General features: G+C 40.1%; 2 protein-coding genes across 3 annotated transcripts in view; one reads left to right on the top strand and one right to left on the bottom strand.

The window, feature by feature from the left end:
- Nucleotides 1–15515: 15515 nt before the first annotated feature.
- On the bottom strand, nucleotides 15516–44299 carry VAMP4 (vesicle associated membrane protein 4). Of its 2 annotated transcripts, none has more exons than XM_069545659.1 (8): nucleotides 43905–44299; nucleotides 41023–41139; nucleotides 35351–35397; nucleotides 32026–32076; nucleotides 26416–26516; nucleotides 25042–25121; nucleotides 22035–22086; nucleotides 15516–19757 (listed from the first exon to the last, which is right to left on the bottom strand). In XM_069545659.1, exons 2-8 carry the CDS (start codon nucleotides 41086–41088, stop codon nucleotides 19729–19731), a joined length of 426 nt encoding a protein of 141 aa, XP_069401760.1. In that variant the 5' UTR covers nucleotides 41089–41139; nucleotides 43905–44299; the 3' UTR covers nucleotides 15516–19728. The 2 variants fall into 2 exon arrangements, with proteins under 2 accessions (XP_069401760.1, XP_069401761.1); XM_069545660.1 differs by having other exon boundaries at nucleotides 19139–19757; nucleotides 32026–32073; nucleotides 43905–44090.
- A 15791-nt stretch (nucleotides 44300–60090) lies between these two features.
- METTL13 (methyltransferase 13, eEF1A N-terminus and K55) overlaps nucleotides 60091–72089 on the top strand; it is a 16992-nt gene continuing 4993 nt past the window's right edge. The window contains exons 1-6 of the mRNA XM_069545645.1: nucleotides 60091–60659; nucleotides 63760–64519; nucleotides 65791–65990; nucleotides 67378–67573; nucleotides 69714–69881; nucleotides 71173–71388. Of these exons, the coding sequence (XP_069401746.1) occupies nucleotides 60507–60659; nucleotides 63760–64519; nucleotides 65791–65990; nucleotides 67378–67573; nucleotides 69714–69881; nucleotides 71173–71388 (1693 nt within the window). The 5' untranslated portion in view covers nucleotides 60091–60506. The remainder of the gene's footprint in view (nucleotides 60660–63759; nucleotides 64520–65790; nucleotides 65991–67377; nucleotides 67574–69713; nucleotides 69882–71172; nucleotides 71389–72089) is intronic.

Consider the following 72089-nt stretch of genomic DNA (forward strand, 5'->3'; position numbering starts at 1 on the left):
TGGAGAATCCCAGGGACAGGGGTGCCTGGTGGGCTGCTGTCTATGGGGTCGCACAGAGTCGGATACAACTGAAGCGACTTAGCAGCAGCAGCAGCAGCAGACACTTGGGTTGTTTTCAATCTTGAACTAATAGTAATGTATTAATTTACAAAGACTGCCATAACAAAAGTACCACAGACTGTGTGGCTTAAACAACAAAAGTATATTGTTTAACACTGAAAGAATGACAAAAAAAAGAAAAAGAAATTCGCCAACTCAAGGAAATGAAAGGAAGTTTGAGTTTGTTCCCTGAGAAGTCTCCCTGAGAAGACTTCTGGGGAACTGAAACTGTCTTTCACTTTGTACAGATTTGAGGGTTGAATTGATACTATCTGAGTGGTCCAGAAACCCCACAAGGTGAGAAAAAATGCAAAAATGGATTCCTCATAATATTCTTAGAATGCTTAGCAGAAATGTATAACCAGAAAGCAATTTCTATGGGGTTCCCACAAGAAAAAATATCCCTCCTAAAGATAGTTTACCAATCAGTTCTCAGTTCAGTCGCTCAGTCGTATCCAACTCTTTGCGATCCCATAGACTGCAGCATGCCAGGCTCCCCTGTCCGTCACCAACTCCCGGAGCCCACTCAAACTCATGTAGGCAGAGCCCACTAGGTCCACTGCAGATGCCTGTCAGGTTGTGTGTTGCACACAGCAGGGGCACATGCACAATGATGAGAATGAAGCTCTTGGAGCTGTGTGTTGTGGTGGCCCTAGAAATCATCTATCATCAGCAAGAACCAGCAGGCACTGCAACGGGGGAAGAACGGCCAAGAACTTCATACTAGTGTTTTAACACAATATGACTTAACTAAAAATATGTCTTAAAAAAACAGGTATTGTAAAAATAATTGAAAACTCAAAAGACTGCAGATCTTAAGAAAATACCAAGTTATTACTTTTCAGAAAAGGAGAGGCAGATTTGAAAAATAAACATAACCTCTAAAAAATTACAAATACAGTCAAACTAAAACCTGAAATATATAGGTTAAATAGCAATCAGATATAGATGAAGAGAAAGCTGATGAGCTGGAAAGCAAATTGGAAGATATTCCAAGGTGGGCACCACAGAGAAATAAAGAGATAGAAAATGAAAGTGAAAGTCTGTCAGTTGTGTCTGACTCTTTGCGACCCCATGGACTATATAGTCCATGGAATTCTCCAGGCCAGAACATTGGAGTAGGTAGTCTTTCCCTTCTCCAGGAGATCTTCCCAACCCAGGGATCAAACCCAGGTCTCCTGCATTGCACGCAGATTCTTTACCAGGAGCCACAATGGAAACCCAAAAATACTAGAGTGGACAGCCTATCCCTTCTCTACCAGATCTTCCCAACCCGGAAATCGAACTGGGATCTCCAGATGTGGCTTCTTAGCAGTTTTTTTATGATAGAACAGAGACTATTATAAGGCAATAATTTCCTTAGTTTTCTTTATTTGGGGAACTAAAAAAGAAAATAACCTAGAGAAAATGTCTCCCAAAGAAATATGGACTAGGAACATCAGATTGCAACCCCATGAAAAGGCCTTTTATTAGAGAATTAGAATTAATAGCATGGTGATTTTTCTTTACAGGTAGCTCCTGGATCTTAATTTTTTATTTATTAAACTTTTTATTTTGTATTGGAGTATAGCTGATGAATGGGCTTCCCAGGTAACTGAGCTATAAAAATCTGCCTGAAATGCAGGAGACCCGGGTTGGGAAGATCCCCTGGAGGAGGGCATGACAACCCACTCCAGTATTCTTGCCTAGAGAATCCTCATGGACAGAGGAGCCTGGAGGGCTTAAGTCCATGAGGTCACAAAGAGTTGGACATGACTGAGCAACTAAGCACAGCACATAGCTGATGAACAATGTTGTGATGATTTCAGGTGGACAGCAAAGGAACTCAGCCATACATATACAGGTGATTAAATGAAGAATATAGTTGCTGTGAATATAGTTGCTATAATTAGGACAGACAGAATTTATGTTTAGGCATTTGATACCCAAACTCTAAATGGAAAAAGTTAAAAAAAATTATATGGGAGAATGGGAAAAATGGTAGTTAAGTGATGATCTTTAATGCTTGGGTTTAATGTGAGAAGAGAGCCTAACTTGTACCTTGGTGAATAAACTTCGTCTTACTCCAAATATTTATTTATATTAAGCAAAATGGTTACAGGGAAATGGGAAAGTTATGCTCATATTTGTACTTTTTGTTATTAAATCACCCTGATTATTACAGTCACATCTGGAGCAAGTTTATGATTACAGACCTCTGCCAAACACTGGGATCCAATGTTTACTTGGCAATATCAACTATAATCACAAGCAGAATGCCAAGAAGGAAGTCATCAATCTTTTCAGAACTGACTTGTATTTTCAGTTATTACAGTACAACAAGTATCTGGTCACAATTTCCTTCATACATAATATAAACTATTGGTGGTTGGACCAAGGCAGGAGATACTTAGGATGAAGGCTTTTAGTAAGAAACAACATATTTACAGACATCGGACTGGGCTGCTTTTGGAAGTCATCAAGCAACAATGGCCTTCAACCAAGCTTTCTTGGAAACTAAGGAAGCAAGAAATCATTCCAAATCTTAAAAGTAGATTGGTAAAAATGTTAACAACGTGCTTCTGGAAAAGCTATTTTCTCTCCCCGTCACCTCCCCTCTTAAAGTAGGGCATACTGTTCAGAATTCGAATCTGCTGGCCAAGTTTCTAGGATAAACAAAACTTTGCGGTGCTAGAATGAGCCCTGTCTCGAAAGCTGACTTAGTTTGGAAACAGGGGTTAAGGGAGAGGAGTTCTTAAATGAAAAGGGATATGGAATTTAAAATTAATAATACCTGGATTTCATTCCTGGCACCAGTATTTCTCCAGGCGATTTTGGACATGTGTTATAAAATCTGAGTCAAGTTGGCTAAGCCCAGACCTGGCTGTAGATCTGAAGAAATCTCAAGTTGAAAGCCATCAAGAAGTGAGACTAGGGCTGAGGGTATAGAGAAGAGTTTTAGACAAGAACATAAGCTTTTGGGGAAAGTAACATAATATATTCTTTGGGGAAAGCAGGAAAATATATTCTTTTGGGGAAATGTAATCTCTTTAGGAAAGGCATAGGAAAACTTACACTACTTAAGATACAGAATAAGAAAAATGTTCCATTGAATAAATCAGATAGAAGAGTAGGAGGTTAAGTCCCAGCAATGAAAGAGAAGAAAGAAAACGACTGGCATTTTTCATTGTTGCTGTTGTTGGCTAATATTTGCTTGAAATAGAGGATTTTTAAACTTTTCTTTTAATTCTGCCTTTACAATGATGAAAAGGCCCCTTGATTCAATGGAAGATAAGCAATAAGCATTTCATTGTAAAAAAAAGTTAACAGGTTCAGTTTAGTGCTTGTCAGTAAAATTGAAGGTTAAAAGGAAAAAGTTACAAAACTGTGACATTTTCGCCAGCTTTTTAAAATAAAAGAAGGCATTGTTCATTGAGCTACTGTTTTTTAATTAACAAAATTATATTTTTTATAATGCTGAAAAATCTACTTTTTGGCAACCTCTAGGGTTAGAACTGGACGTGGAACAACAGACTGGTTCCAAATAGGAAAAGGAGCACATCAAGGCTGTATATTGTCACCCTGCTTATTTAACTTCTATGCAGAGGACGTCATGAGAAACGCTGAGCTGGAAGAAGCACAAGCTGGAATCAAGATTGCCAGGAGAAATATCAATAACCTCAGATATGCAGATGACACCACCCTTATGGCAGAAAGTGAAGAGGAACTCAAAAGCCTCTTGATGAAAGTGAAAGTGGAGAGTGAAAAAGCTGGCTTAAAGCTCAACATTCAGAAAATGAAGATCATAGCATCTGGTCCCATCACTTCATGGGAAATAGATGGGGAAACAGTGGAAACAGTGTCAGACTTTGTTTTTAGGGGCTCCAAAATCACTGCAGATGGTGACTCCAGCCATGAAATTAAAAGACGCTTACTCCTTGGAAGGAAAGTTATGACCAACTTAGATAGCATATTCAAAAGCAGAGACATTACTTTGCTGCCAGGGTCCAGCCCCGGTGGATCCAGGATGATTCGAAGGTGGGGACGGAGTCGGCGTCTTTGGAAAAATACATATTTAATCACAGATATAGAGAGATTAGAAATGGATAGTGTAGTAGGAAGGTTAGTGGAGAAAAAGAGGCTGAATAACTTGGATTACATGGAATAGCATCCATGCTCCAGATGGGAATTCAGCCAGAAAAACGGGAGCAAGAAAGAAACGACATGGGGGAATCAGTCTTTCCGGAAACTGATCCGATTTCTTTATTTTTGGGTTTGCTTATATACCTTTTGTTACACATAGGGATGAATATAGAGTCACGTGGGAGTCAGCAGTCCTGACCTTTATCAAAATCAGGTGCTTCACATAAATGTAAAAAAAAAAAGTACATCATCTTCTGGCCATGAGTGAGACCTGCTGACATTTTATGATCCTTTCTTTCTGATAACCAGAAAACTTATTTCTTCCAAGGGTGTTTTTTCTTAAACCAGGCACCACCCTCCAAATAAAGTTACATTCCTATAGGGTGAGGGTGTAGTGAGTTACAATCAAGAAAGGAATTTATTTAACCCAAAGTTAACATGATTAGTCTTAATGGTTAATACTTATTTCTCCTATATGCTTAAAGGTTAATACTTATTTCTTCCTATATGCTAGTTATATTCATTATAAGGGTAGGGAACATGGAGATTTAGCAGCAAACATCAGCCCAACAACTGAAAATCCTTTCACCAATGCTCCCCTTAAGATCTATTTAGTCTTAAGATATGATAAAGTTACATTTTTATATAGCAAGGACACAGTGATTTATAACAAAGTACAGTGATCTATTACAAAAGAGAAAATCCATTAACTCAAAAAGTCTAGTATTGCTAACATCAAAAACTACCATATTTCCTTTTCTATATTCCAAATACATTGATTAATATATTCCCAGGTGCCTAAGGATATGGAGGCCTGGCGGCAATCATTGACTCAAGAAGAAAAAGCCCTATGCTAATTAAGACTCTCAAAATACTCCAAAACTCTCTGTGCTGTTTATGGTTAAGAGGTAGTAAACAATCATGTGGCAGGAGTATGGATAATCCTGTCACACAAGCTAGTCTGTCAGCAGAGAGGTTTGACCTGAGACACCCTTGTCCCACCCAGAGCAGGGAATTAGCAGCAATTATTGACACAACAAATGAAAAACCCTTTACCAATATAATTCCTAACCAACCCATTATACTAATAATTTCTAACTCCCCAAAAGAATTTGCCTTTAGTAAGTCTAAAACATCTCGTGCCTCTCAGATTGGGAGGCTGTAAACAATCACATGTGGCCGGACGAACCTATACAGGCGGGCTAGATAACCTTCAGAGGAGTCCGTAAGCTGAAACACTCTTGTCACGCCCAGGAATTTTTATTGCCTTGGAGCTGCGGGTTTACTCCTTCTCCGAGAGAAACGGTTATGGGGGAGAGCCCCCAGTAAAGTCAGAGGTGTAGGTGCGAGCATAAAACAGACTCTGGTTTTGGGGTAGATGCTCGGGAACAGGGGCTTTCCTGAGTCTTGATCACGCCTTTGCATATGCCAAGCCTGCTTCCTCATGACTTTGCCATGGGCGGAGTTCCTCACGCTGGCCCCCGGCACTTTGCCAACAAAGGTCCGTCCTGTCAAGTCTATGGTTTTTCCAGTGGTCATGTAGGGATGTGAGAGTTGGACTGTGAAGAAAGCTGAGCACCGAAGAATTGATGCTTTTGAACTGTGGTGTTGGAGAAGACTCTTGAGAGTCCCTTGGACTGCAAGGAGATCCAACCAATCCATTTTAAAGGAGATCGGTCCTGGGTGTTCTTTGGAAGGAATGATGCTAAAGCTGAAACTCCAGTACTTTGGCCACCTGATGCGAAGAGTTGACTCATTGGAAAAGACTCTGATGCTGGGAGGGATTGGGGGCAGGAGGAGAAGGGGACGACAGAGGATGAGATGGCTGGATGGCATCACCGACTCAATGGACGTGAGTTTGGGTGAACTCTGGGAGTTGGTGATGGACGGGGAGGCTGGTGTGCTGCAATTCATGGGGTCACAAAGAGTTGGACACGACTGAGCGACTGAACTGAACTGAGGTCCATCCATGATGCTGCAAATGGCATTATTTCTTTCTTTTTAATGGCTGAATAATGTTCCATTGTATATATGTACCCCAACTTCTTTATCTATTCCTCTGTGGATGAACATTTAGTTTGCTTCCATATTTTGGTTGCTGTAAATGTGCTACAATGAACATTGGGGTGCGTGTATCCTTTTGGATCATGTTTTTCTCTGGATATATGCCCAGGAATGGGATTACAAGGTCATATGGTAGCTCTGTTTTTAGTTTCTTAAGGAATTACCTCCATACTGTTCTCCATAATGACTACAAATTTAAATTCCCACCAAGAGTGTAGGAAGGTTCCAGAAGGTGAAGTCTTAACCACTGGACCATCAGGGAGGTCTTTAAGATTTGCCTTCTAATTACAGTAGAAATACAGGTAAGTTTATTTTCTTAGTTGACCCTCTCAAGAACGGAGTGTTTGTGACAAAGTGGCGAGTATTGAGATGTTGCATATAAAGCATCTGGACTGTTCCTGGCATGGCTTGAGTACTTTAAAAACATTAGTGATGATAACGATGGCCCCGAAGATGACAGAAAGAGAGAAGGGATGGGAGGAGGGTGAGAGGGAAGGAAGGAGAAAAGAGAGAGTGAAAGGATGATTAAGACAGAGCATATGCTGTATTTCTCATGCTCAGAAATGTGTGACACTTGAGTGGCCCTGGGTCAGAACCCGTGACCAGGAAGAAGACAGCAGAAAATAGGGCATTCAGGTGGGCATAAAATAATTTGATGGGTATTTCTTCAAAATGTTTGTGTTCTTTGTTACAATGATCTCTAAGGTTTAATCCCCTTACACACAGGGCATTTTCTGGTCCCAATTAATATTGACTTGGCTTTGTAGGGGGAAAGAAAAATACCTATCAGATATGTTGGATTTATTTCTAGGGCAGATTGAAAGTAGATCTAATTATTCACTGATTCAGTTAATGCTTTATACTTCCTATTCATATGTTTAGATTCTCTTGATGTCCACATCCATTTTGCATATAGATTCAAAAAATATTTATTGGATGTAAGGCACTCAATAAATGTTAATTGCATGTACTTTTTAAAATCCCATTTTATTGGTGAGGACACTGAGGCCCAGAGAAGTTAAATAATTTGTAAAGATCCCAAAGTTATCAAGTAATGAAGTTGAGATTTAACCCTAAGTCAGATCTGTCTGCCTACAGAGCCAGTATATTGAACCACCATGTTACAGTTTCTGCATAGGCTATCTTTCCATGTTATTATAATATTTTAGTATTCTTTATTTGAAAATGCCAGTGATCATACAAAGTTTTTGATAACTGCAAAGTAAAACCAAACTCAGTTAGTATGACACACATGACATGAATCAAATGTGGAATATATTCAGAAAATTAACTAGAGTTTGCACTGAATAGTGTGTGTGCAGTCTAGCGGACTAAAGAATGAGATTAAAAATGACGTTTTGATAGCCTTATAAAGCTATTTGTTTTACTTTGTTGCAAAGTAATAGACTTAACTGGCAACCCAGTTGATTTCATAAATATATGGAAGACACAGGGTTTAGATGGAGAAAATGAATAACTCATAACAAATCTGTTGTTTTGACTAAAAAGGAAAGCAAAGCTTATGTCTCACTGAGGAGGTAACAGTAGTTGCAGGCAGTTTATGAACTTTACTGCAGTGAAGAGTCTTCTGACGTGAATGTTGTCCTGTGCATTTAAGGAAGAGATAGGAGACTCAGAAAATGTAACCAAGTGAGTTAAGCTGTTGGGCTTTCCTGGTGGCTCAGACAGTAAAGAATCTGCCTGGAATGCAGGATGTGAAGTGAAGTCGCTCAGTCGTTCCGACTCTTTGCGACCCCATGGACTGTGGTCTATCAGGCTCCTCCATCCATGGGATTCTCCAGGCAAGAGTACTGGAGTGGGGTGCTCAGTCGCTTAGTCGTGTCCAGTTCTTTGCAACCCCATGGACTGTAGCCGGCCAGGCTCCTCTGTACATGGGATTTCCCAGGCAAGAATACTGGGATGGGTTTTCATTTCCTTCTCCAGGGGATCTTCCCAACCTAGAGATTAAACCCGGGTGGAGTTCAAAAAGGAGTGGGACAAGAACCCACTCCAGTGTTCTTGCCTGGAGAATCCCAGGGACGGGGGAGCCTGGTGGGCTGCTGTTTATGGGGTCGCACAGAGTCGGACACGACTGAAGCAACTTGGCAGCAGCAAGCGACTGAGCATGCACACACAAATTCAGCTAGTTAAATGAGTAGGTGAGTCTGGGATTATCCTCACATGGGAGCATAGGTCTTCCTGCCATCCCACAGCTGCTCCTCATGAACTGTGTGCTTAAAACTCAGCACAGGTGAACCACAGCTCCTGAGAGATGGCAGACAGCAAAATTTCTCCTCACTCCTCTCTGGTCTCTCTTTTCCTCTATCCCTCCTTTTCAGTCCCTGAAGCCTCTCAGTAGCATCCTGCTGCTCGCTTGTCAGAGATCAAGAGTTCACGTGGATTTCCGCTTGAGTCTCCGAGGTTCTGAGATACAACCCTTCGGAGAGGTCTAAGCAAGGTGACTCCATCTTGGTTTTGCATCATTCAAAGAGAAGAAAAGGGACTCACAGCATGGCAGCAGGACCTTACCGTCTTGCCAAGCTGTGGATGTGACTACTACTCTATTGATTTGAAATTGTTGACATATTTTCTTCTCTTTGGTGAAGAGCTGTTGCCCTAAACCTTTGAGGGTCCTGCCCTGATCCCGGGCCCAGTCCTCTCAAATATTTTAAAACATTTTGAATTTTTTGAATATATTGCTCCGGCTAGTGTGTTTAATTATTTTAGCAAGTGACCAAGTTCTAATAAAAATAAATTCAATGAGCTTTGCAGATCACACCAAGGTGAGTGAAATATTAAGACAAACTTGCCAGTCACATAGGGTAAATGGCTAGTAACTAATGGGTATCGGTTTCAGAGGAGTGGGGTAGAAATATGGCAGTAAATTCTCCGCACTTTGACTCTGATGATGATCATTGCCACTCCTCATCTGTGCTCCAAAGGGCAAGGTGAGTGGAAAGATGAGAAAGAGGAGAGTGCCTGGCTACACAGAGTAGTGTTCAATACGTATCTGTGACTGAATACCGGACTACATGACAAGTAGAAGAACCACCTCAGGATATTTGCTTTTAGGAGGGTTAAATGAGATAATTAATTGTCATGCGACAAATGTGAAGCAATTGCTCTGTCAGAAGAGCAACTGTAATTTTGGTGATTCTGACTCAAGGGAAAAGTTTTTATAATTTGCATTTAAAACTTGCAATGCACATAGAGAATAGACTTGCGGAGGTAGTGGGGGAAAGAGAGGGAGGGACGAATTGAAAGGGTAACATTGAAACATAGACATTACTAAATGTAAAATGGATAGCCAGTGGTTTGTGAGCACCACTCCACTGATTTGAAATTGTTGACATATTTTCTTGGCTGTGCCAATTTACATTCCAACCAGCACTGTACAAGGATTCTTTTTCTCCACATCCTTGCCAATAGTTCTTACTTGTGGTCATTTTAATAGCCATTCTGACAGATGCAAGGTGATGTATCATTTGCTTTTGATTTATGTATCTCTGATTAGAGACGTTGAGCATCTTTTTATGTGCCTGTTGGTCCTCTGTATGTCGTCTTTGGAAAAATGTCTGTTCAGGTCTTCTGCTTATTTTTTAGTCAGGTTGTTTGGACTGCTATGCAAAATCTTTTAAATTTAATTAGGTCCTACTTGCTTGTTTTGCTTCTGTTTCCTTGGCCTTAGCAGACAAATCTAAAAAAAATGTTGCTATTATCTATCCAAATCATTCTGCTTATATTTTCTCCTAGAAGTTATATGGTTTCTGGTATTACATTTAGGTCTTTAATCCATATTGAGTTTAGCTTTGTATACGGTGTAAGAAAATGTTCTAATTTCACTCTTTTACATATAGCTGTCCAGTTTTCCCAGCACCACTTATTGAAGAAACAGTCTTTTCTCCATTGTAAACTCTTGCCTCCTTTGTCATAGATTAATTGACCATAAGTGTATGGATTTATTTCAGGACTTTCTATTCTGTTCCACTGTTCTGTATCTGTTTTGATTACTGTAACTTTGTACTATAATCTGAAGTCAGGGAATATGATATCCCCCTCCAGCTCTGTTCTTCTTTCTCAGAATTGCTTTGGCTATTCAGAGTCTTTTGTGTTTGTGTACATATTAAAAACTTCTGAAACCAGAATTGAAAGAGACACATGTACCCCAGTGTTCATCGCAGCACTGTTTATAATAGCCAGGACATGGAAACAACCTAGATGTCCATCAGCAGATGAATGGATAAGAACGCTGTGGTACATATACACAATGGAGTATTACTCAGCCGTAAAAAAGAATTCATTTGAATCAGTTCTGATGAGATGGATGAAACTGGAGCCGATTATACAGAGTGAAGTAAGCCAGAAAGAAAAACACCAATACAGTATACTAACACATATATATGGAATTTAGGAAGATGGCAATGATGACCCTGTATGCAAGACAGGGAAAGAGACACAGATGTGTATAATGGACTTTTGGACTCAGAGGGAGAGGGAGAGGGTGGGATGATTTCGGAGAATGACATTCTAACATGTATACTATCATCTAAGAATTGAATCGCCAGTCTATGTTTGACGCAGGATGCAGCATGCTTGGGGCTGGTGCATGGGGATGACCCAGAGAGATGTTATGGGGAGGGAGGTGGGAGGGGGGTTCATGTTTGGGAACGCATTTAAGAATTAAAGATTTTAAAATTTAAAAAATAAAAAACAACAACAAAAAAACTTCTGTTCTTGTTTTGTGAAAATGCCACTGGTATTTTGATAGGGATTTCATTGAATCTGTAGATTACCTTGGAAGGTATAGTTATTTTAACAATATTAATTCTTCCAATATAAGAACACAGTACATCTTTCCATCTATTTGTGTCATCTTCAATTTCTTTCATCAGTGTATTATTGTTTTCCAAGGAGGTCTTTCACCGCCTTAGACTTATTCCTAGATATTTTACTCTCTTTGATGTGATGGTAAATGCCATTGTTTCCTTACTTTCTTCTTTCTGATAGCTTTGTTGTTAGTGTATGGAAATGTGATAGATTTCTGTGCATTAATTTTGCATCCTGCAACTCTTATCAAATTCATTGAACTCTAGTAGTTTTTTGGTGGCATCTTTGGATTTTATATGTATGCAAAAAGTGACAGTTTTCCTTCTTCCTTTTGAATTCGGATTCCTTTTATTTGTTCTCTGCTGCGACTAGAATTTCCAGGACTATGTTGAGAGAGAGAGAGAGAGAGAGAGAGAGAGTGTGTGTGTGTGTGTGTGTGTGTGAGTGAGTGAGTGAGTGAGTGAGTGAGTACCTTTGTCCCGTTTTGGTATCAGGGTGATTCTGGCCTCATAGGGTGAGTATGGAAACGTTCCTTCCTCTGCAACTTTTTGAAGTAGTTTGAGAACGGATATTGATGCCTCTCTAAACATTTCGTAGAATTCAGCTGTGAAGCTCTCTGGCCCTACACTTTGCTTTTTGGGAGAGTTTAAATTACTAATTTAGTTTTATTAATGGTAATTAGTTTGTTCGTATTATTTATTTCTTCCTGGCTCAGTCTTGGGAGATTGTACCTTTCTAAGAATGTGCCCATTTCTTTCAGGTTGCTCATTTTACTGGCATATAATTGTTCATAGTAATCTTATGATCCCTTGTATTTCTGAAGTACCTGTAACTTTTTAATTTCTGATTTTATTTTTAAATCTTTTCATTTATATTTTTTGGCAGCGCTGGGTAGTTCTTCATTACTGCACCCTGCTTTCTCTAATTGTGGTGAGTGGGGGCCTACTCATTGTTGCGGTGTGCAGTCTTCTCATTGCGGCGCTTCTCTCATTTAAGATCGTGGGCCCTAGGCATGTGGGCTCAGTAGTAGCGGCTCACAGGCTCTAAGCGCAGGCTCAGTGGTTGTGGCGCACAGGCTTAGCTGTTCCGCAGCATGTGAGATCTTCCGGATCAGGGATCAAACCGGGGTTTCCTACATTTCCAGGCAGATTCTTAATCACTGGACCACCAGGGAAATCTCTAGTTTCTAGTTTTATTGATTTCGGCCCTCTCACTTTTTTTCTTAATGTGTATGGTTAAAGGTTTATCAATTTTATCTTTTCAAAGAAACAGCTCTTAGTTTCATTGATCTTTTCTATTGCTTTTAAAAATTTCTAATTTATTTCTGCTCTGCTCTTTATGATTTCTTTCCTTCTACTAATTTTGGGTTTCATTTGTCCTATTCCTAGTTCACATAGGTGTAAGATTAGGTTGTTTTCTTCAGAATTTTGTTTCCTGAAGTAGGAGTATGTTATTACAAAGTTCCCTCTTACATCTGCTTTTTGCTAAGTCCCATAGTTTTGGACCATTAATTCTTTTTGTCTCCGGTATTTTTTGATTTGGTTTCTTCAGTGATCGATTGGTTGCTTAGTAGAATATTGTTTAGCCCACGTGTGTTTATGCTTTTGGCAGTCCTTTCCTTGTAGTTGATTTCTAGTCTCATTGTGTTGTGGTTGGTAAAGATGAATGATATGATTTCTTGTTTTGTGGCCTAACATTAGATTCATCCTGCAAAATGTTCCATGTGCTTTGAAAAGAATTTTCTGCTGTATTCTGCAGCTTTTGGATGCCATATTATATATATATGTGGCATGCGGGCTGCATGGATCCTTCTCTTGTGGCAAGCTGACTACTGTGGGTAATCTGGTTGGCATGGTTGGCTCCCAGACCAGTTGATTGCAGGCCCTGCCTTGTGCAGAGGGTGCAGCTACTGACTGGCAGGGCCAGGTCACAAGGTGGCTGGCTGTGGAGTCTTGGGTGAGTGCAGGGCTAGTGCTGCCCTGCTGCTGGAGAGAACTGGGTGCTGAAGTATGTAGGTGCAAGGCCAGTGTTCCTGGATCTAGTGTCTCCTGCTAATGGTTGGGGCTGGTTCCTGACATGGCTAGCTGTGGGGTTTGGGGTGTCTCAAAGCTGGTGCTGGCCCACTGATGAATAGGGCTGGATCCTGGGGCAGCTGGCTGAGGGATCCAAGTTGTCTTAGAGCTGGGTTGACCTGATGGGTGGGGCTGCAGTCTGGGAAGCCCTCAGGTGGGTGCTGACCTGCTGGTGTGAGCTGGGTCCTGCCATGCCAGGCTGCAGGGCTATGGTGGTCTTGGGGCTGGTGTTCATTTGTTGGTGAGTGGGGCTAGGGCCCAGGGTGTCTGGTTCCTGTCCACTGGTGTGTGATTTTCCTGAGGCTAGTGCTGGCTCACTGGTGGGCAGAGCCATATCCTGTGGTCTCCTGCCAATGCATTTTGGGTGGGGGACTGGGTCCTGTGCCCTCTGCCCTCTGGTGGGCAGCATTGTGTCCTAGACAGGCTGTGGGCTCAGGGAGCCTTAAGGTAGTTTCCTGCTGGTGGGTGGAGTTGTGTGTGCACCTGGCTCATTGCTTGGCCTGAGGTCTCCCACTACTGGTGCCAGCAGGCTGGTGGGCAAGGCCAGGTCCCGGTGCCAACAGGCTAGAGGGAAGACTCTAAAATGGTGCTCACCAGCACGTGTCATGTTAGAGCCAGCTGGCAAAAATGGCTATTGCCGATGTCTGTGTCCCCAAGGGGAGCTCCAGTAGTGTCTCCCACCTCTCCAGAAGGTTCCCCCAGATAAGCAGGGAGGTCTGACCCAGGTTCCTATCAAACGATTTCTGCCCCGGATCCCAGAGCATGTGAGATTTCCGTTTATGTTCTTTAAGGGTGGAGACTTTGTTTCCCACAGCCCTCTGATTCTGCCAACTGTCAACCCTACTGGCCTTCAAAGCCAAGCATCTGGAGGCTCATCTTCCTGGTGCAGAACTCATGAACTCAGGGGCACAATATGGAGCTCAGACCCATCACTCCTTGGGGGGAACCTCTGCGGTTGTAACTATCCTCTTGTTTGTGGGTTGCCTACCCAGGGGTGTGGGTCTCAGCTTACTGCAATTCTTCCCCTCCTACCCATCTCGCTGTGGTTCCTTCTTTATAACTTTTCTTGGAGATGGTCTTTTCTGCTAGATCAATAGTTACTCTGTAAATACTTGTGGTTTTGGTGTGCCTGTGAGTGGAGGTGAGCTCAGGGTTTTCCTACTCTGCCATCTCGGCCGAGGTCCTCTAGAATATTGGATAGTCTGTATTCAGAAGTCAAGCAGGAGACATAAACTTGGGATTCATCAGCACATAAATGTTATCCAAATTTTGAGATAAGATAAGATTACCAAAGGGCATATATGTGGTTCAGACCAAGAGTGAACCCTGGAGCAGTCCAATGTTAAAAGTTGGGAAGAGGAGCAATCAGTGAGGTTAAGAACAAATCAAGCCCAGGTAGCAAGCATTAATGAGAAAAGAGCAATCAGCTGCATCATCAAATCCTGCTGACATTCAGGGAAGAGGGCTGAGAGTGGACCTTCGACTTCAGCAATGCAGAGGTCACTGGTGATCCTGACAAGAGCTTAAGTTAGGAGGCAAAAAGTCTACTGAAGTATTTAAAGAGAATGAGTGAAAAAGAACTAGAAATTGCAAGCATAGATGTTTCTTCAAGGACGACTGCTAGAAAGATTGCTATCTTTGGATAGGCGGTGGAGGCTAACTGGGGAGGACAGGTGTTTTTGTATGTTACAGGGGATTCCAGGAGGATGTGCTCATAGGCTCCATGCGCATCTTTTTACACATCCTTAGACAAGAAGACAAAATCCAGTCTTTTTGCTTAATACACATGGTGAGTGCACTGCGCCTGGCCCTGCTCAGTTATGCATCTGACGTCTAACTCAAACTTCTCAAAAAGTGCAAGAGAAATTTGACCCCCTTCCTCTCTTTCAAAAGCATGAGTATTCCAATTGTTCTTTCTGCAGTTGAGACTCAGTAATTTTACACTGAGACATTCTTACCAGATTCTGTCAATATATTGGGCACTGGGCATGGTTTTTGGTGACAGGACATCTTCTATTTATTTTTCCTCCATGTACCTTATTAGAAAACTGGGATGGACTAAACCAGGGTGAAAGCAAAAGTCATTCAGTCGTGTCTGACTCTTTGCGACCCCATGGACTATACAGTCCATGGAATTCTCCAGACCAGAATACTGGAGTGGGTAGCCATTCCCTTGTCCAGGGGATCTTCCCAACCCAGGGGTCGAACCCAAGCCTCCTGCATTGCAGGTAGATTATTAACCAGCTGAACCACCAGGGAAGCCCAAATCAGGTTAGCCAGATGGTATTTCAAATAAGTTACGCTATGAAGTTAAGGCAACAGGTAACATACTGAATAAGCCAAAAAGTGTTTTATTTTGTTTTCTATGAAATAGTTTATTTTACTGTTTACTATGGAGGAGCTACAAATATGTATCTGACAGGAACACCGAGGACTAAGATTTGCAGCACTGGTGAAAACAGATATGAAGACTTGAGAGTCTACAGCACAGGGTGCACACCATTTACATTGCTCATCTCCCACCACACATCTGAAACATCAAAGGCACTTATCAAAACGATTAAATAGAGGAGTGTGGAATTTAAAACAGTGACACATACCCCAGGCATAAGATCAAGTGCTTGAGTTTTCTTAGAGTCTGATTTCTGACATTTGACTGATTAATGCAATTTACTTTGTAGCCCTAAAATATTTAATAGACGGTCTGATTTCAAGACCTTTTCAAGTGAAAAGAACCTAATGAGAGCATGTAAAATCAAAATTTTTCTTTACCCATTATAAAAGAACACTACTATCTCCTGGTAAAGGCAAAAGACCCAGTTATGTCAGTCGTGTCACCGCTGCAGGGAGGGCCATGGACGTTGACGTTAAGAACAAAATCAAGCCCAGGTAGCAAGCATTAATGAGAAAAGAGCAATCAGCTGCATCATCAAATCCTGCTGACATGCAGGGAAGAGGGCTGAGAGTGGACCTTCGACTTTCACAATGCAGAGGTCACTGGTGAACCAGCACACAAGCACACCAGCGTGTCTGTGATTTCCTAGGCACATTCATCTAGCCAGGTGCATGGCACTGGGCTGGGTGCTGTGGGACACAAGTACGATGTGATCTGTGTTTTCCCAAGCTTACGTTTATCCCCCTCAATTGAGTTGGTCATGCTTTCCCTTCAATTCCTACTGACCTGTTCTAAGCAACTTCTTAAAGCAGGAGCCAGAATAAAAAGATTGTGTCCCCTATGGTTCCATTTGTCTACAATATGGGAGAAACAGTGGATGGATTGAGAAGTAGGGCACCTTCCAGCTCCTTCTGACTCAGTATCTTCACACAGCCTTGTGGCAACTTCCCACACAAATATGAGTACTCTACTGCATTCTAAAACAAAAGTGTATAAATGCTTTTTGACTGATTTATGTTCTAACTCCTCACTCACAGAAAAATAAAATTGACTTCAAAGACTCCAATCACATATCTACATGAAAACATACAATCAGACTAAGAGGAGAGTTGCTTTTCCTAGACTTAGGAATACTGACTCAATACAGTTAGCTTCTAATGGCACTCGTTCTCAACATGAGAAAACAATTTCTAGCATATTTTTTAATCATAGTATGCATACACATAAGTGTAAAGAGTGTGGATAAAAATGCTGACAGGCTACCTAGCATGTTTAAGAGTGTACTGATAAGGAGAAATTTCAATTTTTTTCCTTCTCAGTTTGTATATGTATAATCATTTCCAGGATACCCACATGTCATACAAAATTGAAAGATGCCCAATTCTGCTATAAGAAAATGCTGAAGTTATAATTTTTTAATGCAGAGTAACTGCACATAGAGACTATATAGAAGCCATCCACAGGAGTGCTAACAGAAGCTATTTCTGAATTTGACGTGTACTATTACCTATACGCCTCCATTTTATAATGTTCCATTCTCAATACTGAACTTTTCTTTAGTCAAGAAATAATCCCTACGTTTATAAAAACCTGAGGGTGATTTCCAGTGAGCTTTATCAGGATAGAGGAGCAAAAAGACCACAGGTAATACTGGATCATATCTGTAGGAAAAACTAATTAATCAGCATTAGCACAAAACTACTGTAGGGCAACAAGTAGTTAAACATAAATCACAAGGGTCTGTTTCTGGCATTATAAAAGGGGTGACCTGATTTCACTGGGTTATCAACTAGTATTTACAAAGCTACTTGGAATTTTCCTGTTTCTTCATTGTTGTTAAGTAATGAGAGTTTTGATGATGGGGAAACTTCATTTTTCAAGTGTAGGATGATCTGAGCTGAATGAGAAAAAGAATGATTAAGGGAGGGAAGGCAGGCAGGCCTGGCATCAATTTGAACACATTTTGCTTTTTCCTAAGGTGCCATGTCTCCACGGTTATGATAATAGAGTCATAAACATGTCCATCACTTTAAGGGTCTTAGTACTAATGAAGACTGAGAAGGATGAAATGATTAACTGAGCTACCACTAAACAGGCTACCACTAGTGCAAATCCCTAACAGAGTAACATATCCACCACTAGTATTCTCAGCAGCAATATATTTAAACACAAAAAGAACTACATATATATGATATTGTCATATAAATATTTCCTTTTATTTTTTCATTGTTAAAATTTTTTTAAATTTTGTTTTTATTTCTTTAAAAGCATACTTTATTAAAGAAACACTGGAAATGTGGATTCTTTTTGAGAAATAATCATCTTCACTGATAGATGATATGAAGAAACCAAATTTCTATACTAACCAATAGAAAATTAACCATTGGCGAGTCTAGTTCCAATCCCAAATGAAGGACACACAAACATGTTAGGACTGATTCTGTACACTCAGTTAAAACATTTCCATTCCTGAACTACATTAGCTACTGAAATTCTAAAAATGCTCATTCTCCTGGGTATCCTCTGTCAAAGGGTTTAGCATTTATTATGTTATTTACAGTAACTGACATTTACAAAGGATGGAGAAACCAGAGAACACACTCCATAGTATGTTAAGACCTTTACTTCTTTTTAAATGTTCTTAGTGGACTATAATGCTTAGACCTTCTTCACTTGCAGGTGTATTGAATATCTCTTAATATGCTTCTCCCTTCAAATGTCTTTTCATTCTAAAGAGAACAGTTTTGTATCTTAGTACTAATCCTGTAGAACTGGAAAAAAAAAAAAAAAGATCCTATGTTTCATACATTTTGAATGAAAACGACCAAAGAAATAAACCCTATATGGACTATTTTTTTTTTCCTATTTAAATACTGCTACTTTCTATTAACCCTATTTCAAATTTAGAGTTGTATATACATTGTGAAGACGTCCATGTACACAAGTCTCTACAGAACCTCCAGTTTTATTCTAAAACTTCCTCACACACACACTAGAGAACTGTATTTTCACTTTCACACGTTTAAACAACCCAAGAAAGTTGGCACACTTTAAAGTTGACACTTTTTATCATTATAAAAACAGGCTGAGATTAAATGGTGACCCTAGCATTTGGTTACTGACTGATTAGCTAGGCTCCTGACTTCTAATACTCATTATTATTGGCTAATTTCACATTTGACTGTATGTATAACATGCATTTCCCAGGAGATAATCAGGGAATGCAAAAATAAAAAATCCTAAGCAGGTGATTTTGCTACTTTAAGCATTTCTGATAAAATAGCTAGTTGAAGTTAAAGAAGAAAGCTACTAATAAAATTATGGGGACAAGTTACCTGTGGATTTCATTTACTCACATTAGGACTGGTCCTCCTTATTGGAAGCGAACTGAAAACAGACTGGACCATGACTTTCAGGTGTATGTTTGGCATTTTCAAATACTCCAATGATGCTCTCCAATAACTTTATTACCTTCAGTTTATGATGCCATACTATGCTTTTCACACTTTAAATTTCCCATTTCCATAATCCAAATGTCAAAAAATCACTACACATTCCCTTATACAATCAAAAATAGGTTTACTGGAATGTTTTTAGTTATAGCTGAAGGCAGCAACATTTACAACATTTAACTTTTGTTACATCTATAAACATGTGAACATTGCTTACAAAGCAATTGTTAATTGAGAAGAATCTTGCAAATCTCGATGGAATGGTTATACTCATCTTTCAGCATGATGATTTGGTACTCTGCAGAGGCTCCCTGACCACCAGCCTGATCCCCACCTCGATGCAATAAATACAAGTCCTCATGCCATTAAAATAACAGTATGAAATATCCTTATCAGTGTTCAACTATATATACAATAGTGAATTGGCAAGTATCTAGTTTCAAATTAGACCCTTGGAATATGGCAAAATCAAGGCTGGTTATCTTTGCCTCAAACATAATTATTAAAAGCAACATTTTGTTGGAAGGGAGGGAGATAATTGGACATTCTCAGTGCTCCAATTTGAAGTGATACTTGCCTCTTAATTTCTTGAAAAAGAAGCTGTGAAAGTTTTATATACATGGGTTTCATTTAAATTATGCAGCAACCTTTTATTATTATTGTCCCAGATTTTGTTTAATGAAGATCTGTCATCAAATCAAGTACGGTATTTCACAACTATAAGAACTGCAAGAGAAAAAAATGGAAAAGAAACATCAAAATCAGATTCATATGTTATGTGAGAAACAATATTCCTAAACGTAGTTTCCATTGTGAAAAGAGGTAATGGGGACAATTTTAATCTGAAATGATAGATAACACATGGGAATGGAGAAGCAAAAATGAGACAACCTAAATGTCTAATATTAGCATTTTGATCAAATAGATTAATACAAAATCATAGTATAAAGAGGCTAAAATATTTAATAATGGGAAAATATTTAGAAAATATTGATTAAAAAGTAAACATATGATCTTAGTTTTTGAAAAACATGTTTATATATTATTAATAGGAAAAGACTTGAAGTATATACAATAGTTATATTAATAGTAGCTATCTCTGTGTGCTAACAGAATAGCTGGATTTTATTTTCTTCTTTATGCCATTCAACATACCACTGGTTGATTCTTGGTACTGGCAGTAGTTATATTCTATAAAGTCACCACAAACACTGAAAGAGTGGATACTGAACCACTGCTCTGAGGGCAAACATAGGCTTAAATTCCTGCCAGCCTCTGGCTACAATGTTTTTGACAAAAAACAGTACATAACCTTGTTTTATAAGTTTCTGGGTAGAGACACCTTATTTACTATACAGTGTTGACTCATTAGCCCTGAACTCACGGCCAACAGGACTGTCACTTATGCCTGAACAAAGCTTATCTAACACACATATTTCCTCCACAAGGCACATTACAGCCTTGTACTCAGCAACACTAGACAGCACTGGAGCACCTGTACACCTGGGGGCCATCTGAAACAGCAAAACCATTAACAAGATTGATAGAAATGTGAGCAATGTGGCACTGAACAGTCTCTGAAGGACACCTGTTTACTTCATGAGGTGGGACTGAGGCAGAGCATGACATTAGACATCAGCTGGGATATGCACATCAAGAGATCCAAAGTTTCCACCTTTCTGACTGCATCTGCCCATGATTCCAAAGCACTGGGGTAAATGATCAATGCTAACTAGTAGATGAATTCACAAACACAGAATCCACAAATGGGGATAATGGGAATTGACTCTGTCTTTGAAACAAAACTTTTTTTTTTCTGTTTAAAAGTAGTATCACCATGGAATTTTTCAAATGGTTATTCTGAGATACTGTCCAGATCTTTATAAAATCCCTGTAAATAAAGAGTAAGAATTTTGGGAGAAAAGCAGATATTAAAAATGATCTGACCAGAAAAGGACAAATATATGATATAACTTATATGTGGAAACTAAAAAGTAATACAAATGAATCTACATACAAAACAGAACCAGACTTACAGTCATAGAAAACAAACTTCTGGTTACCAAAGGGGGAAGAGAGGGGGAAAGGATAGATTAGGAAATGAGATTAACAGATACAAACTACTATAAAATAGATAAGCAACAAGGACCTACTATACAGCATAGGGAACTATGTTTAATATTTTGTAATAACCTACAGTGGAAAATAATCTGAAAAAACAAACTGAATCACTTTGTCATACACCCAAAATTAACACAACAATATAAACCAACTATACTAAAAAAATTTTTTTAATAATCTGACTTTAAAAAGGGAAAAAAGGAAGGGCAAGAGTTATGCTTCAATGATGGAAATGAAACTCAAATCCAAAACAAAAATTATCATCTAGAGAATCTATCTGGATTTTCTTCAGACACAAAAATTATCTAGAGAATTTATCTGGATTTTCTTCAAACATGGTATTATGAAATGAAGCGGCCATACCTAAAAGTTAATAATAAATAGAAAATAAGTGTTATGGTCTTGAGTGTAACAATAGCCATATATAGCCTCAAACAAATCACGCAGCCCTGTCATTCTTGTTGAGAATCTGATGAAAGATAGTCTCACTATAAAAACGTACATATGGGGACTTCCCTGACGGTCCAGCGGCTAAGACTCTGTGCTCCCAATGCAGGGGACCCAGGTTCATTCCCTGCTCAGGGAACTAGATCCCACATGCTGAAACTAAGAGTTTCCATGCTGCAACTAAGACCTGGTACAACCAAAATAAATAAATATTTATTAAAAAAAAACTGTACATATGCATACTCATGTAAAATTTTATATACAATTTATATGCATTTTCAGAGTTACAGATTCTAGGTTAAGAGCTCCTGTCTGGAGCCATAAATCATTACTCAACCCTGGCATCAATCATACTAGGTCAACTGAAAATAAAAAGGAAAGTTTTAAAAACTTCAAATGATACGCCACTAAATTAATAATCCAGTAAATACTTACTGATAATCACTAACAAAAGGATAACAGCAACCAAAGCCATGATGGCTTTTATCTACAACACACAAAAAACAGAAAAGATTAATGTTTCACGTCTTTATTCTGTCATTCTATTTACCACATTACACTAACTCATCAACAGACAATCTCCTTCTATGAAAGGTTTCCAATTTTTTTTTCATATAAACTTGACTATTTGCATCTTTCTGTAATAATCAGAGTTCCCCAAATTTGAAGAGTTATGCTTGTATAGATTTTACTGTTCAAGGCTACAGAGTAAACAGTAATAATCAAAGCCTTCACAGGCCTGGTCTTTATGTCTCTGATTTCACACATATTTCTAATGTAAGGCTAGGAAAAGAATAATCTTTTAGCAACTCTGTCCAAAAATGTCAGGATATTATGAATACCATTGGCATCCAACATAGATGGTTCAATATACATAGTATAAAGCAGCATTTCTTATAGAAATTATTCTCAAAGTATTAATATATTGGAATTCTGTTAGTTTGTGCTCCCCTTGTTTTCTTAGAATTTTTATCTCCATTTTGAGGAATATAATTTAAACTTTTCATGAATAAACCTCATTTAATAAATAACTTGCCTAAGAGCATTCTGTGTGTCAGTTTCACAGATAGGAGAAATCTTAAGATTAGTCCTTAGCTACTTAATATTTTAGGTCCACATCATCTCTCTCTATAAAATTGTCACATTCCTCATCTAATCATAAAATGCATTAATTACAAATTGATTTAAATTTAAATGAAAGTGTTATCATCAACAATTTTCACAGATAACTGATTAAAGATGGTTCATTCAGAAAAAAGGTATCCAGTTGTTATAAACACATGAAACATTCTGGTGGATATCACAAATAGCAACTAGAAGTAGCTAATGAAATGTTTCTAAGATAAAAATACTGCTGACATTTTAGTAGCATTATATTCATGACAAGAACAAAGTGACCAAGAGAATACATGGAAGCTTTGCAATTTGAATTGCAGGGACCTATCATATGATAACCAAAAAATATAGACACAGACTCAGATCAAATGAATATAGGCACATTTTCAATAGGTGTCTGGGTCCACAGTACACTATGAAGTACTTTAGTGACAAAAGTGATCCAGAGAATATATGGAAGCTTTGCATTTTTTTTTAAACCTGAAAACATTTCTAAAGTAATTTTGAATTTTACAATAGCTTTTCAAATTTACCAAAAATACATATTAATTTTCCCTATTAATTTGTGCTAGGGCTTAATATTTACAAGATTTTAATGGAAATATTAATAACAATTTAAAAACACCAAAATAAACAGTTTCTAACACTGGCCAGGAAATGTTTACAACCAAAAATGGCAGTATTCACACGTGTCCAAAGTGCACTTCTTCCAAACGACATGGACAAAAATCTGTTTCTCATTAAACATGTTCACTTATTTATGTTAGAAGTCAGGTTTATTGAGATATACTTTACATACAATAAAACTCACCCTTTTAGAGTTCATTTTGATGCATTTTGACATCTAGTTGTCAATCGCAGTTGAACATAAGACACTTTATCACTCAGAAAGTGCCCTCATACCCTGCTGTAGTCAATCTCTACTCCTCGACCCTTAGCCAGTGGCAACTTCTAATCTCTTTTCCATTTCTATAGCCCTTTTCTTAGTCCTTCCTAAATAATAACTCTGAAGTTAAACCAGAAAATGGCAGTGATGTAGAGACTATTAAAAATATAAATTAAAAATATACTCTAATTTTTCCCCTTAAAAGCATGCTATTTCTTTGATCTGGACCCCATAAAGTACAAAATGAAAATCTATAGCTATGGTTAAAAAAAGCTACACAAAATGTACATTATCATTTTATTAATGGCCATGTGAATGAGTCATGTGTATGTATGGGGAGAGGAGGTTAATGGCTCATTGACTTTTTGTTCCACCAAACTAATTTCCAGAACAGAACATTTGTATAGAGATAGAAAATTTACTCATTTAAAAAACCCAGAAAATTTAAATTCTAGACAAGAGGAGCAATGAAACTTGTATCTTCCCCTAAGTTCTATTTCTGAAAATAAGAGGATTCAACAGGTACACAGACAAAAAGAAGTAAATCTAATGAAACTCTTGGAAGAAATCCTCAGCATATGTCAACATCATGTTTTGAAAGTTATTCCTAAACTGGAAAATGAGAGACTTTAAAATGATACAAAGTATCAGGAGGAAAAAGATGAGATATGCTCATATGACATGAAATTTTCTATAAAATCTTGAGAGAAACATTTTTCTGCTTGATAAGCAGTAGCCATACTTGATTTAAGAAGTAAATTCATTTCCATAAGATGTTTTGCAGGAATATATCAGCATATAATGATTCCTAATTTTTTCCTTGTTAAAATGTTTTACTTCTTATTCCTCTTATCCAAGTACAACCAGGCCCCTGACCTTGCCCAGCTTCTGAGATCAGGCAGATGGGTTCAGGGTCGTATGGCAGAAGACTCTAGAATAATGAGGGACAGTGGGATTTTTTTTAGCCCCCCCATTTGCCATATGAATTCTGACACATTCAATTGCTTTTATTTTTGTCCTCCTTTCCAACAGGAAAATTGTATTTTTCTCTAGCTTGCATTCTACTTTCTAAACATCTGTATATAATGGTATAGGTTGCTCCAAAAAGGTACTAATAATAAATTATAAGTTAATATTTCTTATAAGTCTAGAGGAAGCTAAATTATTAATAAAATGTGGTTTATTCTCTACGAAGAAACCCATGAAAACATCCTTTCAGGCACTGCTTGATTCCTTTAGTTATTTCTAGCCCAAAAGATAATAATTCTACAAATATTCAGAGTTCCACCATGTCTCAGGCTCAGAATATGTAATAATGAGCAAGAGAGTTGTAGCCCCTGTCCTTACAGAGCTTATAATCTAGAGGCCCTTTTTCCTTTATGCCTTTGATCACCACTGGATATGCTGGCCAACCTATCCAGCATTTTCTGATTTACTTACTTTGCATCCACGCCACCACATTTGCCTTCGAAGCTGTTTGGATCTGTTGCTAAAAGCAGTTGCATTATCCGATAAGCTTTCTATATCACATAGAGGATGGAGAGAAGGATTAAACGACATAACAGGATTCTTTTATCTAGTCACACAAAGACAAGAAAATATTAATTTCTACTTCTGCAAATTTATTCCCCTTTAAGCATGAAAACAACATCTTTCCTTTCCTCCACCCACAAACTCTGGTATTCTGTATTCTTAAAAAAAAAAAAAAAGGAAAAAGTGGCTGCAGGTCAGTTTGCTCAATCCACTTTTATGATAAGAGTAAGAGAGGTCTTCTAGGGTCTCAGTGCTTTCAATAAACTTATGAATTCTGTTAGAAAATACTCTTTAGAAACTCAAATACCTGGCACAACTATAGAAAAAATCTACAAGTGGAGAAAGCAGATTCTTAGATGATATCAAAAGTGATTCTGAAGCAAAACAGTATGAATTTTAAAAGTGGTTGAATAATTTTTTTTGTTAAACAAGTCTGTGAAGGACTAATCAGACAGTCATTCAGCCATTCATCATTTAAACAATATGTGAGTACCTAATAAGTGCCAGGAACAGTTAAAAGAATAGAGACTAACATCTGTCAGTAAAGAAAGGTTACTAAGTCACCAGGCAAAGCATGAGATAAATACCCTGGATAAGTTTGAAATAAGTTTGAATAGAAGTGATTAGGCCTATTTTTCATGAGATCAGGAGAGATACAAAGTACATCAACATAACAGGACAAAAGAAAAAAATACTCTAATTCTTCAATAATGAATTTTTAATTTTTCCATTCTCAACCAATCAATTAAAGCAATAATACAACAATAAGATGTTTCAAACTGAAGGGAGCTAATATATACAACTTAACAATGAAGTTTCAAACAACCCAATTGGAAAATGGAGGGAAGACCTAAGTAGAAATCTGACTTGTGGTTGCCTACGGTGGGCAGTGGGTGGGAGGCAGTGGGAAAGGATGGATTGGGAGTTTGGGATTAGCAGATACAAAACATTATATATAAGATGAATAAACAACAAGGTCCTAGTGTATAGCACAGCAAGCTATAATCAATATCCTGGAATAAACCATAATGGAAAAGAATATGAAAATGTATATATATGTGTGTATATATAAATGCTGTATAGTAGAAATTAACACATAAATCAACTATACTTGAATAAAATAATTTTTTAAAAAAGTAAAGGAAGCTAAAGTTAAAACACTAAAACCATAAATACCATTTTTCCTAAGACAAGATTTCTAAACTTTGGCTAAAAAAATGGGAGAAGTACACTATCAAAATACAGATTAAGAATTTCAAGAAATATATGAGGTATCTGTACCTGATTTGTCCTGTAGTTCATCTAGTCTCTCCCCTCTTTCTATTACCTTTGTAATATTTTCTTGCATGACATCAATGACTTCATCCACCTGATTCTGAACACTAGTTTAAAAAAAAAGATTTAAAAATAATGTATTCTTGAGAATTTTACAATTTTTGAAAATTTCATTAGACACTGTAGAAAATAACAAGTTCTCAGAATCATTCAAGTCTAAAGTTTTTAAGTTTAAGGCTTGTAGCAACATTCCTTCCATTTGTGGGCTTGAGTACTCACAAAATTAGAAGACAACATAATATAAATAAAAGTAATATTTAACTTAAAGATAGTTTATTCTTAGTCCGGTTTCTGCAAATTAAATGCATTGTCAGAAAGCTCAGTAACTGCCTATTTGGTTCATTTTTGTAGCCCCAGTACCTGTTACACTGCTTGGGACAGAGTATGCACTTAAGACTTATCAGTTCAATAAGTGAACAATTTGGGTATAAGTCCTGCCAAGCACATCCAGCTACTTGAGAAAGAGATATAAGGCAGTGAATGTAGAGATCTGCATTTAACTATAATGGAAGCACAGCTATTGTTCATCAAGGACCAATCTTGAAATTTCTAGGTAGTTATCTTCCATGAGATGCCAGAGACAATAGCCTAAATAAGGTGCAGCAAGGTGGAAATGGAGAAAATGTACGGCAGCTCCTACACATGATCAGATATTCTTTATATCAATATACCTACACTACATGTGATTTTAAAACAAAACCAACATAACTGAAGCAATCATTATGATCCTAGAATCCCTATAAGCAAAAAACTCCATGGATATAAACAGATAATTGGAATAGAACTCGTAAAATTCCAGATTAATTCTTACTAGATGATCATAAACCTAGGGGTATTATCTCAACAGTATGACATACATGTAATCTCTATGGCTAATGGAAACTACCCAACATTTAATTTTTCTATCAAGTGACAAACAAATTACTGTTATGCTCTCCTTCAGATAATACTTTCCACTGGTATAACCTTCTTAATCCAGCTATTGTGTAACTCTCATCCAATACATTCAATACAATACACTTTCAATTAGGATAATGGAAAATCTCATATTTCAAGATATTTTCATTCCCAGAACACAACTTTTATAGAAAAAAACTTATATACTTATTTACTTTAATAAAAAGGATTAAAAAAGTAAAAACATATTTTCCCATGATCTTTTACATTTCATAGCAATTATAATACTTTGATTTCTATTTGTATTTTATGTTGGTCCTATCTTCACTATTATACCATAAATGCAGTAAAAAAAGAAATTGTCACACTCACTCATCTGTTTCCCAGGTCATGTGAAATGGGCCTGGTAGAAAACAGGCATTCAACAAATATTTTCTGATCTGAATTATATATTTCATTTATTCAAAACTCCTTACTAAGGAGTTATTATTATGCTGTTCATTGTGGACACCCATGTGAATGTTTTGAGCCTGATCCTCAGCAAGATCACAGTCTAGTGGGGAACACTGGCAGCTAGGATTATACTACCATATGTTAAGTGCTATAATGGAAGGAAGTCCATGGTATCTGTCATGCAGCCTAAATCAATCCAGCCTGGACCAGAGATGCCATCAACATTCTGGTGCTAAGTTTTAAGGTGTAAGAGTGAATTGGGCATAGTTAAAAGAAGAAAAAGGTGATGGATGGTGGGAAATTTCTAGGCTAAAGGAATAAGAGGAGGGGATATTTCAGGAACCAATGATTAGCTGGATATGGGTGAAGGAGTTAGGGCAAGAAAAGGGTAGAGAACTTCTAGATTTATAAACTGAGCAACTGAGTAGATATAGATGATGGTCATTAACTCGAAAAGAAAATTAAGGACTCAAAGGAAAAGCTAGTTTTTGAAGGAAGGGGTGGAGATTTATCTCATTTCCAGTTAAAAAGTCATGTGGTAGAAGAAAGGACACAAGAGAGAACCTACCCTGGAAAATATAAAGGCACACAGAGAAAAGACATTTTAACATTGTTTTTAATCCTCCTTGGAGTTTGACAGCACTTGAGCTCCTGAAATGTCTCTAAATATCACCACTATAGGGAAGCTGCATGGTATAGTATAGAGAGACCAAGCTCTGGATGCAGACAGATCTGGGTTTGCAATTCAGTGTCATCACTTACCATGTATGTGGCTTTGCAAGTCATTTTGCAAGCCTCTTTGAGCCTCATATTTTCTCACCTTTAAAATGAAGATGATAATTTTTCCCTTATGAGAATTATATGTGACAGTGTTTTTTAAACACTTAGCATGGTTCCTAATGTTTGGTGTGTGTTTAATGTCAGTGTTCTTCCATTAAGAAAGCAAAAATGTTCATGCTCTGCTACATACACTCATCCCTTATTTTATAAAGAAAATATTTATTTGCATAGTTAACACCCCATCTTGTGGCCTCTTAAGGTACTGTTGACAAAAAAAGTTTAAAAGGTCTGTTGTATTGCAGTTTTATATTTTTGCTGTTCATCATGGGACATTCTTTGGGGACCTTATAAAATTAAAAGTTTAAACCAAGGCTATATATAGTTAGGAGATTTCCTACCCATGGAAGAGAATGTCTACAATTCACTAAAGTGGCATTTATAAGGCTATTATTTAATTTAAAAGCAAAGGAAACATTCTAAAGAGAATCATAAATCTTTATATAGGCATGTGAATATTTAAGATCTTTCCCAAAAATCTTCCCTAAAAAGTAACAATGGAATACTAATAAACCCATTAAAAGGACCTACTGTATAGCACAAGGAACTATATGCAATATCTTATAATAATCTACAGTGGAAAAGAATATGAAAACTATACATACTTTTTCAGATTCAAAGAATCTGAAAAAGTATATATATATAACTGAGTCACTCCACTGTACACCTGAAACTAAACCCTGTAAAACAACTATACTTCAGTAAAGGAGAAAAAGGGACACTGGGCATGTTTTGTGGAATTAATGTTATCAGTATGTCAATTAAATTTGAACAAAGCAACAATGCTGCGGACCCACACTTGTATGGAAATGTCACATATTAAGTGGTAATAACACACCTTAAAGAAACTCACCAGTGCTAGCAATTTTAGTTACTATTCATAAACAAATGCCAGGTATTTGTCCTTGGGCAAGTGGTGTGGCATGTTATGCTCCACCATTTTGGACACACGTTTGAGTCATGCCTTGGTTAGATAGGTACTCATGGGGTTGTGCCAATAAGGTTTAAATTGTGTGGTTTGATGACTGATCACCTTCTAAGTAAATCTGATAAGTCTTCAGCTCTAGAGTAAGAACTCAACCGTCCCTTACTGTTCTAAAATTCTGTGATCAAAGTTATTGTGATAATTTACTATGCACACATCCATATTCACATGTATGTGTGCTTGGCACTTACTAATACAGACATAGTCTGCAATGCCCACTATGTACAACCAACACTGGTTTAGGAGTTCAGCCGGGAAGTCATACTGAGAAGAGTCACTGGGCCATACTCAGTACCAGGCTCAGTCTGGGGAAAGATGTCAGACAGGAAATGAAGCATATTGGCAGGGGAAAAACAGATGTGTCATCAGTGGAGTCCTCTTCTCCAATGGCAGGTGAGGTATGTATGTGGGTGGACAGAGGAGTCACTTTGGCTCAAAGAAGGAGAACCTCTTTGCCATGGCATCCTTGCAACCTTGAACGTGTTGTGGTACTTTCGGAACACGAGAGGGTGAGTGACTTATGAGGTGGTTTTACTCACCTCTCCATCTCCCTCTGAAGACTGTCATGAAACAGTCTGATGACACATGAATCTTTCTGCAGGATATATCTGCAGACTATAAACCCCTATAAACCTGGGCTAGAACTGGCTCCTTTGTAACAGGGTATCTCACAACTCAGACTGCAGCTTCCTATAATCATTTTTGGTGTATAGGACAAGAACCTAGGGAACTGGCATCTTTGGCTACTCTTCCTTTGACAACCTATGTGAGTAATAAACTGTCTGGATCTAAGTGGCTCATTGTATCTTGACTGTCGAAACAGACCCTTGAAGCAGCAGAGACTCTCTTCTGCTGGCCTCGAAGGAGCAAGCACTGTGGGTTCTACGGCTGTAAGGAAGTGAATCCTATCAACAACTACCTGAACTTGGTCAGGAGCTTCAGATGAGATCAAAGGCCGGGCGACGCCCTCATTTCAGCCTTGTGAGACCTTGCACAGAGGGCCCACCTAAGCAGTGACTGAACCCCTGACCCATGGAAAATGTGGGTTGATGAAAGTGTGCTGTTTCAGGCTGCTAGGTTCAGGGTAACCTGTTATGCAGCAAGAAAAGATGAAAACATCCCATTTAGTGTACTAATTTGTTGGTACCTTGATTCTGTATTTCAGAATCCATTAACTAGGATTTGGCTAAGTGTGGGCCTATTTCTTCATTCCAACGGCTATGTGACTAAAACCCAAGTATCTCATCAATAACTTGACACCATATTATAGCACCCTTCTCACTATGTGCCATCTACATCCAGACTTAGGGGAGCAACTACCCCTCCTTAGATCTTGAACCTGGGCCATTCCGTTTATTTTCCAGTTTATCTTTTATAGCGTGGTAATTTTCTAGGGCTATTTCACTTCTCCAGTTATTCCTTCTCCCTTCTTGTCTGGACTCATATACTTCTTACATTAAATACATTCACTATAGCATTACCCACCATCTACCACCAATAATATACACAGAAAAGCTTTAAACTGAAAATTAATGAGCCATAAAACTTAGATCAGGGCTTCCCTGGTGTCTTACTGGTAAAGAATTCACCTGCCAGTGCAGGAGACATGGGTTTTATCCCTGATCTGGGAAGATCCCACATGCCTCGGAGCAACTAAACCCATGCACCTCGAGAGAAGCCACCATGATGAGAAACCTGCATATCAAACTAGAGCAGCCCCTGCTCACCACAGCTACAGAAAAGTCCACGGAGCAACAAAGACCCAGCACAAGCAAAAATAAATGAAATTATTAAAAAAAACAAACCCTTAGATCAATAAATGGGTTGCTGCCGCTGCTAAGTCATTAGGATAAGCAATAGATATGAATAAATTCTGGAAGTATATAAAGATACTTTAATTCAGAAAACTAAATCTATTATGTTGCTTTTATTGTCATGCTGAAAATGGGAATCATGTTATAAGATTTAAAAGCAAAATAGACCTTGAGATTATACTAAATAAATGAATTTGATATATAGTAATCAAAATCAACAGCCAGGAACTGCATTTCCTTAGCTATAATTAAGAGGTTGCTCTGTGGAAAAAAAAAAAAAAAGACTGGGTTTTTACAACCTAGAATATCAGTTTACATCAAGGCTCAGCAAATTTTTTTCTGTAAAAGATAAGACAGAATAGAGTTTTTAGATTTTGTGGATCATAAAGTCTCTTGTCACTACTACTGAAATCTGTCATTATAGTTTGAAAGCAACTAAGATAACAGGAATGGCTGTTTCAATAAAACTTTATAAAAACTAGATTTGGCCCATAGGTTATAGTCTGCCAACCCCTGGTCCAGGTACAAATATGATAATCATTTAAACAAATAAGTATCTCACAAACTTACTGCTTAATTTTATCATTTCTAGGTCCAAATCTTGGTCCAGATGGTCCTCTTCTGAAAAAAACCCAAAAAACACCAAATACAATTAATAAGGAGAGCATTAAAACAAACACCAAAGCAGAAAATACACACATATTGAATTCTAAACATGGATCATTCATCATAAGGAACCAGATTTTACTAGTATTGATAGAACTTAACAATACATAATCATATCTGTACTTCATTGGTACTTAGTACAGGCTGTCACAACCCAGTTCTTCTGAATGTTATCAGTTTCAATATAATTCTTAGTTACACACAGATATTCTAATCATTAAACTTTGAAATACCACAACCAAAGTGCTAGGGATTATGAATAACTTTATGATCAATTATAAAATCCTCCTGCAATGCAGGAGACCCCGGTTTCATTCTTGGATCAGGAAGATCCCCTGGGAAAGGGACAGGCTACCCACTCCAGTATTCTTGGGTTTCCCTGGTGACTCAGACAGTAAAGAATCCACCTGCAATGTGGGAGACTTGGGTTCGATTCCTGGGTGGGGAGGATCCCCTGGAGGAGGGCATGGCAACCCACTCCAGTATTTTTGCCTGGAGAATCTCCATGGACAGAGGAGCCTGGGGGGCTACAGTCCATAAGCCTGCACAGAGTTGGACATGACTGAGCAACTAAGCACATAGAACACTGTAAGTCCAATTACCTTGAATTTAGGCTCTAATGAAATGCTAATTTTCAGGGATGAATATAGAGAAAAAGCCATTCAAAACACTAAGTTCTTTAAAGTTATGTTTTTTGATTACTTATCTTAAACTTATTAACATAACTAAAGGGAAATGGAGTCTATGAAAATATTAACATTTCTCAAATTCTCTCTCCATTATAATCAAGTGTTGTATCATTTAAACCAATCCATTTTAATACACTGGAAATAAAAATTTTTGGATATTTTAAGTAATTTTCCTTCTTCTGATGATAGAAAACAAGGTATAAACCACAAAACTCAAAGAATAGGTTCTGACCAATTAAACATTAATTTACCATTTCCCCCTACTCCCAGCCCTTGGCAACCTCCATCCTACCTTGTGTCTCTTATGAATCTGACTACTCTAGGTGTCTCAGGTAAGAAGAATCATGTGAAATGTATCCTTATGACCAGCTTCCTTCACTTAGCATAATGTCTTCAAGGTTCATTCATTTGTAGCGTGTTTCAGAATTTCCTTTTTAAGACTGAGTACTGAACTATTCCATTGTATGTACATACAATATTTTATCCATCTATCCATTGACAGACACTTGGGTTACTTATACCTTTTGGCAATTATGAATAATCCTGCTATGAATGTAGTGTTGAATAATCTTTAAAAATTATTTTGGAATTTTATTTGTCTCCCTTTCAATACACAGACAGAACCACAGTGTACAGGCGTTGATTCTGAATAAGTGTGCCGGTTTTGTCATCAGGCCCTTTGGAAGTTGTACAGCATTATTTGGGAGTAAATCTCCAGTGTACAGAGTTGGCCTGAAAAGTTTGTTTCTTGCTTACATTCAGGTAATCACTTATGTGGCCAAAGCATCTGACCTTCTTTTCAATAATGAGTCCTTTGTTCACAGGTAGCTATTGCTGTAGTCTAAGGCTTCTCACTGTAATTGGCACTGTTAGCAATTAGCTTTTCGACTCTTGAAATTTTGTTACCTATAGGAAATATTCTTCCCACTTCATCTGACCTTCCTGCCAAAAATGGTACTATCTCCTCTTATTGGATTTGCCTTCCATCCTATAGGCTCTTTTTGTCCATTGCCTCATGACTGTCAATTACTTTTATAAAGTGTTTTTTATTGGGGGTGGGGGGAAAGTCTTTACAAAAATCTCCACAACATTACAGCAGAGGGAGGTAAATGCTTCCTCCCAGACTTACCGTGCTACATCAACCTTCAGAGAAAACTCCTGCAACAGTATGTCATCCTTCCTGTCTGTGCAATTAAAACTTAGGCCCTTTCTAATTATAACTGCAAAGGATGGATCAAGTTAATTAATTGTGACAGAGCATCAGGGCAATTCAATGGGGAAAAGATAATCTTTTCATCAAATGGTGGTGGCACAAATGGCCATATGCCCCCTGGTCCCTTTACTTCAACCATATATAAAAAATTAATGTACAACAGATTATAGACCTAAATGTAAAAGCCAAAATGTTAAAACTTCTGAAAGAAATCAAAGAAAAAAAATCTTAGAATCTTTGGGTTTGGAATAAGCAAAAACAATAAAAGAAAAATTTAATAAACTGATTAAAACTCTGCTCTTCAAAAGATAGTTAGGAAAATGAAAAGATTAAATTATAGACTAGGGGTAAATATTTGTAAAAACATTTATCTGATGAAGAACTTGTAAAACATATGTAAAAAAAAGCTCCTACAACTTAATAAGACAAACTTAGAATTGGGCAAAAGATTTTAACACATACATCATGAAAGAAAACATGAGAATGGTAAACACGCACAAAAGAAGTTGTTTAGCATAATCTGTAGTTAGGGAAATGCAAATAAAAACCATAACGGGATACCACTATACACCAACAAGAGTGGCTAAAATTAAAAGACTGACCATACACAGTGGTGATGAGGATTTGGAACAACCAGAACTTCCATACAATGCTGGTGGGAACATAAAGTGGTACACACCACTTTGGGAAACAGCTGTAAACATATACCAGCCATTTAAACATAAATTTAATGTATGTTAAGTAAACATACTTACCATCCTAAGTATTTACCCAAGAGAAATGAAAGCATAAGTCCACATAAAACCTGTACACAAATGTTTACAGCAATTTTATTTATAATAGCTAAAAACTAGAAACACCCCAAATATTCATCAAGAAGTGAATGGGTAAATGTTCATACAATGGACAACTACCCAAAATTAAAAGAGACTAACTATTGACACATAGGACAGCATGGGTCAAACTACTAATACATGTGACCTCAAGGGTGAATCTCAAAATAATTGTGCAGAGTGAATGAAGTCAGTAAAAAGAAAAATAAATAAAGACGCATACTGTATGATTCGACTTACCAAAAAAATATAGACAATACAAAGAACAGTGATAGCAAGCAGACTACTGGCTGTCGGCGGACTGGAAAAGTGACAGATTACCAAGAGGTTTGAGGAAACTTTTGAGGTGATGGCAATGTTCATTATTTGATTTTTCTGATGATTTCACAGGCATACAATGGATATGTCAAAATGCATATTGTACACTTTATATGTATTTTACTGTATGTCAGTTACACCTCAATAAAGCTGTAAAACAAACAAAAATAACTTACAGAAAAAAGTCCTCTTCTTCGTCTGAATCATCTTCTAAAAGATTTCTCTGTCAAAAAAAGAAAAAGACTTGAGTTTTCAGATTCCCAGGGGCTTACAAACTGTTAGGGACAGAGCAGTGAAACAAGTTCTATCCTGGTGAAATTTCTTAACTCCAAGCTTCCAGACAGAGGGAAGGATAATTACATGTGCTTCACCAGAAGCTAAAAGATATGGAACCGCAGTGCAGACTTTCTAAGAAAATGCTTATAACACAGAATCCTCTGACTGACTGACCACAAGGTAGAGAGAGGTCACTGAAGCTGGCGTGGGAGTAAGGAATGCAGGCAATCAGGAAGGAGCAAGTCCTTTCTCCTCCCTCTGCCTTCCAGTTTCTATCTATTTACAGAACCTAAGAAGGAGTCAGGAGGCAAAGGAGAAATGTACTGCAGTTGCAGAGTCCAACTCCAGCATCAGAGAGAGGAGTATATAAGGTAGGTTTTGGAGCTCAGAGACAAGGCTTAACAACTGGCACCTAATAGTGACTCAGCCCACGAATAGCCCTCGACACATATTTGAACTTCCAAACAAAAACAACTTCATATTTTTACCTTATAAGATACAATCATTTTTCTTAAAATGAGGAATTTCTTACCTCCTCCCCCAAAGGCGAAGATATAAAATTTCAAAAGGAGGCTAAAGAAGAGCAAAAACGAAAACTTTTCGGCATACAAGACCTCCAACAGTATATACCTTGTAGGTAGAATATTGCCTCCCCACAGATGTCTACATGCTAATCACGGAAACCTTAACTATGTTCCCTTCATGATAAAAGGGACTTTGCAGAAGCAATGAAACCAAGGATCCTGAGGTGGGAAGGTCAATATGGATTAATCACGTGAGCCCAGTCATCAAAGAGTTCTTAAAAAAGAGAGAGGCAGGGACTTCCCTGGTGGCTCAGTGGCCAATGCAAGAGACAAGGATTGGATCCCTGGTCTGGGAGGATTCTACATGCCCCTGAGTAAACTAAGCCCATGTGTCACAATTACTGAACCCATGCTCTAGAGCCCATGAGCTTCAACTACTGAGCCCACATGCTGCAACTACTGAAGCCCGTGCATTCTAGAGCCTGTGCTCCTCAAAAAGAGAAGTCCCACTTGCTGCAACTAGAGAAAGCTCACATGCAGCAACAAAGACTCAGCACAGCTAAAAACAAATAAACAGATAAAAGTAAACAAACTTTCCAAAAAAGAGACAAGGAGGCAGAAGTGAAAGAGGCGGGGGGCACTGGAAGATGCTACACAGCTGGATTTTAAGATATAGGAAGGGGCATGAGCCACACAGGGCAGACAGCCTCTAAAAGCTGGGGAAAAGAAAGAAAACCACCTCTTTCCTAGACTCCTGAAGGAACACGGTTCTGTCAGTGCCTTGATTGTAGCCCAGTAAGATCCACTTTGGACTTCTGGTCACTAAAACTATAAGATAATAAGTTTGTGTTGTTTTAAATTTGTGATAATTTGTTACAGCACCCATAGGAAGCAAATACACCACCCATGTACCTTTTCTGAGGAAGTTACCCAAGGAATTACACTGGCTAAGAAGAAAATTCAATCACAACAAAGATCTTAAAATGGAGATTGATATACTCAGCAGGTCTAATAAAATGTGTGGTCAAATCTAAAGGGAAGATGATAATGTGATTATGAATTATAATGCACAGCTATTGAAAAAGAAAACATGTAATATAAAGAAAAACTTTAAAGAATCTCAAACTTTTCTAACAAAACCCAAAAGCAGGAAGAGGAGAGTAAAGTGAGGAAGTAACAGCAAAGTGACATGCTCATCTTGGTGGAGAGAGAAGTGGAGGAAAGGGGAAGAGGCCTGGAATGAAAAGTAGTCCAGAGGGGCATAGTTCTCAGCATGTTGACAGAAAACACAAATTTAAACATTATTGCTAACATGTATGGGTTTCCCATGTGGTGCTATTGGTAAAGAGCCTGCCAATGCAGGAGAGATGGGTTCAATCCCTGGGATGGGAAGATCCCCTAGAGAAGGAAATGGCAGCCCACTCTAGTATTCTTGCCTGGAAAATTCCATGGACAGAGGAGCCTGGTGGGCTACAGTCCATGGGGTTGCAAAGAGTCAGATACAACTGAAGCAACTTAGCACGCACACGTTAACATGCAAAGTTAGTAAAAGAGAGAGAAGGAAAAAGGGAGAAAGGGAAGAAATTTTTTAACTGTCTAGTGGTCCTGCGGGTAGGGGAAAAGTAAGGAAAAATAATCAGCTTAGCAAAAGAAGTTAGGGAAACTTGGGAAAACCTAAGAAATATAATGCAGGACTTCCCTGGTGGTCCAGTGGTTAACAATCTGCCTGCTAATGCAGGGGACGCAGGTTTGCTCTCTGGTCCAAGTTAGATCCCACACACTGTGGGGCAACTAAGTCCATGCATCTCAAGGTGAAGCCCTTGTTTCTTGAAGAGAAAGCCCACGTGCCACAACAAAGAGACCATGAGCTTCAACAAAGACCCAGTACAGCCAAAAAATAAATAAAAGTAACATCATGAATATCATTATCTCTATATATCATTATAAATAATACACAATGAGCAAGAAAAATGAAAAGAGGATTGCTCAATATTTATTTAACAAATATGTTTGAGCATCTTCTGTGTACCAGGCACTGTTCTAAGGACCAAGCACCAGCTTTGAACAAGACAGATAAGGTCTGAGCTCTTATAGAAAAATATCTGATGGTGATAAAAGTTATGCAGAGAATTAAAACAGTGATGGGATAAAAAGTGACAGGGTGACTAAATGAGATTAGGCTGTCAAAGAAAATCATTCTCAAAAAGTGAAATTTAGGCTCAGATCCAAACAATATCAAAGAGCCAACCAGAGATTAAGGTGAAGCACATTCACTGCCAGCAGAGGGACCAGCTAGTGCAGAAAATATCCAAGTAAATTAGTTATCACAATAAATATGAACGGTCTGAATGCTCCTATTAAAAGTAAAAACTATATTTGAAGTTCAAAAAAATTCCAGCCATTATCTATTTATAAGAAACTGACCTAAAATAAATGTCAAATAAAGAATGGAAAAAAGAGAGAGATGGAGAAGATATACTAGCAAATTCTAACAAAAAGTAACAGGCTGGGAAAGAAATCTGCAATATACTTTCAGACTAAAGGGTCTGATTATCTCTATTAAATAAAGATCTCTGACAAACCAGTAAGAAAAAGACACAAGACAGAAAAATCATCAAAGGAGAGAAATAGATAATTCCTAACAGAAAAGAAATGGCCAATGACCACATAAAAAGATGTTCAAAGTTAATAATATTTAGGAAGATACATTAGTGACTTCTTTCAACAAATATTTCTAGAATGCTATTGTAGCTAATAAGTAACAGACAATCATTACATTCATAACACAGCTTATTTGCCCTGTATATTAAAGATACAGTGTTAATTATAGTTGCCCAATGAGAAACACAATGAAAACCAATGTTTTTACACTTATCCATGGAACAAACACAAGTGCTAAGTATACATTATCACAAAAAGGGTTACATAATACAATAAGATAGCATTTCACACCCACTAGGCAGATAATGACAAGTGTTGGTGAGGAGAGATTGGTGGTGAGGAGAAATGTGGAGAAATCAGAACTCTTACGTATTCCTGGGTGGGAATGTAAAAACTGTGCAGCCATTCTGAAAAACAGTTTGGCAGTTCTTCAAAAGGCTGCACACAGAGTTACTGTAGTACCAAGTAATTCTACTCCTAGATATTTACCCCAGAGAAATGAAAATATGTGTAATGAAATGAAAACAAAACTTGTATGTTAATGTTCATAGCAGTAGTATTCTTCATAATGGCCAAAAAAATGTAAATGAGCCCCAATGCTCATTAACTGATGAATGAATAAAGTGTGGGACATTCATATATTGGAATATTATTCAGCAATAAAAAAGAATGAAGTACTGATACATACTACAACATGGATGAACTTAGACAATATCATGCTAGGAAGCCATTTACAAAAGACAACATAGTGTATGCTCCCATCTATATAAAATATCCAGAACAGACAAAGCTATAGATCTATGGTTGCCTAGGGTTGCAGGGATGAGGAGAACAGGGGTTGATTGCTAAAAAGTACAGTTTCTTTCTGGAATGATGAAAGTTGACTGTGGTGATGATTACATAATTCTGTACTAAATATTAATTACTAAAATCCACTGAATTGTATACTTTTAATGAGTGAATTGTATGGCATGTGAATTATGTCTCAATAAAGCTATTATCAAAAAAGTGTAATAGAAAAGAGAAACAAAAGTTTAAAAATTTTATAAAAGTGATTTATAAATTCTTAGAACCAGTTATCAAATGTCATGATTTGATAAACATTCAAAAGGAGGACTCTATTTAAACAGCCAATTTTGTTCAATTCTGGTATCTAATATTCTATTTTTATAGCAAATTGTGGTAGTAGTCAACCAACAATGTAGAAAGGAAGTGCCATTCTTTGAAGTAGAACTGAGTGAGACTGCGTATCTTATATTGTTGAGTATATACATAAAGTTGATTTTAAAAGTTTACTAAGCAAAAAAAAAAAAAAAAAGTTTACTAAGCGATTTGTCTACTGGTGGATTCTATCCTGCTTCAAGAAAAACAAAAACAAAAACTGCAGAAAGAGAATAAAGGGATGACAAATGATTCCTATACTATACTTCAAGATACCTCTATATCGTAACATGCTGGACAGAAGCTCTGTGCGAAAAAGGAGTGTGTAAAATGAAGTCAAGTAGAGGAGGGACCATGCCCTCCAGTTTTTAGCATGATGCCTAGCATATAATGGGTAGCAATATTTATCTGTTGCATGAATCAGCAAATAAAGGAATGATAGGAAGATAGGAAGCGAGGGAGGGCTTCAGGTGGATGAATGAAAAACAACAGCTCTAATTTCTTCCCTCAATAAATCCTTATTGATTACTTATTCTAAAAGAAAGCTATCTACAATATTCATATCAATGTTGTCTTCCAAAATGCTGCATAATTTCTAGATTTATACAACTCTACATAGAATATTCCAAAATAAACAAGAAATTGAACATTATATAAAAGCTATTCTGGCTCTGAGGCAACTGCAGGACCAGAATTCTTTATCTGCAATTCCAAAACCTAAAAAGTTTTGAAAACCAAGAGATTTTGTAAGTTTTGCAGTCAAAACTCACTTGGAGGAAAAGCTGACCTGAATTGATGTTAGCTAATTTGTGTATATACTTAGAATAACCAGACATTTCACTGAGAAACATTAGTATGTTCGGAGGTGCTGCTCTAGACTCCCCCAAAAGACTCTTTTAAAATGTGCACTAACTACCTCTGTAAAATCTGAAAAATTCTGAGGAATTCCAACCACATTTGGCTCCAGAGTCCGAAAGAAGATATTGTGTATTTATACGAAATTCCCCTTGAAAGACTAGAAAGAAACTGGGAACAAAATGTGGTCACTAATAGAAACAGAATTTGGCTGAGTCCCAATCTAAGTAACATATATTTTTTAATGTTTTCTGTGAAGAAAACATATAGGATTCAAATATAGCCATAAACATTAGATTTTTCTAAAATTATTTACAAAGTAAAACAAATTTTTAATCTTTCCTTTTTCAAGATTAAGATTCTGAACTTACCCTTTCACTTTTCACAGAACCTGTGACATCATCATCATTTAGGTGGCGCTTGAACTTGGGAGGCATCTTTTTTAATGAGGTACTCTTCTACTTCCCAGCAGGATAAATCTTTACCACCTTAAAGAGAAAATAAATTTCATCAGATTTGAAACTTAGGGGTGCAAGCTAAAGTAGTAAAAACAGCACACAAGGCCTGATGTGATGGGGCCCCCTCCACTTCTCTGACTTTCACTGCTCTCTCTCACAGGGTCTCCACACAAGTGACCCTGGCCTCCCTCCATGCGAGGACTCAGTACACAAAAAATAGTTAAAACCCTGAGAAAAATGGAGGCAACTTTTAGAGAACATGTGGAGAAAATCAGTGACAACATTTTTATAAAATGAAACAGAAGACTCCACAGGAGAGGAGGGTAAAACAGGAGGTTGTCCCCTTGCAAGTGAGACATCAAATGCTTAAAGATTTTAATTTGGAGTCAGAAGACAGAAAACACTTCAAATTCTCTCACTCACTTTTAGTGAGTTGCATCAACAATGATTCCATTTCCTCATCTGTATAATAGTGATTTCTAGGCTTCTGCATGGAGTTGGGATGGTCATATCAGATTAATACATACATGCAAAAACATTCTGTAAATTATAATGCCCTGTTCCAATGCATAACACCAGGTGCTCCAAGGAAAGGGATATGTTTGCTAAGCGCTGGGTTAAACAAAGTCAGGTTTTCTGTTTGCTATAGAAAGTCTGTTTTTAAACTGCTTATTTGCATTGAGTTTTTCCAGGAACATGCTTGAATATGCATCATATTCAAAATTTTCTTGAGAAAAAGCTGACATATGCAAACAGAAGTTGTCAGTATCTTGGACAAGAAGATGGATGAATAATGAGAACAGCTAAGGTGTACTGAATATTTTACTATGTGTTAGGCACTGTGCTCAGTAACTTACACACATTTTTTTTTATTCTTTACAGCACTTCTTTGAAGTAAGCACCAAGAAACCAAGAGAAAACTAAGGCTTGGTAAAAGATAAGTAACAGCATTAGTCACTCTACTGATTGAAATAGCAGAAACATAGGCCTAAATTATTAATGACTGTGCATGATCAATTTTAGTATTTACTCAATAAGCTATCAGGTTACACAATTCTGTTCTATAAAGACCATTTCCCTGTAACAACCGATCAGCTCTTTCCCTTTGCACAAAACCACCTCTAAGATCTTTAAGCATAATTAGGCATCAATTTGGTGGTTAATCATTCACTTAAAAAAGAAAAAAACAAGCCCAGAGTCCAGTTTCATAAAAGATAAAGTAAAATTTTAAGTTGACTTCCCATCCAAACAAATTGATATAAACACTCTTCTTTGATAAGAAATAATTTTCCAAACCAGAAACTTAATCACTTGTAACAAAAACCAAGTACTTGCTACCTAAGTAACAGCTCTACAGTTCTTCATTCTACAATATTTCTGTCACGCACATCCAGCATCTGACCCATTTTATTCCTCATACTTCGATTTCTGAATAATTCATTCATGCAGAATGTTACAGAAAGTATGGAGAAACAGATGACAAAAGAAGCAACCAAAGGACTCGAGCTTTTAATTATACCTGTATTTTATTTATATTTTAAACCTTACAAAAGGGCTGCTTCAACATCCAAAAACAAATAGCAGGCAGACTTACATAACATCTTTGTGAAACGTACAGTAAAACTACAAGTTTAACGATGAGCAAACCCAAATTCAGGGTCCATAATCCAAGAATCAGCTTCATGAAGGCAAGAAATCAGTGACTGACAAACATAAAAGGCATCAACAAAGCAGCAGGCAGATTATTCTGCACTTGATGAACGACAGGGCAAATGATATTTGCACCAGACGACTAGCAGAAATAAACCATGCTCAGAAATTAGACTTATATATATTCTCCCTATATCTCTCCTGCCCAAAATACATATAAATTCAGGTGTTTGTGTCTAGGTATGTATGTAAACAACAGAACCTTCAGTGATGTATTTCAACATCACCAATACATTTTTCTGTCACATCACCATAAGCTTCTTATGCCATCATCATACGTTCACAATTTCCTGTATTTTTTGAAGAGGCAGTACGTAATATACTTCTAACCTGTTGTTTAGTAAATGTTGGCTTCTTTTTTGCTTTACGCAAACAACAAGCACACCAAAACCCCTAGTATTTCATTTTAGAAAAAGCTTGAAATCTGTATAGAGGGCTCCCTTTTCCCAGCCTCCGTTCCCTTTCTGACTCCTCTTCCTCAACTCTCATCAGCAATCTTGGTTGGTGCAGTTTCACGGAAATAAGTGACTTGGATGGACACCGCCTGAAGATGCTCTTCACAAAAGCTGTCAAAGTGTTAATGATTCACCTTACCCTTCCGGTCATTATAAATGCAACGGGATTGGCGCGCTCTCTCCCCAGTCTTTGAATAAAGAAACAAATTCATCCCTCCAGCGAGCAGCCCCGTTCACCCGCCCCCCGCATCAGTCGCACCGGGTCACGTCCCCCGCCATCTGCTCCAGACTCTAGTCCTTTTTACCCCAAGATACGCACTCACATTCCGGGCTGCCTCCCACTCTTCTCGTCTTCCCTATCCCCGCCGCTGTTGTCCTCCCATCTCCCCAGAGCACCCTACAATTCCTATTCTTCTCCCCCTTAACCGCCCCTGTTTGCACACCCAGGTCTTGATCATTCTTCCTCAGGGTAACCCGCCCCTCCGACCCCAGCCTTTCCCCACTCGGCGACCCCCGAGGCCAGCCCCTCAGCCCGACGCGGACGTTGGGGGCGGCGAGGCACGGACGCCGTCTCCGTTTCCTTCCTCCGCACATCCGCCCCTCCCGTCGGGCCCAGGAGGACGGCCGTACCTGAGTCTCCCGGGGAGCGCCCGTCAACTCTCCCGGGCGGACGGCGCTGGACGGGCGGGGGAAGGAGTGGGAATCGGAAGAAGAGAGCAGGGAGGGGGAGACAGTGGGCGCGGACCCGGCGTCGGCCGCTCAGCCGCAGCTGCGCCCCCGCTCATCGAGCCGATCGGCCCTCCGCAGCCTGGCTCCAGGCTGAGGGGGCGGGTCCAGCCCACGGAGATCGTCGAGGGAGTCGATTATCCCCCTCAGCTCTCCTCTTGGAGGCCGCCGCGGACGCGAAGCTTAGGCCTGGATGCCCCAGGTGATTTTGTCTGTTCAGGGAGGAAACACAGTCGCGGGTTCCCGGGTCCCAGCCGAGGTCGGGCGTCCCGGGGAGGTGGAGGAAGGACTGAGAAGTCACTCAGCGCTGGGCGCTGAAGGCCTGCTCGAGACTGGGGTTGATGAGGCGTTGATGAGGCGGCGCTTTGTGCGGGGTCCATCCCCCGAGCTAATGCAGATTTGCCGAAAAACCGGGACGGCTCGAAGCCTGAGGACTGGCCTTTTCTGAAGGAAGGAGATCTGTGTGATCCCTTGTTTATAACATCAGAGTTAGACGTATAGATCGTCAGGGTTACTAATCTCGTCTCCCTATTTTAGACTTTAGGAATCTCTCTTACAAAGAGATTTCCTTGAGGTTGCCCAGCTCGGTGGACAGATTTTTGAGTCTAGGTAGGACTCAGTGTTCTCTCCCCAGTAAGCATGCTGTAGAGTTCTAACCTAAAATGCCTGGGTCCAGACACCACGCAGGCACCGGAGCCTTATCGTGGGAAATCAACCTTGCACATCCATTCTCCTGTTCTCTTGACTCTGCCCACCTCCTCTCCCCCCGGGTTAGTGGTTTATTTAAGCCGATAGTGCCTGGGCATAGTAATCCATAACGGTTCCAGCATTGTTTTTGTTATGTCTTGTTTATTATCCATTCCTCCCAGATACTCCCCAGCTGGATTGTTCTTAATGGTTTTTTTCTATCAATTTTTTTCTACATGTCATTTTTACGAAATATTTTTAGGTTCTTTGTTGAATAGTGTTTTGATTTAGTGCATATTTAAGCCAAACAAACACTAAGTGAAAGATACCTTGGTTGTCACTGAGCACTGGGGGCTGGGCTCCCTGTGTTATATATAGCAGTTTCCCACTAGCTATGTTTTTACACATGGTAGTATGTATATGTTACTGCTACTCTCTCAGTTCATCCCACCCGCTCCTTCCGCTCTGTGAAGAGTTGTTTTTGTTTCCTTCTTGTGTGCACAAACCCTTTGAGTCTGCACTAGATTTTAGGATTCCAGCACTGAGACCGAGCTCCAGAGATGCAACTGAGTCACGTCCTGAGCCAATGTCAGTATCTGTGTGCGCAGACGTAGTTCTACCTGCCCTTGATTTCCCAGACTGCTCTCGATTTCAGTGATTGTATTTTTTGGTTCCAGAATTTCCATTAAAAATAAATTCGGATCCCCTTTTATCTTTTTGTCATTTTGGAGTAAATTTTTTAGGGGAGTGGCTCTACTGTGCAGCATGTGGGATCTTAGTTCTCCAACCATGGATTGAGCCCATACCCACCTGCATTACAAACATGGAGTCTTAACCCCTGGACCACCAGGGAAGTTCTATTTTTGAATATTTGAATCAAAGTCCTTGTCTGTTAATCTAATACATGAATTACCTGTGGGCCGGTTTCTATTGTGTATTTTTTTTCTTGGATTTTGGTGCTGTGACTCTCATCTCTGCTGGGTAGGTAAAGAGGCTAAGCAGAAAACTGAAAAACAGTGATTTTCTCATCCTAACTTCCTATACCAAGTATTACAGCTTCCTAATTCAGCAAAATTTTGAGGGGAAACCATCAGGGTCCCTCAGTTCTTCCTTCCTTCCTTCTTTCTGAAATCCTGGCTCTCCAAGATTTCAGTTTTGTCTCTTCAGTCCTGTGAGAACCCAAAATATAACTGTTTTTTTTCTTTTGCCCCCCCCCCCCCCATTGATGACCCTTGACCCAGGCAAAGCCCAGGTGCTCAGCCTTCTACCCAGAATCAGCAAGCACCTCCACCTGGCCAAGGAAAAAGCTCTCCATTTTGCAGATCCCCCTCGGAATCTTGGCTCCTCCAGCCTCAATGCTCTAGCAGCTCTTGGATTGCTTTATAGAGATGCTGTTTGTATTTATCTGGCTTTTCCATTTATTTTTAGAGAATTGGTGTGTCTCAGTTTACTCCATCAGGCCTGAAAGTAGAATTATATCCAAACCACTCTTACACTACTATAAAGAGATAAGTTTACTTGCCATGACTACACAAGAAAATGGGAAGGAGGGGTTTCCAAAAGGAAGAATTTCTTATGCCTCTCACATACAGGCAGGTACTTAAAACTCATTACTTACAGACTCTGACGAGGGGAGATGGGAGAGGGGGGTGAAGGGGGGTGAGCCAGAATGAGAAGATTCTGGTTTCTTTAGACAGTGAAGGCACATTCAGTCAGCATTGTTTAGTCAGAAATTCTTGGGTCAGCTCCCCTTCTGCCACATATTACAGAGTTGGTAGAAAGACAAGTAGGGTCTCTTTTTACTCTACATTTTTCTCTCTATATATACATGTATAGGCTGTATCTAAACCTTTTTGTGCATAATATATACACATTTATCATTCCTATTTTCCTTTATTAGACTTCTGAATGGTTTTATGTTTTTAATTTTTAATCTTTTTTTCAGCAAAGAAAATATCACATACTCTGCTCACGCTCATTTCAAAGCCTGTAACAATCCATGAAGTTGGTCTCAGAGTCACAGTCACACTTCACTGACATCAGAAATCACGAGGGTTCCTTTATCATAGTTCCTTGCTTTAGGTGCTATGTCACAAGTGGCATCTGAGCAGTTATTTAGAAGGAATGAAATTATACCATCAAAATACCTCAAATAGATACATTTCAAACTTTCTTCAGAGGATGAAAAGTTAAAGTGAAAGAAATCTTTCCATACCAATTTTTAAAAATAGTCAAGTTTTCTCTAGAGATCAAGTTGGCCTCTCGTTTATTTATGTTATTATAGATTTAAGGCAGTGCCAGAAGGAAAAATTCTCATGACCATGAAGAATCATTCAAAGACCTATTAAATGAAAGGCACTGTATATACACATAAGCCAAAAACCTTGGCAATCTTGTGAATAGGGACCCCTTATTATTAATAAAATCATATTTATAAATGCCTCAGAATAAAATATACAGAATTACAAAGGAAGGAAATTTATAATGTTACAAAACATTTTAAAAGCAAAATTTGTGATATGCAAAGATACATACTTATTAACTCAAATTTTAAAAAATCTAGTGTCAGGACTAACATCTACCATTGTTTTGAATTAGTAATGAGCATAAACAGTATTTCAGGATATCTGATTGTAATGTGATATGAAAATCTTAGTGATTTCTATTGGTGAAACAGTCACTAGGACTACTGAGTGGTTTTAAGGGGCTCCATTTATAGTTGAAAGTGAAAGTCACTCAGTCATGTCCAACTCTTTGCAACCCCATGGACTATACAGTCCATGAAATTCTCCAGGCCAGAATACTGGAGTGAATAGCCTATCGCTTCTCCAGAGGATCTTCCCGACCCAGGAATTGAACCGGGATTTCCTGCATTGCAGGTGGATTCTTTACCAACTGAGCTATATAGTTGAAGAAATTAATTTCTGTTAAGAGGTTACTGAAAATAAAAATGTAATTTCTTTCCTATCCAAATTCACACACCCCTGAATTCTATCCATGGGTCATCAAGGGTCCCCCAGTTTGGAACTTATGCTTTAAGTATTTCATCTTCTCCTGCAGAGTGGATGGCACTGGGTACAGAAAAGTTTCTGAGCAAAGAATAAACAATTGTTTCTGCTCTTATACACCTAGGCACAGAATGTTGCCCCTCCTAATTAGAATACTTCTTATTAACATGCTCATAGATCTGCCTTGCCCAAAGTCCTTGCACCATTCCTGAGAATCTTGGAGTCTAGTACAATAAAAATATCCTTCCCTGAAAATACAGGCTGAATTCTTATTAAGTATTAGGCCCTATGCCATATACATTATGCACCCAATTATCATGCAACCCCATGGGGCAAATGTTATTATTCCCAGTTTACATAGACTCATTTGTAACTCATTTTTCATTCCGAAAAAGTATAGTGAACATCTGTTGTCTCTGTTGTTAAACTAGGTGCAGTGGTTTAAATACAGACACAGTTGCTGTCTTCAGACTTAATAATATAGCAGGAAAGACAAGCAGAAATAAATTACATAATTACATAACCGTAATGTAAAAGAACACTTGTTTTGAAAAGAATAAGTGGCTGAGAATGAAGGAGACCTATTTTAAAAGTTAGGGTTGTCAAGAGAGTGGGTAACATTTAAACTGAAACCGCAAGTATGAGAGAAACCAGTCATGCATAAAGCAAGAGAAAGAGTATTCCAGGCTGAGAGAATAGCAGGAGCAAAGATTATTAGGCAGGAAAATTTGGCATTTTTAAAAACAATTTTTAAATTGTGGTAGAAAATGCATGATATAATCATCATCTTAACTATTTTATACTGTATAGTTCTGTAGTGTTAACTACATTTACTTTATTGTACAACAGATCTCTAGAAATATTTCATGTAAAACTCAAACTGCACCCATTGAACAACTCCCCAGTTTCCCCTCTCCCAAACCCCTGGCAGTGAAAACTTGACTTTATTTCTGTGCATTTTGACTACTTTAGATAACTCATATAAGTGTAATAATAACGATGTTTGTCTTTTTGTGACTGGCTTATTTCAGTTAATACAATATCCTGAAAGTTCATCCATGTTGTAGCACATATTAGAGTTCCTTTTTCTAAAAACACTAATACTTTTTAAAAAAGTGTATATAATATACCACATTTTCTTTATCCATTCATCCATCTGGATGTTTGGGTTTCTCCACCTCTTGGCTACTGTGAATAGTGCAGCTGTGAACATGCGTGTGCAAAGATCATTTGGAGATCTTGCTCTCCGTTATTTAAACCAGAAGTGGGATACCTGGATCATATGGTAATTCTATAATTTTTTTTTCTTTTTTGAGGAACCTCCATACTGTTTTCCATAGTGGCTGCACCAATTTACATTCCCACCAACAGTGCACAGGGTTCCAAATTCTCCACCTCCTCAGCAATACTTGTGAGGGCCCAGGCTGCCCAATCCCTGATGAAAAGGTGCCTGTTGCACAGTTACATGAGGGGAAGCTCAAGGTGGCCAGGGATCTGGAAGAGGGCAAGGGTCTGGAGAGACAGGTCAATGTGAGCAGCATTTTAGGAATCAAGGCATATAACTAATCCCAAGCCCTAATCTACCCAATTGGGATATTCTCTCAGAAGACAGATTTCCAGGTGACTGCTGCCTTGGGAGGGAAGGACTGGGCGGACTGGCTAGAGTATCATTCAATCAAGAGACACCTGGGAGCTCTGGTTGCTAGAGAGGCCTGAAACCCATCAGGTACCAAGTCCAAATGGGGGCTGATTCACCAGTTTAAGGCTGCCACCTCATAATGATCTTTAGGGCGTGGGCTTCTTCCACCTTGGAGGCTATTCAGGTGGTGGGGATGATACTGAGCAGGGCCCTGTGGGGCTCTTGGGCAGAAGGCCTTTATGTGTCCCCTGTTTTTTGGATTACAGGAAACAGCCTTCGTTCAGCCTTCCGGACCTTCCCTGAGTTCCAGTGGGGGCAGATTCAAGCAGTTGTTAATTAGGGAAGGGAGGGGATGAGAGACCTTGGACAAACTGTCAAGAACATCCCTGGGGCAAGTCCTCTTTCCATGTCAAGGGATATACACAATATCTTTGAGCTATACTGCAGATACTGAAAACCCCTCCCGGTGGGAGAAGTTTACAATTAATGATGGTATGCTGTCCACAAGCATGTAGACCCCAGGCCAGTTGGACCTGAAGGCTGATGATGCTCCTACTTAACTCACCACCAACCCACCGGAGAAGGCAATGGCACCCCACTCCAGTACTCTTGCCTGGAAAATCCCATGGATGGAGGAGCCTGGTAGGCTACAGTCCATGGGGTTGCTAAGAGTCGGGCATGACTGAGCGACTTCCCTTTCACTTTTCACTTTTATGCATTGGAGAAGGAAATGGCAACCCACTCCAGTGTTCTTGCCTGGAGAATCCCAGGGACGGGGGAGCCTGGTAGGCAGGCATCTATCGGGTCACACAGAGTCAAACACGACTAAAGTGACTTAGCAGCAACCCATCAGAAGAATGTCCCTGAGCTGACCACGTCCTCTTTGAGCAGTTACTATAAAACTTCTCACCGTTTTCTCCAAGTTTGGACCCAGAGTTTTGAGGGCGGTAGTCTGCTGTGGCTCCCTTTCCCTGGCAAAGTAATAAAGCTATCCTTTTCTACTTCACTCATAACCCTGTCTCAGAGATTTAATTCGATACTGGCGTACAGAGAAGCTGAACTTTCAGCATCCAGGACTGGCCAGATAGAGCACCACAGACCTGGAAGCCCTGGAAGAATCCACACAAGGACTAGAATGGAATGTTGTTCCAATTCTGAGCAAACCACACTCCTGTTCTCAGATGAGTCATAAATAGTCTTCCCTCTCTCTCTTTTTTTTTTTTTGACAAGTCCTCCCTCTCTTTACTCAATTCCATCTCTTTTACTTTGACCCACCATAAATGTGGTGTCTCAACCCAAGTTGAGCTGAGAAGTTGATTTCTGATTTAGCTTCCTGCCTCTCCATTATCTGCCCACTGATTAAAGCTGTGCTGTTTCACTCTCACTATAGGTTTTGTTATTGGCTGTTCAAATCTGAATGGGAATAGAACCTTTCAGGCAAGGTGCTTTGACTGAGCTAGGGGCCAGGTGGAGTTCCATACAACCAACTCAGTGACAGCCAGGAATCTGGAACAAGGCAGGTGTTAGGAGATGCAGGTCAATGGAGTGGGCTCTTAAGGATACAAGTCATCTGCCTAATTCCAAACCCTAACCTACACAAATATGCATATTCCCCTTGAAGGTAGAGCTAGAGGAATCTGGTCTTAGCAGGTGTGGCTGGGCAGGCTAGCCAGAGTATCCTCCAATAGGACACACTGGGAACTATGTTTGCTGGACTCCATCAGGCAGCACGTCCAAATGAGGACTGAGTGTCACTAGTTTAAATCTGCCACATCAGAAGGGTTTTCAGGTGGTGGGCCCCCTTTACCCTTGGGATTATGCAGGTGGTTGGGAACTGGCCTGAGCTTTATGGGCCTGGAGGGCTCTGGCTGCCTGAGGCCAGGTGAAAGGGTATGTACTGGGCATGATCATTCAGCAAGGTCAGCATGGCTGGGAACCCGGAACAGAGCAAGTGTTAGGAGTGGCCAGCATATTAATCCTCTTATCAGACATATGACTTGCAAGTCCCTGTCCCCCCAATAGGTTGCCTTTTCACTCTTATTTCCTTTGATGCACAGGAGTCTGATGTAGTCCATTTTGTACATATTTGCTTCTGTTGCCTGTGTTTTTGGTGTCATATCCAAGAAGTCATTGCCAAATCCAATGTCATGAAATTTTCCTCCTATGTCTTCCTCCAGGAGCTTTGTAGTTTTAGGTCTTAACTCAAAATGGATTAAAGATGTAAATGTTATTTTTGTATATGGTGAGAATAGGGTCTGATTTCATTCTTTTGCTTGTGTATATCCAGTTTTCCCAATATCAAGGAGTTTGGCATTTTTGTGGATGTTGGAGCAGGCCAGTGTGTCTGAGCAAGTGAATGAAAGTCACTCAGTCAAGTCTGACTCTTTGCGACCCCATGGACTGTAGCCTGCCAGGCCCTTCTGTCCGTGGAAGTCTCCAGGCAAGAATACTAGAGTGTGTTGCCGTTCCCTTCAGAGCTCGGTAAACAGAGAGAGTGGTAGAAGAGGAGATTGGAGATGTAGGCAGGGTCTGGGCCATGAAAGAACTTTATAGAACATTCAAAGAGTTTAGATTTCACTCTCAATGCATTGTGAATCTACTGGAGAGTAACATGAACAGATTTATACTTTTAAATGATCATTGTTTTCCTCAAAAAGTTAAACATAGAGTTATCATATGACCCAGCAATTCTACTCTTAGATATATATCCAAGATAACTGAAAACATATATCCATACAAAAACTTGTACAGAATAGCCAAAATGTGTCAACAACCCAAATATTCATCTATGGATAAGTAGAAATACCACATTTTGTTTATCCATACAATGAAATAGCATTCAACCAATAAATGGAATGAAGTACTGTTACATGCTACAACATGGATGAACCTTGAAAACGTTATACTAAGTTAAAGAAGCCAGTCACAAAAGACCACACACTATATGATTTCTTTTTAATGAAATATCCCAGAATAGGAAATCTATAGAAAGATTAGATTAATGATTGCAAGATGGTAGAAATATTTTGGAATTAGATGGTGATGGCTGCATAGCATTGTGAGTATACTAAAACAAAAGTATACATTTTAAAATGGTGAATTTTATTATGTGAAATATATCTCAGTGGGAAAATTGCTACATATTAAAAAAAAAAATCACTGTGGCTGCTGTGTGGTAAATGGATTGAGGTCGGACAAGGGCAAAGGAAGCAAAGGGGGCCATTAGGCAAAGGATCAGAAGACTTGAGGTTTGACTGAATTTACATACTGAGAGACTGCTAGATCTTTCTGATTCTAAATCAAATGTTCTTAACCTCTGTACTACAGAGTTTCCTATAACATGACAGGGGTTAAATTTAGCCAAGAGTCCCCTTTCTGCCATCTCTCTCCAAAAATGCCCACACCATATTTCCTAAGAACATTTCTCTGTTGAGTTTTCAAAACTAGAACAGCTGCTTGGCTGAAATTTCCACATACTGGGGAAAAATTTTCCCTTCGTAGTATCAGAACAATGAGCATAAAGGTATACTGCTCAAAGATGAGATGGATTAAAGACAGTAAAAAGTTTTGGCACCATTGTTTGAGATGATTTTTAGGGGCAGAACTTCCTTGCATTCTCATGGTAAGAAAAGTATTTTAGTTTTAGAAAAAGATTATATATAACTTCTTTGTTGCACTAGAGGGAATTCTGTTCTGGTGTTTGGGAAGTTCTCTGGATCTGAATGTTTTTTAAAATGACTTTAGGTGGAGCACTTAAGCAATCTTTATTTATTAGATGTTGTTTTAAAATCCTTTTCTTTGGTGGTAGAAACATATTTTGTTATGCGCTGAGAACAGAGAGCATCCAATAAAATGGGATACATGAGTTGCTCATGGTAGGTGTGCTGAGTGCTAGTTTGATACAAAAATAACTTATTTTCCAAGGTTTTTTTCATTTCCTGCAAAATAACTGAAATTTAGGAATAAAATTATGGAGAAAACATTAAAAAAGTTTTATTGGAGTATAGTTGATTTACAATGTTGTGTTAGTTTCAGGTATACAGCATACTGACTCTATACGTACACATATATTCATTATTTTACCATATAGGTTATTACAGAATATTGAGTCAAGTTCCTTGTACAATATAGTAAGTCCTTGTTGGTTATCTATTTTATATATATTAGTACTCGCTTGTTAGTCACTCAGACATGTTCGACTCTTTGCAACCCCATGGACTACAGCCCACCAGCCTCCACTGTCCATGGCATTCTCCAGGCAAGAACACTGGAGTGGGTAGCCACTGCCTTCTCTGATATATATTAGTGTGTGTATGTTAATCCCAAACTCTTTAATTTATCCACCCTCCCCTCCCCACCAGCCTGACACAAACTTTCTGTTTGGTTACCACAGGTTTGTTTTCGAAATCTGTGAGTCTGTATGGAGAAAACATTTTCATGATTTAACCTTGTCATCTTTCCCAGTATCCAGATTGCAAAATACAAAGGCAGGATCCAAAAGGACGGCATTATGAGCCTTCTCATGTAGGGGTCCAATGCACAGAGACAGGCCATTGTCTTTGGCATCATTTCCTCATCTTTCCTGGCTTTTTAGTTTTCAAAATGTTATAGCCTGCTGGTCCTGAAGGTAAACAACTTGCCTTGTACACTATGCCCTTTGCTTTCCCCCCATAAAAGTGGATACAAATACTTTGTAGTCCATGCATATCAGAAAATTAGATCACAATGGATGTCTACAGTGACAGAGCAGGAAACTGCCAAACAAATAAAATCCTGGGAATCAAGTATTGTACCCAGAGGCAGGCATGGCTGAATTCACTTAGTCACATAAAACTTTTTCATTTATTTTTAAACAATTGGAGTTTTGCCTTAGTTATGTATGTGTGTCTGCATGTATGTGTGTGTCCATCACATGAATTCAAAGTAATAGATGAGAAAATTCTTGGTAAACTGCAAGTGATATATACAACCTAAAAAAATACTGTTATTCCCAATCTTAGGAATCCAATGTCAGCTAAAGAATGACTTCTCAACAGTACCTTCAAAAATGGTTGATGCCAGCTAATAAAATGGTACCACGTTATCCTAAGATATCATGTGTGCCTTTAATTGTTCAAAGACATAGGAAACCATTTATTTCTTAACTTCTCAAATGTGGAAACAAACCCATTCGCGAAGGAGATTTCCAGTGTAAAATAGTTTCCAGCATTATATGAGACACTCCCTGTACACCAAGGAGAAATTCCCTTTAAACAGTTTTATATCCCACTCATGAAGCCTTTTCATGTTTGGACCACTAACTCCAATTGGATAACACTGACAGAATTTGAAAAGGGTATGAGCCCTGGGATAGGCATGCAGGATGGGGAGACTGGCTTTTAGCTCTGGCTCTGGGTTTTACTAGTGTGCTGCTACTGCTGCTAAGTCGCTTCAGTTGTGTCCGACTCTGTGCGACCCCATAGACGGCAGCCCACCAGGCTCCCTTGTCCCTCGGATTCTCCAGGCAAGAACGCTGGAGTGGGTTGCCATTTCCTCCTCAATGCATGAAAGTGAAAAGTGAAAGTGAAGTTGCCCAGTCATGTCCGACTCGTAGCGACCCCATGGACTGCAGCCTACCAGGCTCCTCTGTCTATGGGATTTTCTAGGCAGGAGTACTGGAGTGGCTTGCCATTTACTAGTGTAGTGACCTCTAAATTCCTTGTAACAACAGTTCTACACATAGAAACATGCCCTGTTTCTATAGATGACTTCCCCAGTTATCCAGAGGCCTGGGTGGAAGCCACTTTGAATCCCTCAGTCTTTTATCAGTTCAGTTCAGTCGCTCAGTCATGTCCAACTCTTTGCGACCCCATGGACTGCAGCACACCAGACCTCCCTGTCCATCACCAATTCCAGGAGTTTACTCAAACTCATGTCCATTGAGTTGGTGATGCCATTCAACCATCTCATCCTCTGTCATCCCCTTCTCATCCTGCCTTCAATCTTTCCCAGCATCAGGGTCTTTTCAAATGAGTCAGTTCTTCACATCAGGTGGCCAAAGTATTGGAATTTCAGCTACAACATCAGTCCTTCCAATGAATATTCAGGACAGATTTCCTTTAGGATGGACTAGCTAGATCTCCTTGCAGTCCAAGGGACTCTCAAGAGTCTTCTCCAACACCACAGTTCAAAAACATCAATTCTTTGGCACTCAGCTTTCTTTATAGTCCAACTCTCACATCCATACATGACTACTGGAAAAACCATAGCCTTGACTAGACAGAACTTTGTTGGCAAAGTAATGTCTCTAATTTTTAATATGCTGTGTAGGTTGGTCATAGCTTTTCTTCCAAGGAGCAAGCATCTTTTAATTTCATGGCTGCAGTCATCATCTGCAGTGATTCTGGAGCCCCCCCAAAATAAAGTCTGTCACTGTTTCCACAGTCTTTTATACCTTATATAGATAATTAGTCATCAAAATGCTTTCGTTCTTCCTAAGAACATCTCTCATATTATCACTTCTTTTCAACTGTAACGAACCTGGTTCTCCATTGGCTTCTTGCAGCCAGACAAGTTTAGTCCAAATGCTTGGAACAGAAGAATTCTATTCTTCTCAAAACCTGACCTTCACTTTAGTTTCTAGCTTTATCTTCTGCTGCTCCCCTTCCACTGTAACCTGCCCAACCACACACTTCCTCTCATGTTTATGCTCTGTTCTTTTCCTGTTGCTACTGTAGCAAATTAACAAAAACTTGGTAACTTAAACAATACAAATGTATTACCTTATAGTTCTGGAGGTCAGCAGCCTGAAAGTATTGACTAAAATCAAGGTGTCCACAGGGCTGTGCTCCCACAAAGACTCTAGAAAAGAATCCTTTTCCTTGACTTCTGCAGCTTCTAGAGGCACTTACTTTGACTCATGTTCCTCCTCCCCCATCATCAAAGCTAGCCACACTAAGCCAGTCCTTCTTATGCTACCACCTATCTGGTTCTGCCTCCCTCTTCCACTTCTTCCACTTTTAAAGACTCTTGTGATTACACTGGGCTCATCTGCATAAACTAGACTAGTCTCTCTACTTTAATGTGAGCTGATTATCTTACCCTTTGCTATGTAACCTCCCATATTCACATGTGGGGAATTAGAAGATGAACACCTTTCAGTTCAGTTCAGTTTCTCAGTCGTGTCCAACTCTTTGCGACCCCATGAATCGCAGCACGCCAGTCCTCCCTGTCCATCACCAACACCCAGAGTTCACTCAGACTCACGACCATCGAGTCAGTGATGCCATCCAGCCATCTCATCCTCGGTCGTCCCCTTCTCCTCTTGCCCCCAATCCCTCCCAGCATCAGAGTCTTTTCCAATGAGACAACTCTTCGCATGAGGTAGCCAAAGTACTGGAGTTTCAGCTTCAGCATCATTTCTTCCAAAGAAATCCCAGGGCTGATCTCCTTCAGAATGAACTGGTTGGATCTCCTTGCAGTCCAAGGGACTCTCAAGAGTCTTCTCCAACACCATAGTTCAAAAGCATCAATTCTTCGGCGCTCAGCCTTCTTCACAGTCCAACTCTGACATCCATACATGACTACTGGAAAAACCATAGCCTTGACTAGACGGACCTTAGTCAGTAAAGTAATGTCTCTGCTTTTGAATATGCTATCTAGGTTGGTCATAACTTTTCTTCCAAGGAGTAAGCGTCTTTTAATTTCATGGCTGCAGTCACCATCTGCAGTGATTTTTGGAGGGACATTATTCTGCCTAACACAAACTCTCTCCCATCCTCTGCCCCCTAAATTGTCAGAAGTGATTTTAATTATCTAGTCCTCATTTTGCAACAATCAATTAATTGAATGTTATTACCGAAAAACCCTTCTGTGTCAATTAAGTAAGACTAACTGCTCTTGAGAGTCCCTTGGACTGCAAGGAGATCCAACCAGTCCATTCTGAAGGAGATCAACCCTGGGATTTCTTTGGAAGAAATGATGCTGAAGCTGAAGCTCCAGTACTTTGGCCACCTCATGCAAAGAGTTGACTCACTGAAAAAGACTCTGATGCTGGGAGGGATTGGGGGCAGGAGGAGAAGGGGACAACCGAGGATGAGATGGCTGGATGGCATCACTGGACTCGATGGACGTGAGTCTGAGTGAACTCCAGGAGATGGTGATGGACAGGGAGGCTTGGCGTGCTGCGGTTCATGGGGTCGCAAAGTAGGACATGACTGAGCGACTGAACTGAACTGAACTGCAAATTACACATTCAGAGGTCTGGATTTATATTTTTAGGGAAAAAACTCACAATATTGAATGTCTCTATCTAAGCTCAGTTTACATTTTAAATCATACTGGTTTGAAAAGATAAATGCACCCCAATGTTCATAGCAACATTATTTACAATTGCCAAGATATGGAAGCAACCTAAGTATCTATTAACAGATGAATGGATAAAGAAGATGTAGTAGACACACACACACACACACACACACACTGGATGGAATACTACTCAGTCATAAAAAATGGCAGTGAAATATTGCCATTTGAAGCAATGTAGATGGACTTGGAGGGCATTATGCTAACTGAAATAAATCAGTGAAAGACAAATGCTATATGGTATAACTTATATGTGAAATCTAAAAGGTACAACAAACTAAAGACTATAATAAAAAAGTAGTTTCAGAGATGTAGAGAACTAGTGGTTACCAGTGGGGAGAGGGAGGAGAGAGGGGCAAAATAGCAGTACAGGATTAAAAGGTACAAACTACTAGGTATAAAATGAGGTACCACGGATTTGCCTGGTAGTCCAGTGGTTAAGAATCTGCCTGCTAATGCAGGAGACACAGGTTCAATCCCTGCTCTGGGATGATGCCACATGCCAAGGGGAATTAAGTCTGTGCACCACAACTATGGAGCCTGTGCCCTAGAGCCTACAAGCTGCAACTGCCGAAGCCCACAGGCCTTAGAGCCCATGCCCTGCAACGAGAAGCCACCACGAAAAGAAATTCATGCATCACAACTAGAGCATAGCCCCCACTCCCTGCAACTAGAGAAAGCCCGTGCACATCAATGAATATTCAGTGCAGCCCAAATTAAAAACTGACTAAATAAATAAGCTACAAGGATATATTATACAATATAGCCAATATTTTACACTAACTATAAATGGAATATAACTTTAAAAAGTTGGGAATCACTGTATTTTATACCTGTAACATATAATGTTGTACATCTATACTTCAATTAAAAAAATCATACATACTGGTAACCACTCAGGATCCTAATAAAACACAAAATATTTTAATATCTAATTGGTTTAAATTAAATAATGATACTAATGACAACATACCTACTAATTACATTTCATTGGCAAAACTTGAAAGAAAAGTTTTACTTATGGGTATTTAAAAAGACAGAGTCTAGTGTTATATCGAAAATATTTCTGCATTAGTCATTCAAACACTTTTAGGAAACTTCCCTACATGTTTTAGTTTAAAGTGCTTTGGTTGTTACTGCTTTCCTAAGCTTAAAGAAGGGAGCAAGCGCACAGATGGAGACAGGTGAGTTACTTCCCCTCTTGGTCTTAGACACAGTGCAAACATTAATTGTATTTTTAGGGCATTAAATAAGGGGCTGGAGCTTGGGCTGTGATCAAAATCACTTCTTACAACCTTTTCCAATATCGTTTGCTTATAAGAAAGGACAATAGAGACAGAGGGAAAAGCAGCCGCCAAATGTTCCTGCAAAGACCCAGCGGTTGAGAATACTTCTTGGTTCTTTCCTATGTCATCCTGATACTACTGGAACAAGTTTAGGTGTGCAATATTTACCGAAGCAGTAAGATTACAAAATCTTTTAAATCTTTTTGTCCCTTCCTTAGAAAAGCCTTCTCTAGTCACCCCCTAAATTAAGACATTTCGAAAGAGATCTCCTTTCGTGGACGCTTATACTTCTCCTTCACAGCACTTATTCTCAGATCCTCATTACAGACTCTTTTTTATAACTGTTTGATGTGTTCTTCCATACCGTTGTCTTCCTTACTACTGTGTCCTTAGCCTTCACCACAGTGATGGGCTCAAATTTACACCCTTAAAATGGCGAACCAATACTTGAGGGGAGAAGGCAGAGGCTATGTTATTTTGTTAGTTTGGTATTGGGGAACAATTCAAGCACAGTGTCCTCTGCTCTCAATAAGTGCTCTTTGAAAGACCAGATGTCACACCCCTTAGGAACCCTGCATGCTGCCATAGCTGAAGCCTCTGAGGTTCACCTTATCTTAAGTAGAGAGGAAATAATGTGAACTGAGCAAGTGGTACATGAAAATACATGTTTTTTCAGGTTCTCGTAGAGGGCTTTTAGATAGTCTCTTAAAATTGTGGAGTTGGAAACATCCATTTTGCCTTATCTTTTAACAGCTGTTCTCAAAGTGCGGCCCCTGGGTAGCACATCGTTGGTATCACCAAGGAACTGGTTAGAAATGCAAATTCTTGGGAAACAGACCTGGTGAATCGGCACAGGCCCCTTCCTTCTAATCTACAGGTTTTTCCTTTCGGAGGTCCCCTCCGGCGCTCAGCCCTTGGGTGGCTCTTGATTAGAAAGTTCAGAGACGAAACACCGAGGTCAGGAGCACCGAGCTCGGGCGGAGCTCTCTCCCAATGCTGGAACGTCCAGAGCTGAGAAGGCTGCTCACGTTGGGGGTTCACTGGGACAGCCGGGCTTCCGCCCCGCCTCCAGCCCGCGGCCCCGCCCCGTTCCGGCTCACGTAAATAAACGCGAGGAGCCGGCGACGGAGTCGCGGGTGTGAGGCGAGGTCGTTGTAACCACTTAGGTGTCAGGAACGAAAATCACTGACCAATGAGCTGCTTGGATGGTCTGGGAAACCGACCAATCGCGAAGCCTCGCACCCGGATATGATAGCCGGTTCTGAAACCGAACTCTGAAAAAGTGTGAGGGGCTCCCCACGTGGGTCGGGGCACTGGGGCGTGGGTCAAGGGATGAACGTTTAGTAGGGTCGGTGTCTCGCGGGTGCGGTGAGCGTGTAAGGATCATCCCTTTGGATTTTGAGTTGGAAACAAATAAATGAGGCTGTTTGTCCGTGGAAAGAATTCCCGCATTGGTGTCCCAGAGCCAACGTGTGGGGAAGCCCCTCTGATGGTACCACACAGAGAGCAGGAATCTTGAAGACGCAGCTCGGGTAGTGGGACTATGAATCTCTTACCTAAAAGCTCGAAGGAGTTTGGCTCCGTTGACTATTGGGAGAAGTTCTTCCAGCAGCGAGGAAAGAAAGCTTTCGAGTGGTATGGAACCTACCTGGAACTGTGCGGGGTGCTGCACAAATACATCAAGCCTAGGGAAAAGGTAAGCGCGGCCTGGCAGCCCGGTGTGTACTCTGGAAAGTAGGAACTGAAAACAGAAATCCTGCATTTGGTAGACCGTGACCGGCGTGGGGGCCGGTCAAAATATCCTTATACAGTTTTCAGATAACAGCTTCCACCCCCAGATCATTCTTGAATTAGTAACCTCACAGGAAGAATGACTTATTAAGTAGTGCAAACTAGGTAGCTCCTCCTAGTGAAGAAAGTGTGCTTTTCTGTCACTGTGAATGCCCGGGGAACTGGTAGAATCCGTGGCTTTACTGATAAATTAATCTGTTACCAAATAGTTGTTGTGAGCCCACATTTTAAGGCGCTGTGCTCATCCCTTTAGCGGCAAATGCGTTGATACATAAACCCTGGGCACATTCCAGAAGTGATAAGTACAGTAATAGGTTGGACAGAGATGGGGTTGTACTGGAAGTAGAGAAGGAAGAGGGTAGAAAACGAACATTCAAGGAAGAAACTCTAAGAGCCAGACTTTATGTTGGTGCTGCATGTGTGTGTGTGTGTTCAGTCATTGAGTTCTCATAATACATTTCAAGGTAAGTGATAGTACAAGAATTCTACAGATGCGGAAACTGAGGCTCTGAGAGCCAGTTTCTTGCCCAAGATCATAAGTGTGGTACATGGTCATGTGGGGATTTAGACTTAGGGCTACCTAGCTTAAACGCTTATGCAATTGTCACAGTACCGTGCTTTTCCAGAGATGGGGCAGAATTTTGAAGGCTCAATGGGAGATAGCTCAGTAGAGAGGGAGCCAACAACTTGTGTTTTAAGTTTCGCTTCATGAAATAGCAGAATATCATGAGTTGGAACCCAAGGCATGAGTGGAATAGGATTATGCCAGACCTAGATTTTTTTTTTTAATCTTAACTTTTTGTATTGGGGTTCAGTTCAGTTCAGTCCAGTCACTCAGTTGTGTCCAACTTTTTGCAACCGCTAGGACTGCAGCATGCCAGGCTTCCCTGTTCATCACCAACTCCCAGAGCTTGCTCAAATTCATGTTCAACAAGTCAGTGATGCCATCCATCCATTTCATCCTCTGTTGTCCCCTTCTCCTGCCTTCAATCTTTCCCAGCATCAGGGTCTTTTCCGATGAGTCATTTCTTCACATCAGGTGGCCAAAGTATTGGAGTTTCAGCTTCAACATCAGTCCTTCTAATGAATATTCAGGACTGATTTCCTTTAGGATTGACATGTTTGATCTCCTTGCAGTCTAAGGGACTCTCAAGAGGCTTCTCCGACACCACAGTTCAAAAGCATCAATTCTTCGGCACTCAACTTTCTTTATAGTCCAACTTTCACATCCATACATGACTACTGGAAAAACCATAGATTTGACTAGACAGACCTTTGTTGGTAACGTAATATCTCTGCTTTTTAATGTGCTGTCTAGGTTGGTCATAGCTTTTCTTCCAAGGAGCAAGCGTCTTTTAATTTCATGGTGCAGTCACCATCTGCAGTGATTTTGGAGCCCAAAATAAAGTCTGTCATTGTCTCCATTGTTTCCCCATCTATTTACCATGAAGTGATGGGACTGATCTTAGTTTTCTGAATGTTGAGTTTTAAGCCAACTTTTTCACTCTCCTCTTTCACTTTCATCAAGAGGCTCTTCAGTTCCTCTTCACTTTCTGCCATAAGGGTGGTGTCATCTGCACATCTGAGGTCACTGATATTTCTCCCAGCAGTCTTGATTCCAGCTTGTGCTTCATCCAGCCTGGCATTTCTCATGATGTCCTCTGCATAGAAGTTAAATAAGCAGGGTGATAATATACAACTTTGACGTACTCCTTTCCCAATTTGGAACCAGCCTGTTGTTCCATGTCCGGTTCTAACTGTTGTTTCTTGACCTGCATACAGATTTCTCACGAGGTAGGTAAGATGGTCTAGCATTCCCATCTTTTGAAGAATTTTCCATAGTTTGTTGTGATCTACACTGTCAAACGCTTTGGTGTAGTCAATAAGACCCAAGTAGATGTTTTCTGGAATGCTCTTGTTTTTTTCTATGATCCAATGGATATTGGGAATTTGATCTCTGGTTCCTCTGCTTTTTCTAAATCCAGCTTGATCATCTGAAAGTTCATGGTTCATATACTGTTGAAGCTTGGCTTGGAGGATTTTGAGCATTACTTTGCTAGCGTGTAAGATGAGTGCAGTTATGTGGTAGTCTGAACATTCTTTGGCATTGCCCTTCTTTGGGATTGGAATGAAAACTGACTTTTTCCAGTCCTGTGGCCACTACTTAGTTTTCCAAATTTGCTGGCATATTGAGTGCAGCACTTTCACAGCATCATCTTTCAGGATTTGAAATAGCTCAACTGGAATTCCATCACCTCCACTAGCTTTGTTCATAGTGATGCTTCCTAAGGCCCACTTGACTTCACATTCCAGTATGTCTGGCTCTAGGTGAGTGATCACACCATCGTGGTTACCCGGGTCATGAAGATCTTTTTTGTATAGTTCTTCTGTGTATTCTTGCCTCCTAGGCAAGTAACAGTTTTGTAATAGTTTCAGGTAAATAGCAAAGAGGACTCAGCCATACATATACATTATCCATTCTCCAAACTCCCCTGTCATCCAGGCAACATTGAGAGGAGTTCTGTGTGCTATACAGTAGTTTCTTGTTGGTTATCCATTTTAAATATAGCAGTGTATACATGTTCATTGCAAACTCTCAAATTATTCCTTGCCCCCGTCCTTCCCCTTTGCAACCATAAGTACCTTCTCTAAGTCTGTGAGTCTCTTTCTGTTTTGTAAGTTACATTTTCAACGGTAAAACAAATAGGAGATTTCAGTTGCAACTACTGTATTTGAATTCTGTGACTTTCTATCAGTTCTTGAGTAGTAAATGTTTGATTCAGAGAAAAGAACAACCATGGTTAGTTTGTTCCTATACTTGATTAATAAAGGCTTGTTTCAGAGAAAAGAACAACCCTGGTTAGTCAGCTTCTGTGTAACTTGCATTGTTATAGCTAAATGTGATTTGTTACTAGTGAGTTCCGGTAGAGCCTAGAATCAATTCTGTAATGGTGTTCTCATTCCTTTGCCTTGATCACCTCCATCTCGTTTTTTTTTCTCCCTAGGTGCTAGTGGTTGGGTGTGGTAACTCAGAGCTAAGCGAGCAGCTGTATGATGTGGGCTATCAGGATATAGTGAATATTGACATTAGTGAGGTCGTCATCAAGCAAATGAAGGAGCGCAATGCCAGTAGACGGCCCAGGATGAGCTTCTTGAAGATGGACATGACACAGATGGAGTTCCCCGACGCCTCGTTCCAGGTGGTGTTGGACAAGGGCACCCTGGACGCTGTCCTGACAGATGAGGAGGAGAAGACCCTGCAGCAGGTGGACAGGATGCTGGCTGAGGTTGGCCGTGTCCTGCAGGTGGGCGGTCGCTACCTCTGCATCTCCCTGGCTCAGGCTCACGTCCTGAAGAAAGCAGTGGGTCACTTCTCTCGGGAGGGGTGGATGGTGAGGGTGCACCAGGTGGCCAGCAGCCAGGACCAGCTGTTGGAAGCAGAGCCTCGGTTCTCCCTGCCTGTCTTTGCCTTCATCATGACCAAGTTCAGGCCGGTCACTGGCTCTGCCCTTCAGATCTTTGAGCTGTGTGCTCAGGAGCAGGGCAAGCCTGTGCGGCTGGAGAGTGCCGAGCGGCTGGCCGAGGCAGTGCGGGAGCGGCAGCAATATGCCTGGCTGTGCAGCCAGCTGTACCGCAAGGCCGGGCTGGGGAGTGTGTCCCTGGACTTGTGCAATGGGGACACGGGGGAGCCACGCTACACCCTCCACGTGGTGGACAGCCCCACTGTGAAACCATCGCGGGACAATCATTTTGCCATTTTCATCAGTGAGTTGGGATTGCTCCCTCTCTTTCCTGAAGGGGGCTGGCTTACAGGGGCTGGATCTGGGATTTGGTGGATGGGTATGCCTTGGCTGGCTTGATCTTGCAGAGGGGTGGTACTTTGAGAGGTTAGGCTGGCCACAGCAAAAGGAAGGGGGAGCTGCCTGCTTGAATCTGAAGTTTATGTCTTCCCATCTTCCATGGCAAAGGCCTGATGAAGTGTGAGAATGGGGTTGGCCTGAAGTAGGGAGAAGTAATACAGATAAGTTTAGGCAGGTCAAGCTGTTGTAGAGATGTTACTTTGTATCAGAGTAGTAGAAGCAAGGAGCCTTGTAGCCTGTGAGCAGCATGACCTGGGGAAGTCTCTGTGCTTCTTTGCTGAGTTTATGCAAACAGGACAGAGTAGCTGCTGAAAAAGGCAGCTCTGGGACCAGGCTGGTTTCCCTTCCTGGCTTAATCCCTTCGGGATGCTACTAGATGAGTTAGTGTTCTTTCTGTGCCTCAGTTTTCTCCTCTATAAAGTGACTGTCTTCTGTAGTTGTGAAAAGCATAAAAACTCTTAGAATAGTGCCTGGCGCATGATAAGTTTTACAAATGTTAGTGTTTTTATTGAAAGGGGTAAATGATACCAGATTCACCTTAGTAATAATCAACAGAGATAGTATGAGGAAATGCTTTCAAAAGTAGAATATTCTAGACAAATGTGAAGTATTGATACGTCGTGCTGGTAATTGGTTTCCCAACATGGAATCCATTTTTCCAAGTATTCTCTTATCCTGACTGTCCACCTGTGGGAACAAATAGCACAGTGGATGTGAGCATGGATTCTGGGGCTGGACTGCCTGGGTTTGAGTCCTAGCTTAGCCAGTTACTAGCTGCGTGAACTTGGGCAAATACAGTAACTTTTGTGTCTTAATTTTCTCATTTATAAAATGGAAATAGTAATAATGCTTCCTGTATCTTGGGCTGTTGTGAAGATTTGATTAGTTTCTGTTTGTAAACTGTTTGGAATCATGCCTGGCATATAAGAAATGTTAGCACTATTACTATTTTTCTTACACTTGGTACTCACCTCCCTCCCCTTACACGCCCACACTTTTTTCCACACTAGGTCCTGCCATGGGTCTGCTGGCAGTGGGCCTTGTGCACTAGGGAATTGATAGCCCCTTAGTAGGTCACAGTTGGAAGGGATGGCCTGGCTCTCTGCCACGTGGGTCATGTTTATTGTGGGCTTGAACATTTCCCAGGACTCCCTGTCAAAAAATGCCTCTTTCCAGTCCCCCAGGGTCGGGAGACAGAGTGGCTGTTTGGCATGGAGGAGGGCCGGAAGCAGCTGGCAGCCAGTGCAGGCTTCAGGAGGCTGATCACAGTGGCCCTTCACCGAGGTCAGCAGTATGAAGGCATGGACAGCATCCAGGCTGAGCTGTCGGCCAGAGTCATGGAGCTGGCCCCGGCCGGGATGCCCGCCCAGCTGCAGGTAAGAAGCCTTGGGTAGCAGCTTTCAGGGTCTCTGGAGAAGTCGTATCAAGAGTCAGGAAGGCAGAGGTTGTCTTGGAAGAGGCTAGGACTAGGGTCTGTGACCCTAGACTGTTCCTGGAGGGCATATTGGCAGCTAAGACCTAAGTGGGTAGAAATTATGTCCCAGGCAGTGAGCGGAAGGTGAGTGATTGCCTTTATTGAGACCCATAGTAGTATCTGTCTGCAGGGCCTCTTGGACAGCATGAAGGAAGTCCTCCAGCTCCTCACAATGTGGATTACTGAGACAGTTCTCCTAATGCACTTTGCACAGGATTTCCTTGGCTGTTTTGTTCCTTAGAACTGTCATTGTGTGAGGTAGAATGGGAAAGGACCAAAAGAGCTCACCTTAATTTTCACAACATTAACTCCGTGGGTTTGATGTTTTTCTAGGAAGGGAACTGAAGTTTTTGCCAAAATGGTGATATGGTATTATCAGTTGACACTGTCTGTCTTGTGCTATCCTGGTCATAAGACAGGGTGATTGACTTTACTGCAAGGACTTTATAGAAAAAGTTTCTGTTTCTTGATAGATGGGAAAGACAACCTACCTGGAGTCTTGGTGCTATAGTAACAGACCTGGAAGGAAGAAGCCAGTCTCCTGGGTTCTCAGCCTGTGGTTCTGCCCACAAGGCTGACTTGTGCTTACAGATTAGTAAGTCTGTGATGCTTCCTGAAGACTGGGGTTAGTGTCATTAGAGAGACCCAGAGCTTGTGGGAAGGTTATTTTGTGAATTTTCTCTCAAAGTTTGGAGTCCCTCATGATGATTAAATATTCCTGTAAGTCTTTAAAAAGAATTAAGTGTAAAGATTGGGAAAGGAATGGAAAAGTTTGAGGGAAATGTATTTTTTTCCTCATTTTCTTTTTTTCCTTTTTAGTAAAATGCAGGAAAAAGATGAGAATCACTGGGAGAAGGGAGAAATTTCTCCAAATTTGGAAAGGTTGCTTTGCACATAGATTTTGGTACCTTTATCCCAGCTCACATTCCTTCTCTCATGGTTCTGGTCCCTCTTCAGGGTTGCTTCTCACTTTCATTGTCTTGGACTGTTAAAAGTCCTTTTAGGAATTACTCTTGAGAAACTCCTGTTTTTCTTGTGGAGAACCAACTGATTTCACTAATGGTTTGGGGAATCTTTATTCAGTTGGTTTTCAAAAAGATGGATTAAGCTTTTTGAGATCTAGTCAAATGCCCCAGAAAAGTACTTTGACGGAATGGCGAATCTTTGGAGTCGTTGCTACACAGGACCTTGGTGTGGGGATTCCTCAGAGACACAAAGGCAAGGGATTAGACTTTCTCATCTTTCTCGATGGAGCTGGCATTTCGGCCACAGATCTGCTGTTCTTTCAGGTGCCCTTCCTGTCTGTGGGTGGGGACATTGGGGTCCGCATCGTTCAGCACCAAGACTGCAGCCCCTTGAGTGGTGACTACGTCATCGAGGACGTGCAAGGAGATGACAAGCGCTACTTCCGGCGGCTCATCTTCCTCAGCAACAGGAATGTGGTGCAGTCAGAAGCCAGGCTGCTGCAGGACGTGTCTCACAGAGGTGAGGCAGCGTGGACGCAGTGGCGGTGTCCCTGTGAATATATGGACAAGGTGGGGTGGCCAGAAAGACTTGGGAGCTTGGCGGAGTTGTAGGACAGACCTGGATATCTGTGACCAGAGGCACATGGCTCCGTGGGTCATCCTCTTATCTTCTGGGCTGTTAGAGTGTGAGTGGTGATGAACAGAAGGGGGGTCGATATTCTCTTCTTGAGCAAAGCCTGGCTGTAAAATGATAAAGAGGGGGGTGCGATGGTTTACCAAATAAATGTGATCATCGCCTTAATGCCTGAAGTTCAGAGACCACCTATTTTATGTTACTCCATATGTGTCTGTATATTAACTCAGTAGGCCTGCTCTCCTCCTTACAGGCACCTCCTAGCACTTGGTTTAGAGGATTGCAGAGTTGGTGGGTGCCCTAGATGTTACCTAGTCCACTGCTGTCCAGTAGAACTTTCTGCAGTGGGAAATGTTTAATACCCAGTGAGCTATCCAGTGTGGATGCTGAGCATTAGAAACATGGCTGGTATGACTGTTAAAGAGCTGCATCTTTAATCTTATTTATTTCCAATGAACTTATAATTAAATGTAAATAGACACAGGTAGCCAGGGTTACAGGCTTGGACAGGGTAGATCCAGACCATGTTCTCTAGGATCCCTTTTAAGTGATCTCTCATGTGCTCCTCAGAAACACCCCCTAAGGGGGAAAGCAATCGTTTGTTTCACCTGCTGTTTTCTCCCATGTATATATCTATACTTCAAAAGCAATACTTGCTTATTGTAATCAGTTCACAAATCAGATGCATAGAGTAGAAGTGAACGCTCCTCCCCTCCACCTCTCCAGTATGACTTTCCTTTTGAGGCCCAGAGACTCAGGCTTGGAATTTGAAATTGGCTTTTCTGATTCTTGGAAGTTTCTTTTGCCTGATGACCATGCTGTTGTGTTGGCAAGGCCATCTGGAAGGAAAGTGAAAAGAGAGAGTTCAGAACCTCATGAGGTCCTGGGTGTGCCCAGAGCTCAGGGTCAGGTGACTGTCTGCAGGACAGTTTTCTGTTGAGGGGTGTCCCCTGGTCAAGTGCACCTGTGTTTGCTGGGTTCCCGAGCTGTCGTTGGGTCACTTGAGGTACAGGTTGGTTCAGCTTCGTCTCACCAAAAAATCAGTAAAATTGCTTCAAAGAAGATATTCCCCTCCAATTTGGGTTTCAAGTTTTTTTTCCCCCATTGTTGTCAAGATCCTAGTCTTCTTACCATCCTTAATTTTCATGGGAATGATTTTCCTAAGGGAGTATTGGTGAGAAGAAGGAGAATGTGTTAAAAAGTGATTTAACCTTTCTGATTGTTATGTTAAATCAGGCTGCCCCTCACACATCGCTGCCTAATGCTGCTGTGGAGTGCAGCTGGTCCCTAGGAAAACGGCAAAACCAGCTGTTCACTCTGTCCTGGTGCAGTTGAGAGAGTAAGGAGAGGAAATGTAAAGGGACCTTCCGTAGGATTTTCCCCTTCTGTGAACATTTGTGATGTCCTTGTCCACTGGGGTGGTGTGCATTACCATCTGTGTAATGCAATTGAAAGATGGTAGGTGTTGGAGACAGGCAGTCCCACATTCAAATCCTAGCTGCACTGCCAGATTTTCTATCTGCTGAGAATTGGAATAAGAGGGTTGTTATAAAAGCTACAGGAGTAAGAGTCCTGGTACAACAATTGGCACAGAGGCAGTAATTAGTAACTTTAAGTTCTTTTCTGCTTAAAAAAACTCATGAATAAACTCTGTGAGCGGCTTTATGTTTCCTAAAGAAGTACTAGCACCCCTCACTCAAGTATTCCCAGCGTTATCAGTTTTTTGGTGTTTTCTTTGCCACTTCCCTTTTCTGACACCCTGGCACATGTTAAATGTTGGACCACCAGCTCTTTGGGGAGAAAAAGCCATGAATTGTACTGTTCCCTAATTTCTGTACATGAAAATGGCCACCACGGACAGATTTCAAGCTACCAGCATGTCAGCCAGTTCACAGAATGCCTGCATATTTCACCATTGACTCCCGAGTCTCAATCAGCCAGCTACAGCACACCGCTGCTCGTGTGCCTTACTTTCCAAGGAGTGACGTACCTCACACAACCTCATTCGTCTGTGTCTCTGATCTAGCCCAGAAGAAACGGAAAAAGGACAGGAAGAAGCATCGGCCTGCTGATACCCCAGAGGACCTGCCTGCAGCCCCGGGGCAGTCCATTGATAAGAGTTACCTGTGCTGTGAACACCACAAAGCCATGATCGCCGGCCTTGCGCTGCTGAAAAACCCGGAGCGGCTCCTAGGTGAGGAGGTCGCCACAGCTTTCCACAGTAGGAAATGTGTAAGATTACAGATGTCATCAGAGTTGGCTGCCTTGCAGCTTAAGAACCATGATTACAGACCAACAGATGCGCACATATTCATGTCTTTCTTATTCCCAACTGTCTTTCTGCATCATTCATGAACATCCAAGTAACTTTTCCCACAAACTCAAATTGTAATCTTGAAATAGACATACATGCTGATATCTATATTTTTTTCTTCTATGCATTTATTTAAAAATTAGTGTAAAATTTACAGTTTTAAAAATTAATGTATAAAATATCTTCAGTGAAATCTGTAAAGTGAATGGATCTTAAATTGTTCAGCTTGATGAATTTTTGCATATCCATATACCCTGTATCCAGATGGAACATTTAAAAATCATATCTCCAGAGAAATACCTGTGTGCTTTAGGAAAATTTCTGGCTTTTCAGTGATGCATTCTTTGAGTGCCAGATGTAATTCTTTCTTGAATTTCTGCTTTTAAAAAAATCCATAGTATAGGTAGTACAGTCATAGCCTTATCGCTGATAATAGGTTGGGATCTAACCACAGGAGCAAAAATATTTGTTTCTGTCCACTCCTGTAGCTGTCTTCTCCCCGAAGTCCCTGAGTATGTCCTGCTGAAATACCCTATACTTGTGGTCTATCTTGGTGCTGATGTGTGTCAGTGGATTCTCAGTTGTTACATTTAATCCTCAGGGTTTCTCTCTTTGGCGATTCTTTCTGGTTTCACATTTTCTTTCATCCCCTGTTTCTCTGAACTTGAGTGTAGGATCTGGGCCTTTGTTTTCCTGTGACTTCTGGAACTTGGATGGACTTCCTTCACTTGTTGGGTGTGTCTTATTAAAGGTAGCTGTGGCCTTTGAGTTGGAAGCTGGGCAGAGGGCATCACATCTACATGCCCTGTGATCATGGACAAGATGTTGCCCATTGTCCCTTCTGTTTCCTAGAGGGGTTTAATGATGCTGATGGTGGGGATTATTGCTGTAATGTCCGCTGAGGGCTTTGCGATGTTTAAGGAACCATAATAATAATATACTGATTGCTCTTCTGGAACTAGTAAAGGAAGGATCATGAGGCCAGGGTTGAATTTACATATATTAAATTGACTCCTGAATTTCTAGAAAGAGACAAGGGAGGCCAAGTCTCTAAATCTTGTATCTTCTGGCTAGAGTGAACAATCCGACTGTCTCTTTTGTCCTCTCTAAGGCTGGTGCAGAACTTTACAGTGAGCAGATGGTAACATAATGCTTTTATTCTTTATTACAGAGACCCCACTGGCACTGTTGGTGGTAGGCCTGGGCGGGGGCAGCCTCCCTCTCTTTATCCACGATCATTTCCCAAAGTCCTGCATCCATGCTGTGGAGATCGACCCCTCTATGTTGGAAGTGGCCACCCAGTGGTTCGGCTTTTCCCAGAGTGACCGGATGAAGGTCCACATTGCAGATGGTCTGGACTTTATAACCCGCCTGGCAGAAGAAGAAGGTACTGCTTTTGGAGAATTTGGAGGGGTGTTGAGGAAAGATTGATCCAAGGTTGTCAGGCCTGCAAGGGGCTGTAGAATTCATCTCTAAGAGATATGAGCATCATCCCAGTCTTTCACCTGTTCATTTGTTCCCTCATTTATTGACATATTTATTCAGTAAATATAGAGTGTCTTAGAGAAGGAAATGGCAACCCACTCCAGTGTTCTTGCCTGGAGAATCCCAGGGACAAGGGAGCCTGGTGGGCTGCTGTCTCTGGGGTCGCACAGAGTCAGACACGACTGAAGTGACTTAGCAGCATAGAGTGTCTATCACATGCTCAGTGCTGTTAGGGGTTAGGCTATGGCAACAAGTAAAACAGACTGTTTTCTGCCCTCATCGTGCTGAAAAATCAGTGGGCTCCTCTTCTGAATTTCTTCTGACCCTGTGATCTTGCCACCACCTCATCATCCCAAGAGTCAGTGTCTGGAGCTGAGTGAGGTAAAGGGGAAGAAATGTTGGGGGTGTGTGTTGGGAGATGTGTTCTGTAAATCTTTCAGCTCGAGGTGAAGCCAGAAATGGAGTAAAACATCATTCATGTAGATGAGTAGTTCTAAGCCCCAGAGATGTTTGGCAATGTTGGCAGGCAATTTTTGGTTGTAAAAGCACAGCCTACCATTAGGTAGGGGTGCTTCCAGCATAATAGTGGGTGGAGGCACATGG

This window comes from Ovis canadensis, chromosome 12, assembly GCF_042477335.2.
Source record: "Ovis canadensis isolate MfBH-ARS-UI-01 breed Bighorn chromosome 12, ARS-UI_OviCan_v2, whole genome shotgun sequence".
NCBI classification, from domain to species: Eukaryota; Metazoa; Chordata; class Mammalia; order Artiodactyla; family Bovidae; genus Ovis; species Ovis canadensis.

What these genes read in the sequence shown, in the direction of transcription:
- VAMP4 (XM_069545659.1), bottom strand. Translation starts at nt 41,088, where the DNA reads ATGCCTCCCAAGTTCAAGCGCCACCTAAATGATGATGATGTCACAGGT. An exon ending in GAAGAAGAGGACTTTTTTCT is followed by an intron (nt 32,077 to 35,350) that starts GTAAGTTATTTT and finishes GGTTTTTTTCAG; the next exon opens with AAGAGGACCATCTGGACCAA. An exon ending in CCTTTTGTTAGTGATTATCA is followed by an intron (nt 19,758 to 22,034) that starts GTAAGTATTTAC and finishes TTTCTCTTGCAG; the next exon opens with TTCTTATAGTTGTGAAATAC.